The sequence below is a fragment of the Mizuhopecten yessoensis genome, unplaced genomic scaffold, assembly GCF_002113885.1.
Source record: "Mizuhopecten yessoensis strain PY_sf001 unplaced genomic scaffold, ASM211388v2 scaffold5945, whole genome shotgun sequence".
In the NCBI taxonomy this organism is placed as follows: domain Eukaryota; kingdom Metazoa; phylum Mollusca; class Bivalvia; order Pectinida; family Pectinidae; genus Mizuhopecten; species Mizuhopecten yessoensis.
In genome coordinates this window covers 117543-189631 of record NW_018406302.1, presented here as the reverse complement: position 1 = coordinate 189631, position 72089 = coordinate 117543, and the positions used below count along the sequence as shown (strand labels likewise).

Sequence of the window (72089 nt, the reverse complement as noted above, 5' to 3'; positions counted from 1 at the left end):
GGGCAGATAAATAAGTGGACTACATATTATGGACTTTAATTTTGATTTAATCATGATCACTCAAGTATAATGACCTTCGATACTTGTCTATTCATTTCTAGTCAAATATTATTCTAGTCGAAGGGAGATGACGCTAGATTGTAAAGTTTATTTCAATATAGTTTTGCTGTATATCGGAAATTCCACAGTATTAATAACGAGTGTCTATTTTTTCGTCGCAGTTACGTTGGCATGTATATAGGTTGCACACTCTTGATGTTTGGCTTGGCGAATGGCTGACAGGCTAATTCCAAAGGTTTAGATTTCCTTATTTAATATCAGCTCATAATTGGGAAATACACCTACACTGTGGTACTACAGGGTAGGCAATGGTAGACCATCTCATGTAAACCGGAATGGTCAGTTCTTTACTGTATACCAATTCGAGCTATTTTGTCCCCAGAATAAACCGGGGACAGGTGTTTTAAATAGGGTTAATAATACCATTTATAGTATATGGGCTCATGTATTGTGACAATCTCACCTAGTTTAATCTATTGGTGGGTTTACATAGAGAAACCGAGACTGGCAGTGTTACCACTGGGTCACTAACATGCCAGGTTAAATTTAGGCGGTTAGTTTTAGTCTGTCAGGCACCGTAAAAAAGGGGGGTCCTTTCTATAATCTGTGAATTTGTAGTATTTCGTGAATCGTAACTGCGGCCAGAAATTCTCCAAGTCTACAGTGTAACTTGCTGTTTGTGTTATTTTGTTATGAATCTTTAACTAATTTGGTGTGCTGTTTATTTAGTAATCTAAACTCTCTCTAGAATTATATATACTAGCGGGAAAAAGAAACTGTGCATGCGGAGAATTGTTATAGAACATGTATTACCAACTGTATATACATGAAAATTCACACACATGACCGAGTATGACACATACACATTATCCGTTTGCTCTCTATAGGCGTTGACCAGTTTGCACGTTTTTCTCGTCCAGCCATCCAATTCGACAATGATAGTTTATTTTTCAACCGTTGGGTTACTCTGTTGAAACCAGTGAACAGTAAAAACAGCATTATACCGGTTTAATTTGTGATTAATGCTATGCCGAGGCTCAATGAAAATGACCGCCTCCGGATTATTGGTATGCTTCAAGCTGGTATGGGCCAAGCCGTTGTCTCTACACGTTTTCATGTCCATCGAAACACAATCCAGGATTTGTGGAAACGACATCAGCAGTTTGACCACGTCGGCGATCGACCTCGTGCGGGACGTCCACGTGTGACGTCACGTCAACAGGACAACCATATTCGGCTTGTCCGTTTGAGAAATCGCTTCCAAACGGCAAATTTGACTGCACGGACAATCCCTTGGTTTCTACCAATAAACCCGAGAACTGTACGGAACCGATTGCGTGAACGAGCTATCCGTCCGCGACGTCCTGCAATCCGCCAAGTTCTTCTGCCACGTCATCGTATAACATGTCTGGACTGGTGCAGAAGACATCTGCGATTTACTCGACGGACTTGGGCAGGCATTTTGTTTACGGACGGGTCGCTAGTCCACATGGTAAGTAACGACGACCGTTCCAAAGTGTATCGTCGCGTTGGAGAACGTTTCCGTCACGCGTGTGTGGTACAACGACGTTCTTTCGGCGGGGGCAGCGTGATGATTTGGGCGGCATCAAAGCCAACAGGAGAACGCCTCTGGTGGTTGTTAACGGGAATTTGAACGCGCTACGTTACCGTTACGAGATCCTCCGGACCCACGTCGTTCCATTCGTGCAAGGACAGCAACGTCACATTACGCTACAACAGGACAACGCCAGGCCACACACAGCTCGTGTCGCTATGGACTTTCTGGCCCAGCAGACGTGTTGCCCTGGCCTGCTGTGTCCCCCGATCTGTCGCCCATTGAACACGTCTAGGATGAAATGAAGCGCAGATTACGGGCATTACCTAATCAACCGGTGACGTTGGCTGATTTGGCTGCAGCGTTGGTACATATCTGGAATGCCATCCCACAAGCATTCTTGAACCGTCTGATAGACTCCATGCGGCAACGTTGCCAGGCTTGCATTCAGGCAAACGGTGGACATACGAGTTATTAACTTTGTGAACTCAGTATTGACCCCTGCTGTGTTTACGTCACTCCTGAGCGGAACCTATTGATTCCATAACGTGGAAAATGGAATGCAACTGTTAATAAATAACAAATAAATTGTCCCTGAAAACCTTGTAGCTCTACGTCATACACATTTATTTTTATAACACATTTTTAGGCATGCACAGTTTCTTTATTCCGCTATTATACTTTAATCCCGATCTGAGAAGAAAACATTTGTTTTGTTTGAAATGAAATATTCACGCCAAGATGGATTAATACAAGCAGTTGATAATAATTATGGTAAGGAATTTTGATTGTGAGTACAGTACAGCGGTGAAGAAACTTATATTATGTTTTAAACGTCCAGTATTGCTATTCGGAGGGTTAACAATTCTAGTTGCCTTTGACATTTCTTGACTCAATTTGCTATTGTTCCCCCACAGAACAATATAAAAGTTACANAGTCGGCGGTTTGGTGTCTTCCTTGTTTATTGGATGGGTTTCCTTAGGGTACTAGGTTTCGTCAGGAGTACGAGTGAATGCAAAATTCGAACCGGCTTCAACAGAAAACTGTCAATGGCTGAATATCTCAGGATTGGCTTATGCAACGGTATATGGCCAAATGTTTTCGAGGATTATGCGGAACGGTACAGGTTCTATAGCTAAGGCATCATTAAATTCTGAACCGTAAGTTTATTTAAACGAAACGTTTTATAGATAGTGTTTCAGAGGCACAATATAATTTTGTGTATTATTTTTGTAACACTAGCGTTGTCAAATAAACGGATATTTTGCGCTATGGTTTGATTTTTATGGATCAATAATACCTATTGACACTAATAAAAATTAACTTTGTTTTACAATAGAAATTGTAACAAAATTAAAAAATTGAATGCACAGTATATATTCATATTGAATTTCATTAAGAAACTTATAAAATTGTTTTTTATATGCATATNAATTAACGTACCTTGTAGACGACTGACGATCGATCCAACTATGACTACCACACAATCACCGAGAGGAAGCGGCCATTTATATGAGAGCGAGTATAGTATATCCAAACCGTGTCTGTGAAAATATCAATATAATTCATATTAATGCATAATGACGATGTCTCAGATATCTCATTTCTTTCATGTGTTTGTTACACGGTTTAGAATCGTTATTGCAATCATTCTTTATATGACTTTGTTTTGTTGAATTTTGCATTTATTTGACATCTTCTGACATATCGGATAAATAATTATTAATGCGATTTGACTTAACGTAATTTAAAATCATTTAAACGGCTACAGTACATAGTGTTTCTGTCCTCACAAATATTTTGAAAGTATGAATTGAATTAATATGCATATAAAAACTAATTTTATAAGTTTCCTAATGAAATTCAATATGAATATATACTGTGCATTCAATTTTTCAATTTTGTAACAATTTCTATTGTAAAACAACTTGAATTTTTGTTAGTGTCAATAGGTATTATTGATCCATAAAAATCAAACCATACCGAAAATATTCGTTTATTTACCAACGCTAGTGTTACAAAAATAAAAATACACAAAATTATATTGTGCCTCTGAAACACTATCTATAAAACTTTTCGTTTTCAATGAACTTACGGTGCAGCATTTTATGATGCATTACAATGTACCTATATAACCTGTACCGTTCCCCTTAGTCCCCGAAAACATTTGGCCATATGCCGTTGCATTAGCCAATTAGCATTCACTGGTACTCCTGACGAAATCAACTTCCCTAAGGAAACCCATCCAATAAATAAGGAAGACACCAAACCGCCGACTAACGCTCCCTGTCAGAACAAAACTTAATTGAATTGATCCAATGTCAAATTGATAAAAGATTTTTCTGTTGTCGACACACAAGTTACGTTAGCATTTTGGTTTATTTGTTTTTTTTTAATATTTAACTCAGGATTAAAATCTGGATATTTATTGTTGAATGGTTACTTTTCTCATTTATGCTGAAATATATATTATTCTCACAGAAAGGAGATAAATTTTACTCTTGAAACAATCATCCCAATGGATTTTAAATGCATTAAATCATAATGCTTTGATCATGTGTTTCCACTAAATAAAGACTAAAATATTTGCCATGAAACAACGCATTTCTTCCGAGGAATTGAAAAGTCTATACAGATGATTGGGACTTACCAATGAATTTGCTGTCGGTAAGAACCAGCCGAGTAAAATTATTCCTAGAAATGCACCACCTATGCATGCTCCAGTTATATCAACAATCTGAACAAAACATGAAAATAATAGTGAACTCATTTATAAAGACACATTTATATGAAGATATAATTATATATATTTGAACGCAAACGTTTTGATACAGGAACAGGGAAATGTTCAATAATATAAGCATATAGATAATCTCCCATATGTAACTTTTACATTGTTATGCAGGGGAACAATAGCAATTGCTAGACGATTGGTGTTTCTGTATGCCATATATATATATGTTCTGTTTAAATAATGTATTATATATTCATAGGAATACCTGTGATATTGGTCCCTTGAGTTCAGAAGTGCCAAAGGCAACTAGAATTGTTTACCCTCCCAATAGCAGTACTGAACGTTTAAAATATATAATAATTTTCGATTATTTCTTCACTGCTGTACTGTACTCACAATCAAAAGTCCATGCTATAATTATTATCAACTGCTTGTATTAATCCATCTTGGCGTTTATATTTCATTTCAAAGCAAAAATCATATTTTTCTTGTCAGATTGGGATATATGTATATAATTCAAGAGAGTTAAGATTAATAAATAAACAGCGCACCAAACTAATAAGGTTTATCAATTGTATGATAACACCAGTTTAGTAAAAGTGAAAATCTTGAATGAGTTTAGGTAATCTGCCATTTGGTCTTGTGCAAGTCATTTTATTTACTAATTTTGCGCTTATGAATTTTAAGCGTATCCATGCCCCTGAATATATCTGACCCGGATGTGGCTGCTCGAGCCTGTTGAACAATTTAGCAGTAATTTAGAACTGATTTTAAATTCAACAATCATCCTTCATCTCCACTGGGTATGCCACGCAAGAGAAAAATGAAACCTTCAAGGAAGGCACAGGAGACGGATGGGGGGAAAAAAGCAGCGTCGACAGCCGCCTGTTCCGGATCATGTCGAGTTGAGCCTACGTGATTATGCCGGCGCAGAGAACCATGCGGCGAACCTCGTGGAGGACAGGAACGACCCAACAATATTCCCGGAAAATTCAACAGTGTGTGTCTGGACTGGGATAGAACAACCCAGGGAATCAGCTTTGTCTACTGGTGGTAAGGGGGGAATTGAACTCTGACTCAAGTGTCTGAGTAAGTGGTTGGGTCATTTAAATACAGCCATATCCAGTTGAAGTTGTCAGTATTTTTGACCCAGTTGGTGGTCACGTGCCACGCACAATTAAGGAAAAAAAATGGAACGGTTAATACATTGATTTTTGTCTGTTAGTAAAAACCGGGGATGAATTGGTACAGCACGCGTCTGATTTTGATGGCGATTTGGTGGTAAAAGATGGTTGTTTAACCGTTGTCAAACAAAAATGCAAACTCATAACTAATATTCATGTCTGGACAAAGGCCTTTATGTTCTTTATGAGCATTGTGCTATAAAAATGGCCAGATGAAGCTGAAGAACTTATCAAGTACATGCATGATGTCCGTCCTGCCGCTGTTCTGGTCTCGGGTGGGCAAAGTATGACGAGCAATACAGACTCCGGAAAGTTAGGCTCCCTCACACATCTTGGGGGTCTTGGATCATGAACTTTGGCTAATGTTTGTGGCCGCAAGTCAGAATCAGTCATATAATCACAGTCAAGGGTCCAATGGCCAGTATTCTAAAGGTCTCAAGAATCACAATTTTCAAAACGGGGATAAACCAGTCTGCTGGGCCTATAATAAGGATGAGAAATGTCGATTCGGCTCCATGTGCCGCTTTTCACACCTGTTCAAAATGTGGCAGTACCCATCCGGGGACAAAGTGTACCAAATATATCAAAATCTGAGGGCGATTTACATGCATTGTTCCCTTATGAATTTTGGCCAAAACACCCATTAAAGTAAAGCAAACTCCAGTATAGTGGCCCACGGGTCCTATTTTTTTCCAACAATCTTAAAAGTGTCAAGGAAGCCCCAGAAGTGCTGAGAGGGAAACTTCAAAAAGAATTGTCTCTGGGGCGTATAGCTGGACCATTTCACTCCCCACCATTCCCAACATTCCGTATTTCTCCCTTGGGTCTGGTTCCTAAAACGGACAATGATTTTAGGGTCATTCATCACCTGTCGCATCCTGCTGGAAGGTCGGTGAACGACTTTATTGATAGTGAACTTTGTTCCGTGCATTACAGCACGATAGATGATGCGGTTGGCATGGTACAGAGACTGGGGCAGGGTGCTTGATTGGCCAAGTCAGACATTAAGTCTGCCTTTAGGCTACTACCCATTTGGCCGGCGGATTTTGACCAGTTAGGTTTTCGTTTTGAGGATAATTTCTTCTTTGACAAATGTCTCCCCATGGGAGCCTCAATAAGTTGTGCTTTATTTGAGAAATTTGCCACAGCCCTTCATTGGTTTAGTACTTCAAGGAGTCATGATTCCAATCTTTTGCATTACTTAGATGACTTCTTAATGGGTAGGGAAACCAATTCAGAACGGTGTGCTTCTTCTTTGAAAACATTTCAAGACTCGTGTGTTATGGGATGTTCCCTTGGCATAGGAGAAAACTGTGGGGCCTACACAGGTACTCACATTTCTGGGTATTGAGTTTGATACTATCCTATTGCAAATGCGGCTCCCTGCTGATAAATTAAATCAATTAAGAGCTGATTTGGTCAACGTAATGGGTAAGGTGAAAGTTACCTTAAGGAACTTGCAGTCTTTAATCGAATAATTGAATTTTGCTTGCCAAGTGGTGGCCCCTGGCAGGCCTTTTTCCCGCACACTAATTGACGCAACAATTTCGGTTAAAAAACCTCATCACAAGATTAGGGTTACCCGAGAGATGCGTGGGGACCTTGGTTTGTTGTATGTATTCCTGTCAGATTATAATGGGGTTACCTTGATGCTTGATCGTTTCTGTATACCGATAGCGCTGGGGGTTTGCACGGGGGTTTTGGCGCATATGTCCAAGGTCACTGGGTGCAGGGGTGTTGGCCCAGAGCATGGGACATTCATCAGGGTATTTTAACTGATATTACATTCCTGAAATTATTCCCAGTTGTTGTTGCACTCAATTTATGGGGTCATTTTCTGAGAAGTAAGAACATTTTATTTCATGTAGACAATCAGGCTGTTGTAGAAATTATAAACAAAAATCATCAAAATCTCCTCGTGTTATGGTTCTAGTAAGGACATTGGTCTTAATGTCTCTTAAACTCAATATTTTAATGAAAATTGAGCACATTCCTGGTAGAGATACATGTAACGTAATTGCTGACTCTCTTTCCCGTTGTGATTGGCAGCGCTTCAGGAGAGTGGCTCCCACAGGGGACCAGTATCAAACACCAATACCAGACCATCTATTGGCGATCTAGAGAGTAGATAAGGAGCTTCATCTTTATCGAAATGATGGTGTCCACCTGCCTGGGGTTGGCAACCAGATATACCTCAGTAATTTACAGGGGGGGGGGGGGGGGGGGTTAGGAATATTTCCTTTCATCGGGTCAGCAAATCTTCCCACCTGCTGATCCCTTCGCCTCTCGGCATTAAGTGTGACCTAGGGCTAAATGTCCAATTCAATTGGTGGGAGTTCTTTACCTTATCCCATAAAAATATTTTGAACATTATAATGTGTGCACAGGGTAATTTGCCAAGTTGTTTAGGTTAGCCTGACAGTCATTTGAACATATCATTCTAGTATGTGGCGGTGAGTGGTTTTAGTGACCCCCTCAAGTGACGGATGGCTGACAGGCTAATTCCAAAGGTTGAGATTTCTTTATCATATATCAGCTCATAAATGGGAAATACACCTACACTGTGGTACCACAGGGTAGGCAATGGTAGACCATCTCATGTAAACCGGAATGGTCAGTTCTTTACTGTATACCAGTTCGAGCTATTATGTCCCCAGAATAAACCGGGGACAGGTGTATTTAATAGGGTTAATAATACCATTTATAATATATGGGCTCATGTATTGTAGAAAAACCAAACCTAGTTTACTATATTGGTGGGTTCACATAGAGAAACCGAGACTGGCAGTGTTACCACTGGGTCACTAACATGCCANGGGGTGTCCTTTATATACTCTGTGAATTTGTAGTATTTCGTGAATCGTAACTGCGGCCAGAAATTTTCCAAGTCTACAGTGTAATTTGCTGTTTGTGTTATTTTGTTATGAATCTTTAACTACAGTTGTGGGATCGCACAACGTTACACGATGTGCGGTGTGCGCACGATGTGTGCACGGTGTGTGAACGATGTGTGCACGAAGTGCGAACGATAAAAAAAATGGACGATCATTGCTTGTGCACATTTGTGCGGACGATCGACGAACGTTGTGCGATAACAATCGTGGTTGGTGTAAATTGAGGAATGGCTAAACAATATATACGGTTTAGTGTTTAAAAGCATTAAAAAACATACACTTGATATTTTAGTATGTTTACCTATCCTAACTTCATCTACAAACTTATCTTTCTTTCTATTCTTTCTTAAATTTAGAATCGACACATGTAAACTTACAACACAGTCTCGGCAACACAAGTAAACATATCCACTTTGTACCTGGACCGTAGTTTTCCCCAGCCCGGGGCTCTTACGTAACTCGCCAAGGTGTGAAAACCAGGTGAAAGGGAGCTTTAGATTAAAACGAATGCAAATAACAAATACTAAACGTGCAGTTGTGTTTTCATAACGGTATATGGTATCACATATCAGCTCTACCCGTCAGGCACAGACCAGGTAAAACTCCGGTCACTCATCAAAATGTTATTTACCTGTTCTGTTACCTAGCTTAGAGCCAGATCCATTAATTCTTGACAGTATAACTGTCACTGTAATACTGTGTTACATGCATTGTAAAATTGTACATAATCTTAATTATTGTGATGAGAAATTACAATAATAAATACAGTGTACGTTATTGCATACGAGCCCTCCGTATTTTTTTCATTCCGTAATATTGATGAACAAATTGTACCTAATCGCACAGTTGTGCGGAGTGAAGCGCACAACGGGGCGAACGATTGCTAAATCGCCCAGTTGTGCGCACCATGTATGGACGATGTGCGGACGGTGTGTGAACGATGTATGCACGGTGTGCGCACGGTATTTTTGGTGCGTTGTGCGGTCACACAACTGTAATAAGGTTTATCAATTGTATGATAACACAAGTTTAGTTAAAGTGAAAATCTTGAATGAGTTAGGGTAATTTGCCATTTCTGGTCTTTCGCAAGTCCTCCTCTTCGGTCAACATCAGCTAGACGCTTTATTTACTAATTTTGCGCTTATGAATTTTATGCGTATCCATGTCCCTGAATATCTCTGACCCTGATGTGGCTGCTCGAAATGTGTTGAACAATTTACCCACCCACCGCCCCAACTACACCATTTAAAAAAAATACTGGACAGGACTCTGCTGTTGTGTTTGTTGTCAACAGGATATTTCTGGATCTATGCTGTTTCCAAGGAAATGATTCAGGAGGACTGGCTCACCACAACAACGCTGAAGGTGATTTGGACTTTCGCAAGGTGATATAGGCCTATGTTCATGCCAGCGTGGGCCAGGTCTCAAGCAATTTTTAAAATGTTACATGAACTTGTCAATCAGTGTGTTAGGTATTAATAATATACCATTGGACTGGATAAGTGGTATATCTACTTTGAACAATGATGTATCCAGTAATATGCTGTCAGATGATAAACTGGCACAGACCTACAAGATAGCTAACCTTGCTATATATGGTATCATTAGTTTGATATATGTGCTCCTTAGGAGCAGATAATTAAGTGGACTACATATTATGGACTTTAATTATGATTTAACCATGATCACTCAAGTAAAATGACCTTTGATACTTGTCTATTCATTTCTAGTCAAATATTATTCTAGTCAACGTGAGATAACGCTAGATTGTAAAGTTTATTTCAATATAGTTTTGCTGTATATCTGAAATTCCACAGTATTAATAACGAGTGTCTATTTTTTCGTCGCAGTTACGTTGGCATGTATATAGGTTGCACACTCTTGATGTTTGGTTTGGCGGATGGCTGACAATCTAATTCCAAAGGTTGAGATTTCCTTATTATATATCAGCTCATATATGGGAAATACACCTACACTGTGGTACCACAGGGTAGGCAATGGTAGACCATCTCATGTAAACCGGAATGGTCAGTTCTTTACTGTATACCAGTTCGAGCTATTTTGTCCCCAGAATAAACCGGGGACAGGTGTATTTAATAGGGTTAATAATACCATTTATGAAATATGGGCTCATGTATTGTAGAAATCACACCTAGTTTACTCTATTGGTGGGTTTACATAGAGAAACCGAGACTGGCAGTGTTACCACTGGGTCACTAACATGCCAGATTAAGTTTAGGCGTTTAGGTTCAGTCTGTCAGTCACCGTAAAAATAGGGGGATCCTTTATATAATCAATGAATTTGTAATATTTCGTGAATCGTTACTGCGGCCAGAAATTCTCCAAGTCTACAGTGTAACTTGCTGTTTGTGTTATTTTGTTATGAATCTTTAACTACTGCAGAAATGTGTCTCCCAACTCTCAATTGCTGTTAACATGTTTTTCAATTTTTCATTAGGGTGTTTAAACAATTCGAAAATTAACTATCTCGAATCAGCTAAACATGATAACCACCCATCATTTTGGGAACCTCTTTGTAACCCCATTTTTNTCTGTCTGTCTGTCTGTCTGGGTGTCTGTCTCTCTATCTCTTCTGCCTGTCTATGTCTGTGTAGATTTTGTGTTTGTCAGTATCTGTTGTTTTCTTTAATAGCAATAAAGGAATGTAAAAATTGATGATGATGATGATGATGATAATGATGGTGGCTTAGAAGAAAACAATGTGTTTTGTTTGTTTTGTATGTGTTTGAATATGCCATATTTATGTAAAATCTTCGAAAAATAAACAATTATAAAAAAAATATATATATATATATATTTAATGACGTGCCTCAATGTGTTGTGTATACGTACTTGTGTGTGAGACGTAGGTAGAGTATGTTGTTGTGTTTGCCTCCCTCTGAAAATGCGCATCTGATGCCGACTTTAAAGGGCTATCCCACTGAAATTCCATGCCGAGGGTACCCAGCACAGCATTACGCCCGGTCACATTAGACTGACAACGGATGCACCGGTTTGCCCTAGATGCTGAATGTTAATCATGGAATAGCAACTACGATTTGTAAGGACTTTTTGTATGTTCCAGCCTGGAGACAGAACCCATTCTTATATTAGGTGAATAAAGTGAACATTCTGAAATGGAAACCACCTCTGTTTGTGTATAATACTTATATGGATTGATTCCGTCCGAACTTGCTTATTTACATATCGTTTTGAAATTCTAATTAGTCGGCATTCTTAATTACAGAAATTTGCCGAAGATGAAGCAGACACAATGGTTGGATTAGTATCCGTGCCCAAAAATATTCAGGAGCAACTAGACCAAAAAACGTTAATGTTGAAGAAACAATAAGTTTGATTGTCTTTCTTGAACCGTGCATTACGTACTTTATTGTAGTCAGGACAATAACAAGTTAGTTGAACCATGTTTCTTGTGGTGTATCTAGGCAGACGTTGCAATTTGGTATATCAATAAAACCAGTAGTTATATAAATAAAAGGTTGTATAACAGTGAGGTTTTCGGTGCATGTTTTTTAATATCTGGACTACGGATATTAACCTGTTAAATGATATATTGTACATGTAAATTACATCATTGATTTGGTTAACTTGTTTGAATCGTTACAACATTGCAAATAAGAACCACTTTTGTAATTTTGTCGGCATATCATCTAAAACTTATACTCCAATCATATAAGCGTATAGAAAAAAATGGAAAACCAGTTTGTTCTGGAATGACATAGACACTCTCTTGAGTAAACATCAGCTGATAATCTTAAATATTTAATCAAACTCGTGATTTGTGTAAATATTAACGAATAGTTGTTTTTAACTTATTATAATCATCCTTCTTTGTGCCTAATACGGATCAATGTTTTAGCACTGTTGATTGTGTGTTGTTTCATTGATATCACTTTGTCATAGAGTTCTTCAAAATATAAACTTATGCATCTTTTGAACAGTTTGGGCAACTCTTGTGCATAATCTAAAAAATCCCGAGAGGATAAAACCAATGCATTATTAATTCAATGTGTACTCGCTCGCATGATTATGTTACAGATCATGTCATATTATACCTTAATGAAGTTTTCTTTAAAAAATTTCATCTGACCAATTAGATTAAGAACAATAATCCATTGAATACTTTTTCAAATATGATATATTTAAATATGTAATTATTATAACAAAAAGATGATGAAACATGCTTATAAGCAACAATTTTTAAAATATCCAGCATATTAAGTTTCGGATAATATCATTATGATCTTTGTTACTGTTTTTGAATGGATTATTAACCTTTTGAGAGTAGCAAAACATTACAACAAACTCTTTCACTAAAGATTGAAATGAATAGAAATTGTAGCAGCTGTCAAAAAGGACAAAAACTATCACTCAAATTCTTGTCCTTGACTTTCGATGACAATACTCCGAAAGGAACTTTCGAACGGATTGGAGATGATATAAACTGTCATTTGATTTTTTTTGTGATTTGAGACATATACAACATAACAATTATCAGAAATCGATGATGTTAAAATGCCAGATGATTACTCCTATGCCTTCAAAAATAAATGCTATGCACTGTCGCTTCCATTTTGCCATTCTGCAGTAATATTCGCTCGACATTTTAACTGTTATTGACAAAGTGAGTATTGATAGGAAAGTATGTTTTATTAATTTTTTTTTTTTATCAGTTAACAATTGAGCAGCCAGTAAGAAACAAATGGATTAAAATCAAATAAATCACCGTTGTTCCAAACGGTAGCATGAAGTTGAAAGAATAAACCGGAGTTCTTTGATAAAGCTAAGTGGTCGCGAAATAGAGAAATCACAGGCTGGTCGTCTCGGAAAAAAACCTAGTACGTTATCCATTGTGACCGCCCAGAGTCAAAAATATCATTATGACGCAAAAGGATTTGGTCAAATCCAACCCGTATGACACATGTAATATTGTTATAGGATGCTGTATTCATTTCCTGACAGAAATATCGTCTGTTATTGGTTCCATTTCAATTAGTTGTACTGCAGTTTCCTCATTCTGGGCTGTTACCTTAGAAAAGAAAAGAAACAAGACAGTCAAAAGTTCTTCGTGTGAGAGATTTTAAAAAGAAAACTTTTAATGAAAACAATTGAAAGTGCAGATGTTTCACTACCTTTATCTAACACATACATTAATCAGTTCTAATATTTCCCAATTTATAATTTTGACGAGTGTCATCAAATGTTACGTCAACTTCGCGACTTTTAACGGATGCTTAAACAATACCATTTATTACATTTTCAACAAGGAATTACAAGGCATTTTATTGAATTTGAAGTTTATATTTGTGTAATACCACAAATCACACTTTTGATCATTTCACAACAAATCTTTTACATGGAAAACATACACTCGTGCTATGAACACACAAACACAATCTCAAAAGACACACCATTTTCTCCCTGTAACCGAAATGTAACGGTCATTCATCAAGAAACGATGAATATCTTTGTATTTAAATTGACCAATGTATATATTTCAACATTTGGTGTTTTTTGCAAATCTACGAAATAATTAATGCCCAGAGAAATATGAAATAATGTTTGAAGTAAATAGATGAGGGAAAAGAGGACGTCGTATATACCATCGGTCTGATTTACTTTAACACTGATGACTTTAAAAACTGACATGTTGAATGTCATACTCGTGTGTGACCTAGAAATGAAAAGCGGCGCAAAAAGGTTTTCCTAGCTTAAGCCATGTGCTAAAGGTCAAACTCAATGTTTGATATTTCTCTATGTTGTTGATACGGGAGCGAATGATTATTTGTTAAGCAAATAGTTTGATGGTGAACTGGATGCATCGTGCAATCAGTAAGTGAGCGTACTGGATGTCGCTTCTCACGTTACTCTGCATGAAGAAATTACGAAAGTAACATTTTCAGAATATAAACTTGTTGACTGTTTTTCCTTTAAAAAAAAAACGGTTGACCTTTTCGTTATGAAAATACAGGTATGCCTAAGTGAAGTGTGGGAAAAAACAAAATTTGAAGTATCTCAAACTTCATTCATATGTGTACCTCATCTCTTCCCGGATACTTTATTCCGCACCGGAACTTCTTTCGGATTCTTTCGGGAATACAGCAACACAGATAATCACACACCGGTACGATCAACGATGGATCGACAGGCTTCCGAGCTGTTAACGAAGCAAACAGATAATAAATAAAATGTAATTAGAAGAAAAATAACATCGCTCAACTCAAAAATATTTGAATAATGAATAACATTTCTTTGAGAATAATACCTTGTAAACGGCTGACGAGAGCTCCAACTCCGACGACTAAGCAGATGCCGATTGGAAGCAACCATTTGTACGACAGGGAGTACAGTACATCAAGGCCTTGTCTGGAAAAAAATAACATTTATATCTAGAAAATATATTAGCATTTGGTTGGAGTGATAATTCTTTAAATGTGTCCATTTCTGCCGGAAAAAGTAAGCATGTGTCAGGATAGACGCTGAAGCGAACCGACAGCATAAAGGACAAATACAAATGATAACTTGAACATTAAAACCCGACTAGTATGTATATTCCAATTAACGTGCACTCACTATCAATACAGCTTTGTTAGTCTCCTCTTTTTTCACAATGATACATGTTATTATTAAATTCTCCCCCCCCCCTCCCCGATTACTGTATTAACAACATTCATATACAGGTACTCGTTAGCATTTCTGCTGTATTTTCATATACCTATATATTATTATATTGCTATTCTTTTCATCCTTATTTAGACCTATGTGGCTTAGCTGATTTTGCATTTATCGATCTCGTAATCAGCTGTTTACTCCGGATTTATTCATCCCTTTTTTCTTCCGGTCTTCGATCAGCATACATGGTTCATCACCATTAATTTCCGATAATATGATTATAATTATAATGATGTCGCACACTCGGTCCTAAACAATTAAATAGTGGCAAAATGATGAATGTCTTGCATATAAGAGGGACGCCATATACATGAAACATGAAACCGAAACATTCGTTTGACATGTGATCATTCTGCTAATGCTTGTTGCCACCATTATAACCGGTATTATGTATATACAGTACTTTTTATTTTTATAAAATTCCCTCACTTGTAGCTAAAGTGTCCAGAAGACTGGTTGTATCTAAAGATAACAAACATGGAAGGCTACTTGACATGCAAAACTAAAATAGCGAAGGCAAAATAGTTTGGAGAAAACTACTCAACAGAAATATATTAACGGTATGTAGTGATTGGTACTTTTATACTATTACAACAAAAAGGCAATGGAAACACGGAATAATATAGAGAATAAGTGAAACATGTATTCACATTTAAAAAACATAATTGACCGTTTTCCTCAAACTGTTTCAATTAAAATTTGATTTAACTAGCACTTACGGTCCTTGAGTGACGGTCATATGCTTCGCCCCCGCAATTGAATCAGTATCATTTGACATAAATTCTGTCATCATTTGCTCGTAAATATTTCCATTGGTAAATCCAGAAATGTTGACCAGAGGACAATTTTCCGTTGATGCCGGTTCTAATTTTGCATTTACACGCACTCCTGATGAAATCAACTTCCCTACTGATATCCATCCTACAAATAGTACACACACCAAGCCACCAACGAATCCGCCCTGTGTATGCAAAAAGTCAAAAGTTATAAACAATGTATGAATACCAGGAATCAAAATAAATTCAGTGTAATTGTGTATATACAAATCTAAAACTGAATGCAAGCAAAAAACTATCTGTTAACCTAAATTAGATAGGAAGTAACCGTCTTTTGATACTACGCTGACATGAATATCGCCTTTTACAACAGTCAGAATCAATAATAATTTAATTTTGTAAATCTTACGTTAAAGTTAATTGAACCACAATCAAATACATATAAAAGCAAACAGACGCGTTACAATGAACTGAACTAACTCTAAGTATACAAACGTCCAATCGACTTACCAACGCATTGGCTCTCGGTATAAACCATCCAAGGACATACACACCTACTTTAGCACCAGCAAAACAAGCTCCAGTAATATCAAGTATCTACAACACAACATAGAACAAAAAAAAAATATGTGTGATGTCAGGAATTTATTACTTTTGTCGTTAAAAATGTAAAATTAATTAAACATGCACCACTTAACAGGTTTTACGTAGGTTTACAAAGATTTTGTTGATTAATTTCAGAAAAGTACAATTCTGCAAAACGTGCGAACATGCAAAATGTTCATGTGACAAAAGTCGACAAAATGAAAAATGTATCAATTTCTGAATTCGACTGATCTGGATATGCGTAACATACCCGTGATATTGGTCCCTCGATTCCAGATATGACAAAAGTAACAAGTAAAGCGATCCCTCCGAAAAGTAACACTGCAAAAATGTTGTTACAATGTAATATATTCAAAAGTGTGACAAAATGGCAAAATATGTTTAGGATCCTCGTGCCGCTTATGCATTACTGAACTTTATACTACATTAAAACAAATGAAGTTAACTAATCGACATGATTGTTCTGAGAATAATAAGACAGAACAAGACCAGATTTCGAGGGCTAGACCTCATGAAACATTCTGCTCTGAACTGCGTGATCGGCGGTTATTCCTTGACGACCTAGTCCAACTATACATACAAAACAAATCAACAGAAGTAACAGTATGTGTGGAAAACTACAATGGAATTCTGGTTTCTAATTTGGAAGGGGTCCTTTAGCTTATAAACAGGTATACAATAGGCTGACATGCATGACAAAGGGTTTTTACACAGTCTGGTTATCGTTAAAGAACCCATGTAAAACTGCTTTTAAAACACCTGCTTATTCCACCGTGTTTTCCCCTGTATTAACAATAACCAGGATACAAAGTTTGTCGATTAAGCTCAGTTGGTTAGAGTGACATTCCACGAGTCTTAGGTCAAGGGTTCGAACCCTAGTCTAGCGACTCTGAACTTCCTACGTACTGTTGTAAATTATATGTTGTTTGTTTTATCTTCACCGTTCTCTTCAGATATGATCCATCAAAGTTTCAATTATGCTGGAAAAATAATTTATTTTAAATAAAAAGTTACATTTTTGGCACTGGTACTGGAACCATTAATATATAACCATTCGCTTTGTTCATGGAGCCAATGTTAAGACAATAAATAGCAAAATCATAAATGTTTTAAATGTAACATTTCGATATTTTTGAAGCATTTATTAAAACGGTATGAATAGAGATTGTTATATGAAGTGAAGTGTAGATCACCTGAACACTTTGTAACAAGTATCGCTTTTCTATCAGACATCGGTTTGGTGTGGGGTTTAACTATATCCTCCCAAAACACTGCAGACAGACTACTCAATAGAGATGACATGGTACTGCAAGAGATGAGAGTTAATGTATTAAAACAAAGTCCGTCCCTTAATGAAAACAATGTGATATTGACTAAAATATAAATTATTAACTTCATACGTGATTGTCCTTAGTATACAAAGAACAGTTAGATAGCACAACACGCATTTATACTATGTCATCAATTTTATTCAAAGAAGGCGCTTTCTATACAGTTGTGGGATCGCACTACGTTACACGATGTGCGATGTAAGCACGATGTGTCCACGGTGTGTGAACGGTGTGTGCACGATGGGCGAACGATAAAATGCTGGACGATCATTTCTTGCACACATCTGTGCGGACGATGGACGGACGTTGTGCGATAACAATCGTGGTTGGTGTAAATTGAGGAATGCCTTGACAATTTATACGGTTTCATGTTTAGACATATAAACTTGATGTTTACTTATGTTTCTATACTCTAGCAACATCTATAAACTAATATTTCTGTCTATACCTACTTATATTTAGAAATTGGGTTTTCTGTGTTTTTAAACAAACTTAATCAACACAATCCCGTTAACAGGTAAACATAAACACTTTGTACATGTACCTGGAACGTAGTTTTCTCCCCGCCTGGGGCACTTAAGTAACCCTTCGGGTAAGGCCGGGGGAGTGAAAATCCAGGTGTATGGGGAGCTATAAGCAAACGAATGCAAATAACAAATACTATTCATTACGGTCAAAAGATATCGCATATCAGCTCTGTGTGTCAGGCACTGGTCAGATAAAACTCTGGACACTCATAAGATTGTTATTTACCTATTCTGTTTCCTTGGAGCCAAACCCATTCTTGACAGCCTAACGGTCGCTGTAATACTGTGTTACACACATTGTGAAATTGAATAATCTTGATTAATGGGTTGAGAAATTACAGACATGTACACAGTGTACATTATCGCATCAAGTCTTCCGTATTTTTGTCATTCCGTAATTTTAATCTACAAATGATACCAATGAGAGAAGCGCACAACGGGGCGAACGATTGCTAAATTTCACAGTTGTGCGCACCATGTGTGGACGATGTGCGGACGGTGTGTGAACGATTTATGTACGGTGGGTGCACGCTATTTTTGGTGCGTTGTGCGGTCCCATAACTGTATATTGTCTTATGATATTGATGTGTGATAGACGCGCTGAGAACTAAGCAGCAAAAATGCATTATTGACAACTTTTGCGATTACCTCAGTGAAGCACTAAATAGTGAAGCCAAAAACAGACCCGGGAGACCGGGTGTTCTCTTTGATATGTCATGGACCATTTTCACCATCAACTGCTCAAAAAAACGAGATTTATTCTTCTTTACAGAGGCATAAATAACATTTGTATAGGACACAACTTGTTCTTTTAATTATGTATATATATTAACAGTTATGAACGGCTTGTTTATAGCCTTTAATTTCTATAAATAATACCGATTTTATAAATATTTTCATGTTCATGTTATCTTCTTGTATCGTATCATAAAATATAATAAAACATCATTAAGTTTTCGGACAAAAATTTTACCAAAAGTTTGAGAAATAACATATACTACTAATAATAATAATTATCGTTATTATATACCGTTTTATAACAACCTAGTTCGTATATCGTCTCAAAGTAATTCACAAATACTTCATATATCCAGTGATAAGACAGGGACGTGATATAGCACAGCGTCAGCAAACAAACAAAAAACATACCACGACGTCAACAAACAACGAAAGCATATACAACAACGTCAACGAACAAGGATAAAAATATACCGCGACGTCAACAAACAAATAAAAAATATACCACGACGTCAACAAATAAGTTGAAAGTTACATCACGACGGCAACTAACGAAGAAAAAAAATATCACGACATCAACAAACAAGGAAAAAATATACCACAACGTCAAAAAACAAGAACAAATTTTACAAAGCGTTTACACTCAAGTGCATATGATACAATATAAAGACAAACAGACGACTAAAGGCTAAACATTTGTTGCACTCCAATGTGGAAGATGTTACACCTGGTTTTGGTTCCTGAGTTGCTTAGCTTCTAGTGGATCACAACCTTTTGTTTGGAAATAAGCAAACATGACAGCTCCCTCCGTAACTGCCAACGTGGAGATGAATAGAAATAACAGGCCCGAGAGAAAAAACATTCTACAAAGAAATTAATTATTCTACAAGAAGTCATATTTTTATACGTTAATATTTCAAAACAAAACAATGCATTTGTTGTGATTGTACTGCATATTTAGTTACTTCAGCTTTACGCACCACATGATAACAGTATATCGAAATGTTAAAGATAATGTAGCTACAAATATATTTCAAATCAAGAACAATATATATAATGTCAATTACTCTATTAAACTCGAATCTCTGTAAGACAATAATATAACTTGTACCGAAGTTACTTTTAATCGATAAAGCATCTTTTTGGCGAAAGCTAACACGCAAGCACTTGCATATACAAATATACCGTGTGAACACCAAGGCGTACTTTTTGGCTGTTGCAACGGAGGGTGTTGCCTTGATCCGTTGATACGTTGACTGGCTAAATGACATCCTAGGTCCAGAAATTAGACCGCCAATGAATAGACTCCAAAACGACAGACGTAAAGTGGGATCGGGATTAAAGCTTAATAACAGAAACGACGTGCTTTGTTAAGTCCGGTTTCAATGGTTTAATCCCGAGCGACTGATTAAAACGGATGAATATCTGGTACTAATGGTTTTCACATTAGATATCAACTAACACATCGAACTGCTATTGCAATTATAAAAGAGATTCCTAAGCTTGTAACAAACGTTTCGAAAAATGTATAAATCCATAGTCGCTCTGTACTTTATCACCTATCCCGTATTGCAACTGAAGCACAAATATCTTTATTTACCAAAAAAAATTCGTTACTACATGTATGCTCGTTAATTTTATAAATACTGTGATTGCCTAATTTGACTTTGAATCACACACCAGGCATAACAAACAGTTGCCTAAGTCAGGACGTTGTAAATGTGAACATTTCCGATAACATGTAGTTGAACAATGTCTAATAAGTATTTACTTTAATGCGAAAGACACTAAGGCCCCTTAAGAACTTGGGAATTATTTCAGATATCTTTGGATCATGGGTGCTGGTTTAATTGGATTTCACATGAACAATGTTTTTCTCTGTGCTATTTTTATAAAATTTAGTAAAGAATGTTTTGCACGCAGCAGTGAAAAAAACATCCCGTTTATCCCATTTCAGAACGAGAACGAATGCAAAGGTTTGCATTGAGAAGATATTTTCATCAGGACTTTTCAACATTCGTGAAGCTCAACAACGAGCATTCAAAATGGAATCAAGCTTATGTCTCTGATGCCTAATCAGACGGAATGTAGTATTGTTCACATCAGTTATATTATATAACACCGTTATGTTACCTACTCCAGAAAGTTTAACCGTCCACTCTCCCTTACAATGTTCCATGTGCTGGCTAAACCACCTGCTTCCATCGTACCCTAGTTTTAAAAATACAAAATAGTGTTTCTTACGTATGACTGCTACTTCAGATTTATCTCTCGCACACCTTCCAAATTGAATCACAATGATATAAGAGCATATCTAACGTTCTGGCAATTACTATTTAATAATCATATCTATAGTGGACATAATGCTTAACAACAAAATGTTCTTTAACTACTCCATCCTTACCTTAAATATTATAGCAATCATGCCACCGAACATGAGTATGGCCTGTAGAACATCTGTCCATATCACTGCCGTGAGTCCACCCTATAATGGAAATTATATTATAGGTTTTTGCCAACATTATCATTAAATTAGTATAATCAATGACGTATCTTATCCAGTTCTTCCGACAATGACAAAGAGTATATGACGACCCTTTTTTATTTGCAAATCCATATATCACTTACAATTATCGTATAAACAACAACCACGCCCATCAATGTGGTAACGGAGATCCAAACAGGAATTCCAGCCACTGTAAGGAAAAACAAGTGGTTTAACATATTCTCGTCATTACTTACAGAACTTGTATCGACATTATGTTCACATGAATATGAAAGTAAGGTGTTGAAACCAGAAAACTACCACAGCTACAGCACACTATGGCGATTTGGAGAGAAACGTTTTTACGAAAGTCATCGGTAACATGCCAAATCAACAGCATTACTTTCTATACCTAAACATTAGTGGAAATTTATAGTGGTGTCTTTGTAAAGGTAAATACATTATTAAATATTGCACAGCCGCACAGCATGACATTAAATGTTTGTTGTTTTGAGATTAATGATGTCCTCTTTTTACTGAGGTGTGTTCCGGTTGAAGTTAATGTTTCCCGTTACGGTTTGTAGAAAAGTGTTCCTAACACATTTTTCAAAAACAGTAATATATCCAGTCTGATTAATTGCCTGTGGTTCCTTATCTTACAATTATCTGGCAAACTAGCCTGTTCATCACACCCTTTCTTTTGCAATTGTTTGGTAGAATACGTTCAACTCGGTTTACATTTAACCCCACAACTGACTGATTAGTTAAATTTAATCTTACCCATTTCCAACGTAACAGCCGGCACAAATGTAACAGTTCCGAGATAGTTCACCTGTCAGTATAGAATATCAGCTAGTTCAATCAACATGCAACCAAGTCAATACAAATAACAGTTTTGAGAATATATATGTAAAACCGGTCCTCGGTGTCAGTTGTTTTTGTAAAATATTCCAATTAACTGTTTTTAAAGATGGACAAACAGTTATCGATGTTCTAAGTTTTAGTGGCAGATTTGATCGTCAAAGTGCCTTATTTATTGTCAAAATCCTCAAAAGTCTTTTGATCAATTGCAAGTAATTATAATAAAACTGATTAATCGTGATAATGAAGACCTCCTTTGATGTTTTTGAGGTAATCATATTATTTAGCTCGATAAGTAGACTCATAAAAAAATATATCTTGATTTATAACTGATTTGTTTTCTATTATTTCATGTCAGTGGGATTAAAATTAGGATAGGTCGATGCATTATTTAAGTCCACTGATATATCAATGCACAATTACAATGGTGAGTGGACTTACATTGATAAGTTCCAAATTTCTCTCGAAACATCGACCAGTTGACGTGGTAAATTGATTTAATTATCGAAAGCCAACTTAGTTGTCATCATATCTTAACGTGTCACTATAATTCCTGGCGACTTACTTATGAAAAATTAAATTAATTTGTAGCCTGTATGTGTCGTCATAAACAGACAAAATGAGTAACTCATAAAGGTGAATTCTAACGTACTGGGAATGATCAAGTCCATTTTCCATTTCTTTCACATTTTCGATGAAACGCTATTTCCGATATTTTGAATAGAACAAAACGTTTAAAAGTACAAGGATTATCTCCAAGAATATACAATATTTAAAAAAATGACTAAAATCTGGCACTTATACAAAACTAGATATAATAATTCATGTGTACAACAGTTTAATGTTCACGAGACTAAATTATTTACAACATAGTCATTTTTTGACCGGACAAACAGCAATAAACTGGCATGAGTGACGGTAGGTAAATTATTTATTTTTTTATTAACCGGAAAACACGTATAATCACTGGACAATATATAGTTCTTACCGTCGAAAGTATAGATACACATGTTAAAAACAATCGGATCCCATGGGAATTATATCGAAGTTCCAAGTACTGAAATGTCAACAGGTATATCAATATAATGATCAATGTCAAATATGACCAACGCATGTCTCTCAATCATTGCCAGTAGTATTATTATGCGCACTGCTTCACCACGCTCTATGGAACAGAAACAAACAACATTGTCTGAAGCATTCACATTACACCCTGAGAAAGGCTCAAGGTGGAGAGAGTTATGGAATATACTTGATTGAATAGAAACAATCAATATGTTTTTTAAAGTGTTTCCTGTGGATTGTGATAATTAGTTCTTTTGAATGAATTATATCATTTAATGTAACTTTGTTTTGACAGTCTTCCCCGAAATAAACACAATGAATTATATATATAAATTATATAACTCAGTTTAAAGATGTTGCACATTATGAATACCTCATTAAGTGCTTAATAACCATGATGTATTTCCGCAGCATAAATACAATGACTGTAAATGTAGATGTATTAATATATATAAATCAATCCGAGGAGCTACCACAACATGCTAGTTTATTTAGTATCTTATCACACGAATGAATATGCACATTATGAAACTATACTTACATGATTCACACTTGTAACATTCAACTGTTTTAGCGAAGGAATAAGTATATGAAGACACAGCATATGGGATACGAAACCAGCTATTGACGACATGTACCACTGCATACCGTACATGTACACTTCCGCCGGAATTCCCAACATCATAATACCAGACTCAAACGTCACCATCATAGAAAAGGCAACCGGGATTATAGCCATTTTACCATCTCCTAGTATGAATCGTTTAGTAGTGATCTGTTTAGATCTGTTACGAATCGCATAGAAGAGGCCAATTCCAAGTGATGAAATCAGGCATAACACAAATATGACGTAGTCCTCCAACTTCAAAAATGTCATTTTGACTTCAAATTGAATCTAAAAAAGTGATCAAAAAACATATAAAATAATGCAATAATATGCTTTCATTGTTGTTATGTCACTCAATTATTTTATTAAAGTATATACTCTTAGGAATTGTTACAATATAGTACTAATATATTTTGAAGTTACCGTACACGAATTGTTTTTCAGTAAAGCATATAGTGCAAGATTGAACTAAAGGACCTTGGAGATACAAAATCCAGTGCTATTAGTAAACGTATTAAGAACTAATAATTGAAAAAAATATAATTATAGCATGTGATTAATGAAACGTAAACTGTTCTGCTTAAATTGCCGAACTGGGGCATTGTGACTTAGACGACTCTTTGCATAAAGGGCTACATGTATATACGCATACATGTACCAATCAGTCGTAAATCAAGCTTGGTATGGCATTAGGCCGATAACTGCATGTTACGTGTACAGCGAATCAATAACACATAAACAAGCAACCTAAATGTCAAACATATGGAATGCTGATGGTTAATGAACTATAAGTACGCCTAAGCAAATGAATAGACAGTTTGCAATGGTCGAAAATAATGATGTCTGTATTTTTCAAATAATTTGGTTTATACAATCCATTAACGAGCAACGACACTTAGTTTATGTAAGACAAACACGCAAAGCTTTCATAATATAGAACAGAAATCATATGTCACGTCACACTTATCAAAGTAGATGCGTATAAAGGTAATGGCATAAATGGCATTGTAGACATTCACATATACACATATACAAATGCAATACACACACTTTAGCTTCATATATTTCATTTATATAAACATATGTGAGTGCTTACTTATGCTTGCAATCCAGACCTGAAACACAAATCTACATTCTATAATACTGTTTGTATATTTTGAATGTTTTATCGTCTTGTACATGCGTTTGCAGTTATTCCAAAAATGATAAATTCTAGATCTATAACAAGTATCTACGTCTGCCTTTAAATCGACATGTATAATTCAGTAATTGTATTAAAAAAACTCTTCATTTATTCGTTTATTTCTCCCATTTTGACTCAATAACTTTTTTTTATATGATGCAGTTAATATTTTTTTTGTTCGGTATTCTTCATAAAAAAACTAAATTTGTAAATAAGTGCATAACAGTATTGCTTTTTTACACTAATTCGTTGTTATCTTTCTGCCATTATGACTCAATAACTCTAACTAAAGTTGTAATTAAATGCTTCCTTACATTATGTTTCTATTTTTATTATCACAGCCTTGATTTGTTAAGAAACGTGTAAAGTACGAAAAAAGGCATGGAAAACAACTAATCAGCAAAAGAAAAAATAAATTAAAAAAATAATATTAAGAAGAAAACGTTTTGAATGAAACAAAATAAATTCAGCACATGCATGTTTAAAAATCGGCAACCAAACAAGATCTTTTGTTTTTAGTGAAACCAACTTACTTGAACTGTGGTCCGCCTAGGATGTCGTCTTTCCTGTTATTGGTGGTCAGATTAGTACGTGTTCTCATATAATATACCTGATATACAGCATTAATCTACTTTATGATTGTAATAAAAAACAGATGAATTGAAGCAGTCGAAAAAAGACATTAACAATAACAACGTAATTATATATTCTGAACAGAAATATTATCATGATTGCCAATGCAATATGGTTCTGGCGGCATATGTCGTCTACCTCTATTCTACACCGGCTTTTTTTTTTAATAATCTTTAAAAAAAACAATGATATACCAGCCTGATGTCTGTCTGAAGTACCACAGCTTTTGAACGTATTTACCCCGTTCAGGTGCTAGCTACGAGTTTGAACCCTGTCGTCGGTTGCAATTATGGAATCCTTATAATTGTTAGTTCGTTTAGCATCCTCTTCACAGCTTCAATCATAAGAAGACTTGTGTTTGGGGAGACACCGCTGAAAATGATGTAGTGAAGTGGAAAAAACAAAGGAATATAAACTATATTTTGTTAATATTGATTGAAATTTTTTGACGTGCTTATTTATTTGAAATATGTTGAAATATGTGTAAACAATTCCTTTGCGCAACATTTGAGATTTCCGAACCATTGCTAAAATGACTCCTGATATGCGAAACAAACCTAGTCGATTTAATCTCAGTCTGATAAAGCGGTTTCTTTTCGAAATTGAAATTTTCATCAAAAAATGTACTTGCGATCATATCAGCATGAACCACATTGTATAAAGTCATATGGAAACAACTTGTGTTATAAGGCATGTAAATTTCAATATAAAAAAAATAGTGGAATTAATGTTTTGATTTTAATTCACAACTGCAACTTTCACGTGCATTTACATTTTTCCTTCTATCACAACAGATGCTAGTACTAGAAGGTCACATACAAAACATATTGTTGTGTATTATGTTTTGTTTTGGATTTAATCTGCTACAGTATCAACGAACCGCGCAAATCTTTTCAACGATACAGGGAGAGAAAATTAATAATAGATATATATATTCCGTGTCTATATCCTATATTTTGTTATTTACAGCCTGTTGTTCTATTTCCCTTTTGCTATCAGCTATATTCAACTTGGTATATAGTTCAATGTACTGTTAGTTAACAACGTGTCCCGTGCTTAAACGAGGTGATGACAAGCACGAATAGTATTATAATGTACGTGGTATGTAAAATAGCAATATATTAGAAAAAAGAAAGAAAAAAAAAGGTTGTAAAAGATTATCTGTTAATATTTTTCACATATTTTACCGATTTTTTTATCATTTTATTACACTCATAAAACAACATTTGCTACATGAATCACATACCAGTTCAGTAGGAAGCATGTGCCTGGCGTGATGTCCAACTTCGTATGGTTTCCTCAGAATAAAGGCCATAACGACCATGAGATGTCGATATGATTTTACCATTGTACTATTTTACAAAAAAGCTGTATCTTGAAACATACGTCAACTCAAACTTTAATATTTTAAAACACATATAAATAGATAATATAATAACATCAAATAGCATATGATATTATTGTGTAAATTCAGTTCGTACAATTTAAAGATAATGTGCATTTTTAAAATCTAGTCTTTAATATAATTTTCTGATAAAAATTCAGCAACGTATCGGTTTCTTTTCGAAATTTTGATAAATCTATTTTCATAAAATATTTCCCAGCATTGTCACACTTACTGGTAGCGTTCCTTAAAGAGTTTTCAATATGGTCACACTTTTAAGTGTTTAAACAATATTTCGGAGTATTTCTTTTTCGAGTGCTTGCACTATTTGTCATTCTATTTCGCTACGCCTTCGGCTAGCGAGGGTTTTAAACAGCACTTCCACCGGAATGTTTATACTTACGCACTCGGTTGAAAGGTCACAAAAACCTTATAAATATTCATGAATATCCGGGTACATCCGGGTACTTTACCCAGAATACCACAGCGAAGAATTATATTTCCTGTCGAGTTTTGAACACGACGCACGTGTCAGATTTTGGTGAGTTGTCGCTTTCATAGTTGAGCACGCCGTGCCGACTTTTTTTTAATTAGTTTCGTTTGGCTACTTGATAAAACGAGGTATTGTGGCCGAGATGCACGATACCCTCTCGCTGGGACGTAATTCGGACGAGGAGGAGCTCGCCGATTAGGGTGAGTTGCCCGATAGCTCTGGTGAATCCAGTGGCCCAGATAGTGATACAGAGATATTTGGTCACCGCCGCTCAAGGCGGAGAACGACGTCTGCCCCTCGTGGTAGGGGAGGTGGAAAACAGGCGAAAGTCGCTCAGTCTGCCCCTCCCGGCCGTCCCAAAAGTAACCGAGCTGGCGCTGCCAGTGCCAGTAAGAAAAAGTCCGAGGGACTTGAGTTCAATATTCCCCAACTAAAACACCAATTGGGGATTAGTAAATTGGAACAATCACTGAGTTCTATTAACAAAAACATGATGACTAAAATGGCCACTGAGACACCGGCCAGGTCGGGCCCGGGTCGAGCTGCCTCGTCGTCCAATATGGCGGTGACGAACACAAATGAAAACAATGATGGCCTTTCGCTAAGACCCTCATTCCCCTCGACCCAGGCGATTTATTCGCAGACCATGAGGAATATTCAAGTTATGGATATGGTCCTGGGCAGGAATTAGAATTAGCCCAAGATAACGAGGTTTCGGCTCAAGGGAGTGTGTATGAGCCGGGTGACATTTTTCATGGTATATGTGACGATGGGGATGATATGGGTGACTGGAACTTGCCTCAAAATGAGGCAGAGGAGCTTTTAGGGCCTAATGTATCCGGGTCTCTTGCCATTTTTTTGTGAAAATGTACCCCAGACCGGGATATTGTTACCTCCTGGGTGCCCCCAAGGTTAATAGTGAAATTTGGGCCGTATTACCAAATTGATCCCAAACTGCAAATGTTGCACTGCATGGCGTTCAAAAGATTTTGGCTCCTGGGATGGTCTCTCTTTTCAAATTAGCGGAAGAGCTTCTTGCGTATGAAGCTACATCAGAAAAACTGACTAGATGTAAGTATATTTCTGATTCTGTTGCCTTACTAGGGAGTGCCCTTTTTACCCTTTCTATCAAACGTAGATATGCCCTACGTCCCAATATCAATAGGAAGTACAAAGCATTTGTGCCCAAGATATGTCCGTTGCAATTCTTATTTGGGAATGATCTGCCCAAAAAGATCAAAGACATCAATGAAATATCAAAATTACCTATTTGTAGCGGAGGTGGGAATGCTGGGCATGGTTCAGGTACACAGCCCAAGGGTAGAAGGTATGGCAGCTATGGCTATGGAAAATGTAATGCTGGGTTCCGGGGGAACCAGAGAAACTACCAGAGGCGGCCACAGGGGCGTGGAGGCCGCTATTATAGCCAGTACGCAAGGCCCAGACTAAGGTACAGCCCGTTTCACATACAACGAGGCTACAACCAGTCCACTTAACAGAAGGAAAAACAGGCCAATCAGTAGACAAGGTGAGTACCTTAGATATGCATCTTAAGAAGTGGGAAGCTCTGACATCAGATCAATGGGTGTTACAAACCGTAGAAGGTTATCAAATTGAATTTGTTTCCGAACCTATCCAGTTTGGTGTTTCAAAGGAAATCCCTTTCTCACATTCAAAGATAATTTTAGTGGATCAGGAAATACAGGCTTTGGTAAATAAGAGTGCGGTCATTCACGGTGCCTAAGAAAAACGGTAAACTCAGACAGTATTTAACCTCAAAAACTTAATTGAGTATGTCAAATAAAAACATTTCAAACAAGAAAATCTTAACGTAGTTCTTGATCTCATCCAAAAGGATGATTGTTTAACATCCATTGATCTGAAGGATGCATACCTGAGTGTCCCAATTCATTATGATTACCGTAGATATCTGAGGTTTATGTGGAGAGGTCAGATGTACGAATGGATGGTTCTACCCTTCGGACTCTCCTCGGCACCCCGCGTCTTCACCAAGCTTTTGAGACCTCTTCATGCTGAGTTTAGGGTCAGTGGTATTCGATGCGCATATTATATTGACGACTCCTTTCAAATGGACCAGAAATTTGACTATTCTTCAAAAAACACATCTGTAATGACAAAGCGTCTGACGAAGGTAGGGTACACTATAAATCAGGAAAAATCAGTGTTGTATCCAACGAGACGCTTAGTGTTTTTTCGTTTGATTCTAGATTCAGAGGAATTTAAAGTTTTTCTGACAGAGGAGAAGATAGAAAAGTTGTTAAGTCTTGCCCAAATATTTTCTTAAATAGCTCAGATATTTCTGTCAGAGTTCTGGCCTCACTAATTGGAGTAAAAGTACACGCGTTTAATGCTGTGTTACCGGGACCATTGCATTACAGGCCCTTGGAGAGGGAAAAGACTAGATCATTAATAGCAAACGAGGACGATTATGATGCTGAGTTAACATTATCTGAATTCAGCAAAATAGAGATAACCTGATGGATAGGTAATGTCCGATGTCTCAATGGTAAACCGATAGGTCAACCTGCCCCATCTATTTGGGTGGGAACAGATGCCTCCCTGTCTGGTTGGGGAGCTTACTATGATGATAAGGCTACAGGTGGGATATGGTCAGAAAGAGAAGCTCAATATCATATTAATTATTTAGAGCTTAAGGCAGTCAGTTTTCTCTCACCTTTCTTCGTTTGTTCTAGGGATTAAAACTGACAACACAACTGCCTGCGGAAGCTTATGTGAATGACATGGGAGGCATGTGTTCTGTGAATATGGACAGAATAGTTAAGTCATTGTGGGAATGGTCCTTACAAAGATCCATTTTTCTAGTAGCACAACATATCCCAGGATATTGACTTGTTTAAGTCACGTTTAAATTTTAAAGTTTCCACTGGTAGCCATATGTTTGATTTCTATTCCAATTAGGTTACCACGGCACAAGGACCTCCTTTCGAAACCGTACAGCGGACAGTCACATCCCATTCACCGAAGGCTTGGTTTAACCGCCTGTGCAGTATATGGGAGGTACTCCAGGATTCAGGAGTTTCAGGCAGAACTTCTGAGATCTTTGCGGTATCATTGAGGGATGGAACTATCAAGCAGTATGAGCATGCATGGGGAAGTGGGTCCTTTGAAGCATTGAATGGGATGAGGATCCCCTTCGCCCGACTAAGAATGAAACTATTTAATATTTCTTCACGAGTCTGGCTAATCCTTTTCAGTTGTCAACACACATAAATCGATGCTGACTCGGACTCTGCCTTTTTCGGGNACCTTTCTTCGTTTGTTCTAGGGATTAAAACTGACAACACAACTGCGGAAGCCTATGTGAATGACATGGGAGGCATGTGTTCTGTGAATATGGACAGATTAGCTAAGTCATTGTGGGAATGGGCCTTACAAAGATCCATTTTTCTAGTAGCACAACATATCCCAGGAATTGAGAATTCTGTTGCTAATGATCTGTCCAGAAACGTTCATGATTCAACAGAGTGGACTTTGGAGCAGGTTATTTTTGAACGAATATGCTTCCAGTTGTTTAACCCAGATATTGACTTGTTTACGTCACGTTTGAATTTTAAAATCAAACACTATGCAGCATGGTCATATGATCCAGGATGCCAGATAGTAGATGCTTTTACAGTTTCTTGGCACGAATATACCCCATATGTTTTCCCACTATTCTGTTTGTGTGGTAGAATTATAAATAAGATCCTGATGGATGAAGTAGAACAGGCCATTATTGTCATACAACATTGGCCTTCTCAAGCGTGGTTTCCACTGGTAACCAGATGTTTGATTTCTATTCCAATTAGGTTACCACGGCACAAGGACCTCCTTTCTCAACCGTACAGCGGACAGTCACATCCCATTCACCGAAGGCTTGGTCTAACCGCCTGTGCAGTATATGGGAGGTACTCCAGGATTCAGGAGTTTCAGGCAGAACTTCTGAGATTCTTGCGGCATCATGGAGGGATGGAACTATCAAGCAGTATGAGCATGCATGGGGGAAGTGGGTCCTTTGGAGCATTGAATGGGATGAGGATCCTCTTCGCCCGGCTGAGAATGAAACTATTTAATATTTCTTCACGAGTCTGGCTCATCCTTTTCAGTTGTCAACACACATAAATCGATGCTGACTCAGACTCTGCCTTTTTTTCGGAGGCACATGGTGTGAAAAAGCCGTGTTAATTCCTCGTTTTATGAAAGGACTGTTAAATGTGAATCCACACGATACACATCTACTTGGGATGTATCCAAGGTTCTATTTTTTACAGCAGTTACATCCCTTGACAAAACTAACGCTAAATGAGGTCACACTGAAACTGATAGCTTTAATGGCCTTGACATCGGCTTCACGAGTTCAGGCATTACAGCATATTGACACACAATTTATGTTGTTCACAGAAAACGAGGTGACCTTCCACATACAGGGTGTTGAAAAGAGGAAGGACCAATAGTGTTTTCAAACTTCAGAACTGATAGACGTTTATGTGTGGTGGAAACGTTGAGGGAGTATATTCAGAGGACTGTGGGGCGAAGTAGCCCACTACTGTTTCATTTCAAACTTTGAAAACTGTGTCAACAAGTACTTTGGCAAGATGGCTTAAGGAAGTTTTAAGACTAGCACGGATAGATGACAAGTTCAAGGCACATTCTTTTAGAGGAGCTTCTTCTTCAGCGGCCTTAATGGCTGGTGTACAGTTAAAAGATATTCTAAAAACGGCGAACTGGTCATCGGCTAAAACCTTTTTCCGGTTTTATTACCGTGAGGTTGACAGGGGGTCAACCTTTGCGCAATCAGTACTGGAGACCGTTTGAACTGTTATTGTGGTTTGATTTAGTACTGCGTGCATTTTGGACGTTTTTGTGGGTAGTGACTGATAAACTGTTACGTTAAGGCTATTGAGTAGACTTTGCTATTAGTAATTACTGCTATATTTTTGAGAAGGTTGGTAGTAGCCAACTACCGTCAGACAATGGACGTTAAATAAACATTCACAGAGTATGAATTTTCTTGAAATTGGCAGTTTTCATGAAATTTTGCTGTGATGGATTTTTAATAGGTTTTTATAAACTAATAATATTCCATATTGCAGCTGTGCATATTTTTTATGCTTTGATACCTTCTTCAAATGTGCTGTTTATTACCCTCGCTAGCCGAAGGCGTAGCGAAATAGAATGGGCCCCTCATCCAAGTATCCCCTAGGATACGATGGATGAGGGGCATTCTGTGAGCTAAAGCCTGAGGCTAAGAGGGTACAATGTATCTACCCACCCTGAATGGTGTTTTTTTATTCAGTTTACAATAGTAATTGTTATCCCACCTATGACATGTTCGTCGTCAAAGCAGGGCGTTAAAGTGTGCTTCTTTGCTGGGATATTCTGGGTAAAGTAATCGGATGTACCCGGATATTCATGAATTTTAATAAGTTTTTTTTACCTTTCAACCGAGTGCGTAAGTGCGTCGTCCGTCGTCCGACCGTCCGTCAACTTTTCCCTTTAATCAAATTTAGTTAGAAGCATCCTTGGGGGAAGGGGAACAAATTTTGGATAAATTGTGGGTCTGGCCCCCCTGTGGGCTGAGGGGCGGGGCCCAATAGGGGTAATATAGCAAACTCTTTAAAATCCTTCTTCTTCTGTAGGAATAAAAGGATTTGTTCCATATTTGGTCTGAAGCATCCTTGGATGAAGGGGAACCGATTTTGTATACACCATGGGCCTGAGGGGAGGGGCCCAATAGGGGAAACATAGCAAATTATTATTTAAAATCCTTCTTCTTCTGTAGGAATAAAAGGATTTGGTCCAAATTTGGTGTGGGGTAATTTTTGGGTAAAGGGGAACCAATTTTGTAGAAACGGTGGATGTGGCTCCCCTGAGGGCTGAGGGGCGGGGCCTAATATGAGATATATAGCAAATTCTTAAAAATCCTTCTTCTTATGTAGGAATGAAAGGATTTGTTCCATATTTGGTCTGAAGCACCCTTGGGTTAAAGGGAACAAATTTTATAAACCGTGGGTCTGGCCCCTTAGGGGCCTGAAGGGCGGGGCCCAATAGGGGAAACAATAGCAAATTTTCTTCAAAATCCCACTTCTTCTGTAGGAATGAAAGGATTTGGTCCATATTTGGTGTGGATCATCCTTAGTTAAAGTGGTACCAATTTTGTATAAACAGTGGGTGTGCCCCCCCCCCCGGGACCTAAAAGGGGGGGGGCAATAGGGGAAATAGAGGTAAAACCTTTATAATACTTCTTCTACCATAGGGATTAAGGGATAATATCCTAATTTAGTCTGGAGCTATCTTGGGCAAAAGGGACCTAATTTCGTATAAACAGCGATTGGCCCAGTAGGGGAAATATAGCAAATTCTTCAATGGCAGGATTTTGTCAAAATTTGGTATGAAGCACCCTTGGGTGAAGGGGAAACAATTTTGTATAAACAGTGTGTCTGACCCCCCGAGAGGCAGAATTGCAGGGCCCAATAGGGGAAATAGAGGTAAGACTTTTAAAATCTTTCTTCTACCATAGGGATTAAGGGATTGTATGCTAATTTAGTCTGGAGCATCTTTGGGTCAAGGGGACTCAATTTTGTATAAATGGTGGGTATGACCCCCTTATGACATAGGGATGGGGCTCTGTTTGAAGTTTGTTCTTGCTTTATCTCAAGTACTTGATTGATCTTTCTGAAATTTCATATGTACTTTCAACACCTACAATGGAGTGTTATATCTTTACTTCATACCAATTGCTTTAAACATATATTCAGGTGAGCGATACACGCCCTCTGGGCCTCTTGTTATTTTTTATCATTGAATATTGAAGTATATTTCCATGTGATACCGGTTTAATACCGTATTAATGATGATGTTATATCTGAATTAGGTTTATTTATTGCTGTCGGTATGTGGTTAAGCGTTCACACTGGTAACATATTGTCACGATAGAGGTGATGGCATATAATTCAGCTTTTATTGTCCGAACACTCATCTAAACAAAATACATTTTGGTACTCATACATTTTTTATCGCTTTCATTATTTTTTGCCTACTCGGGGCGGTTTAGTTGTTGGCTTGGTGTGTATCACTTTTGTAGGTTATATCAGTAAGGAATTTGATTTCGTCAAGAAAATTTGTAAATGCATACTTAGAACCGAATACAGCGCAACATTTCCCTCTGGTCAATACCATTGGACTATTAAAGTAAATATTAACGACATGAAGAAAGAGTCATTGTCTTTTAAAATTATTTCATTATTCTATGTTAACAACTCAGAATAAAGAAAGTGCAGAACAACTGATTTGAATGAAATCAATTTAATAACACCAAATACGCATGTTACATACATTGTTTACAGGCCAACATTATATACCATACAAGTCGGTTTCTAAAACTTTTGTTTTGTTATAATGACATGTTTGACCTAGGTCGGCTGCAGCAGATAACGCATCCGGCTTTTACCAAGATGGCTGAGATTTGACACTACTGAGACACTCATGGAAAATAGCAACATATATACGATACTCTAATGCGCAGTTGCTAATGTGATTGAATGGAAAGTTTTCAGCAGTTTTTGTTAACCTCGATCGCTCTTTTTTGCGATAAACGCGTAAATATGTGTGATATGCTAAGATCAGTTGATCGATGTTACAGAATTAAAAAAAAATCAAGGAAACCTCGAAAGAAAGAAAGTACGCTGTAAACCTACTTAGTTGGTATATTTTATACTTTTTCTGTTATTCTGTAATGCATGTTTAACATTATTACAATGGCTATAAAACTGTCAATGACTCGGTTACATTGCTGGTGCAGTACTAGTACACTTACGTAGTGAATTGCATTGAGTTATCAAAACACAACTTTTTTTTTTTAACTTAGAATTTTATTCAGATTTTTCAAACACATACGCATGACAAATAATGAGATACAAGTCTGTAAATTATGACAGGAAAAGATAGATAATTGTACAGAACACTCATCTTACAGATTTCATACTACTCTACTCACTACATGTCATACATATAAACTTATTACACAGCCTTTGCCTGTCTGACATTCATCATTAAACCATACATCCATTTTGCCAGTACCCATTCGTACATACTAAATGTTTCCTGGCAGCTTTTGCAAGTTATAAAATTGTTTTAATGCATTAATAAGTCCATTTATGTTGAGGGAGTTGTGAAAGCATCGCATTTTGTAATTATACTGTTTTATAACAAGGAGAATTTCATTATCAACTTTGCAGTTATTGAAATTTTGAGATAAAAATCCAAAAATATAGGATTGTTTATTGTAATTAAATGGGATGAAAAGAGCATCTAGTAGAATTCTTAGACTATCTAGTAAATTCTGGACTTCTTGACATTCCCACAGGATATGTATAATGGTTTCATTTTCAGAGTTACATAAAGTACAGAGAGGAGAAATAACTAGATGTGTTTTAAAGAGGAAAGAGTCTGTGGTTAAAATATGGTGATTAACTCTGTACTGAAACCATTTGAGTTAGGTGTTTTTTGTAACACTGAAGGGAATCTTGTATATTTGAGCCCATGTTAAATCATTCAAGTCAAAGACTTTGTTCCACTTCTTTTTACCTGTTGGTACAGTATTATTTTTTATAAAAATATTATAGAAATCTTTCGAGCCTTTTCTGTTTTTCAGGAATAATTCAATGTTCATTGGTAAAAGAGGATATGGTAGTTTTAGTTTAGGGATTTCATTTGAAGATATAAACTTTCTCACTGCTGTCAAAATGCTATGATACTGGAGGACATTTGTTTTTACCCGATATGTGTGAATAATTTCCTGGAAACTATGAAAGCTTCCAGTATTCTGATCTGTTATCAGGTCATTTATAGTTATAATATTTTTGTCTGTTAAACCATAATGGTGTTTTTAATATAGAATCCTTCATAAGACTATATTTTTCAATTAATAAATTCAAACGGTACCAAGCTTTGCAAATATCAACCCAGAAAGAATTTCTACACTCTTTTAGACATTTTTGCACAAAATCATTGCCACAGTTGGCTAGTAGATCTATGTTAATATAACTTTTTAAAAATAACTTGCCATTTAGCTGTGATCTGAAAAAGCCTTCTGATCTAAGATAATTTTAATGAATCTATAAATGCTTTTAAATTAATCAAAAATAATAGAATTAAGTTTTGAAAGAAAATGTTCATCAGGATTTGGCAGCGCTATAAATAGATGGTTGAATTGTGAAACGAGAAGTGATTTAATAATATGAATTCTACCAATTGGAGTTAAATTTCTTCTTGTCCAGGTTTTTATCAATTACTTCAATTTTATCAATTTTTTGTCAAAATTCAGTTTTGGTATCTCGTGCAAGTCAACATGAAAATCAATCCCTAAAAGTGTGATTTTGTGTCGGCCCCATTGTAAGTTAAGTTCTGGGAGGAAGGTGTCATCACTAAATTTTTTACTACCAATCCAGACTACCTGTGTTTTGGATACATTAATTTTTAGACCAGATATTTTAGCATAGGAATTTAATTCATTAACAGATTCTTTAAGAGATCTTTCAGAGCCATCTAAAGCCAAAGAGGTATCATCTGCATATTGTGAGAGTAGAATAGGACAAATATTAACTTGAATACCTTTTATGTTCTTATTATTTCGCAATCGAAGAGCTAAGATTTCTGCACAGAGGATAAAAATATATGGGGATATCGGGTCGCCCTGACGACAGCCCCTTTCTACATTAAAAAATGATGACAGGTTTCCCCCCTGAATGATTGCAGCACTGACCTTTTTATGAAATACCTTTATCCAATTTCGTATACTTATTCCAAAACCAAAAAATTGTAAAACTTTTTCAATGAAACCCCACGAAACCGAGTCAAAAGCCTTTTCAAAATCTATCATCAATAGCATGCCAGGGATATTTTTTTCTTCACTAAATTGCATTAAGTCATAAACTAATCGTGTGTTTTCCCCAATGTAACGCCCCGCGAGAAACCCTGTCTGATCCTTATCTATAATGTTGTCTAAGACTGTTTTTATTCTATGTGTAATTGTTCCAGAAGCTATTTTATATATAACAGTGAGTAGTGTTATTGGTCTCCAGTTTTTTATGAAGTGCCTAGGTTTATCTCCCTTTGGTATACAAGTTACAATTCCGCGTCGTTGAGAAATAGACAGTTCACCCTTTTCATAGCCTGAATTAATAGATCTTACCACAAAATTGCCCAAATATTTCCAAAAACATTTTAAAAAAAACTCAGCTGTAAAACCATCGATGCCAGGACTTTTGTTATTTTTCATGTTTTTTTAAAGTTTGACCTGCTTCTTCCAGTGTTATAGGACCCTCTAATTTTCTGCATCTTGTCTACTTAGTTTACAAACATTATAGTCTTTAAGTAATTCATTCAAATGTACATCTTCTATTCCACTGTCATTACTATAGAGCTTTTCATAAAAATTGCGAACTTCATTTAAGATTTCTTCTTGTTTTGTTATTACATTACCGTCATCTAATTGCAGTATAGGAATTATTTTAGAGGTAAAAATTCTATTTTCTAAGTTGAAAAAATAGTTTGTTGGCTTCTCACCTTCTTCGACCCATTTAGGTCTTGATCTGATTATGCTACCTTTGATTTTATGTTCTCTGATTTTTTCTAATTCTTTCTTTTTTAAGTCTAATCAAAACACAACTTAACTTTACCTGTGTTGAAAATGTCTGAAACGCACCCGATACCTGGGAATTAACAGGTAAGTATCATAACTTGAAGCAGGTAAGGCTGCTTTGTTTACAATTGTGTTTGCGTGAACAGTACGTTTATATACGTAATCATATACACCTACAGACGTTTCGATTAAGGTATTATCAAAACACTTTTGGTACAAGTACGAGATATATTCATTGCTGTTAGGAAAACCAAATTACCCTGTACATCTGGCTGAATTATGGCAACATGCAAAAAGCATGAAAGATAAAAGTTTAAATACGAGATCGTATTAATCAAACAGCAATTTCTTAATATATATCAACCAAGATACCTGTCGACTAGCTGTGCGAAAGCTATTGCATATTTGTGTGCATTCTATTATCTCGCAGTTTTTCATCGTACACATACCGTACGCAACTCGACTGCACTCCGCATATCATGTAATTTTTTGCGATCCGACATCTGTAATATCATGCTGCAAATTAATTCATGAACATTATGACATAACGTGAAACCATCATCATAATCTACTATTTGGATGACATAAGACTGTTCGAGGGAAGGCGTGTATCGATTATTGAGAAAAATAAATATCGTAATTATTGCAAAAGACCAAAATCAAGGTTCCCCGTTCAATTCATTAATGTAAGTTATATGTGGATATTTGATATACACATTACCTGACCGGTTTATTGACCATTAAATGCATAAAAATGTTTGAGATAGAAAATTACGTAAGAAATTGACAAAAATGACTGGTGACGTACATGCACATAAAACCGAGACTTTAGTTAGATATCGAACATTTCAAAGATTCTTCATCAGCAAACTGGTGTCACACTGAGAACCGTTATCAATGTCCTCTATTCCGTCTTGCGTATTGCAAAGTTATCTTCTCTTGGGAGCAGGTATTGATTGTTACGTCATTGGTTTGTGTGAAAAAAATACGTCGTTTTCTCAAAAATTGATAACGTTACTCTCACAAACAAGTGACGTAACAATCAATACCTGCTCCCAAGAGAAGATAAATCTGAAATACGCAAAGACGGAATTATCAAGACCGTGTTTGTTCTATATTGTATCGCTTCATTTGCTGTAATTCCACACCTTTTCTCTCTCACAATGTTGATATTATTTCAAACACGTACTGTATTAACTTACTGAAGTATTAAACAACGCCGCCCGCCAAGGATAGAATAGTCAACTGCAAAAATAAAACGCCATGCAATGCAATAAGCCTTTAAAACGGCAAATTGTTAATATAATAAATTGTCTTGAATTAACTAAACAGAAGGCAAAAAGCTTTCCGAGGAAGAAAGTAATATTTTACATAAAAAAGAAAATCAGCAAAGAAATGAAATCATGACAGTAATACTTTGTTATAATATGTCGAAATCTATTCACCTTCCGAATTGTTAGTCATTGCTTTCCCCCGGTTTGGGTTTCTGATTTGTTTGGATTCAAGCGGACCGCATCCTTTTAATTTATAGTAAGTGAACATAACAACTCCCTCGATGACCGGAAGTGTGGATACCAACAGGAATAATATCGTAGCAGAAAAAATAATCTATAATGCAAAACAAGACTGTGATGATCCTTAGAAAAGTGTGTTGTCTGAACTTTCCATAAATCATACACAATTGCTTTTATGTTTTGGTTATTTACCTCAAGTATGAATTCGATAAAAAAATAAAAATGTTCGTGGTTAAATAATCGCCATTGCATACATCATACCATTTGTCTGCTGATACAGTAGGCGTTGCCTTGATCCGTTGAAACGTCGACTGAGTGAACGGTTAGCTTAATCCAAAGGTCAAACACCGTGCAAAAAGTCTCCAGAACGACTGACGTAACGATGAGTCAGGATCAAAACTATAAGACAAAGATTAATACACCGTCAAAAGTGAGACCAGACACTGATTACAGATCAAGTGACTGGAATAGTATGCTATTTGTTGGATGAACACATACCACCATATCATTGCCGTGATATATCTCGCTAACCAAAGTTGTTTACATCATAGCAGTGTCGTTGACCTTAAAACTCATTAAAATAAAGACATCTCATTTCTGGATTCTGGAAATAAATGGAAACTCATTGAGGGAAACATTATAAGCACTTGTGTTGTTCGAAGGTGATGATCATGCTGAAAACTATGCCTTGTTACTTTTACTTTAAGGACGGGAACATTCTTAGATTTGACCTAGATGAACGTTGCGAGTGTAATGAGATGAGGTTACCCTTCCAGAACATCCTATTTTCCCTGTAAATTTTCCCTTGTTTAAAGTTTGGATTTATAGAACAAAATAAACAGTTTTTTTAAACAAAAGACACATGTCATTTACTCTAACAAGCTGACCCGTCCTTTTGCCTTCATTACTCTCCAGGTGTATGACACACCGTCAACTTCAATCTTACCCTTTGATAATAATAAGTTTGCAACGGTAATCAAACAGAACATTTCCAAAACGTGTTAACAGTGGTTTAATTTAAAACGTGCTTTTGCATTTATTACTACACTACATTGTATTCTTTTGTTTAAACATTTCGATTAAATGGTGCTTTATCTTTTAGAATTTATTAAATTATGACATAAAATAGTTGAATCTTAAATAGATTAACTTGTTTAAAACATGAGTATATGTCGTATAAATATGACCTTGATTATAACGGCAAACTGACTGAAATATATCTGTCCATATAACAGCATTAATTCCTTCTTAAAAACACGTAGACAAAGCAAATTCAAAGAGGAAGATAAAGGAACACTAGAGACGAAATGGCTATATGGTGCACTGCACTTTTTTTTTACTTTGTTAGGCTTGCAGAATCGAATTCATGCCATCTGAGGAATTCTCGTTCTTCATAGATGTAGTAACTTCAGTATTGTTTGTCTAAATACATTTATCAACTACAAACGCTAATGTGATGATACGGTTTTTGGTTTGATTTGTTTGTGTTTTACCTCCTATTAACAGCTATAGTCATTGACAGACGTGCCAGGTTTTGGCGGTGAACGAAAGCCGGAGTTCACGGAGAAAAAAACACCTACCTACAGCGAGTACCTGGCGACTGCCCCACGTAGGCCTAAAACCTGCGACCCAGTGGTGGAGGGCTATTGATAGTAGAATGTCAAATGCCTTAACAACTTGGCCACCGCGCACCCCTGATGATAGGGTATACTTACAAAATAAATACATGTATTACCTAAAACAACAACCTTCAATGCTAATGACACGATGAAGAATACTCACAATAATGATATACAGTAGAACAACAACCGTCAATGTGGTGATGAGGTGTACTTACAATAATGATATACAATAGAACAACAACCGTCAATGTGATGATGAGGTCTACTTACAAAAATGATATACACTAGAACAACAACCGTCAATGTGGTGATGAAGTCTACTTACAATTAGATATACACTAGAACAACAACCGTCAATGTAATGATTAGGTGTACTTACAATAATGATATACACTAGAACAACAACCATCAATGTGATGATGAGGAGTACTTACAATAATGATATACACTAGAACAACAAACGTCAATGTGATGATGAGGAGTACTTACAATAATGATATACACTAGAACAACAACCGTCAATGTAATGATTATGTGTACTTACAATAATGATATACACCAGAACAACAACCGTCAATGTAATGATTAGGTGTACTTAAAATAATGATATACACCAGAACAACAACCGTCAATGTAATGATTAGGTGTACTTACAATAATGATATACACCAGAACAACAACCGTCAATGTAATGATTAGGTGTACTTACAATAATGATATACACCAGAACAACAACCGTCAATGTAATGATTAGGTGTACTTACAATAATGATATACACCAGAACAACAACCGTCAATGTAATGATTAGGTGTACTTACAATAATGATATACACCAGAACAACAACCGTCAATGTAATGATTAGGTGTACTTACAATAATGATATACACCAGAACAACAACCGTCAATGTAATGATTGGGTGTACTTACAATAATGATATACACCAGAACAACAACCGTCAATGTAATGATTAGGTGTACTTACAATAATGTTATACATTAGTACAACAACCGTCAATGTAATGATTACGAGTACTTACAACGTATTTGCTGTTATACGGGTGGTGGGGTGGCGCAGTGGATAGCGAACTTGCCTTTCACCAAGGCGGCCGGGGTTCGATTCCCCGATCGGACGTGAAAAGGTGTGGGGTCACCTGCCCGACCACGTGGGGTTTCTCCGTGTGCTCCGGTTTCCTCCCACAGAAGACCTCTGCGCGCTAACATCCGGGCCAGCAAGAATGATTCGTATAAGTTGTAAAAACTTGTTTCATAAGTGTTGTTAAATGAATAAAGTTTATATTTGTTATACAAGAAGCATATGATATCATGAAACTGTAACGGAATTTCTTATTTTGTAAATGAGTGATACGTCTACCTAAATATTTGCTTAAAATCTTATGTGTATATGCGCATTTATCAACTTTAATAGGCCCAAAGTAAAATATCTGGTGAAAACCAAGAAAAGCTTTGCATTTACATTCAAAGCTTTAAATTTAAAAATCGAAGTCGATAAAAATATATCACTACTTAATGACAACTATTGAAAATCCAATCCGATATTTTCCCCTTTGTTGAAGATACAATTAATTTAAAAGGAATTGTTTTATTATCTGAACATATTCTTACCTAGTTCCAACGTAACAGCCGGCACAAATAATACATTTTAGAGAAAGTTCAACTAGATTTATTAATATGTAAAAAAAATAAAAAAATCTTATATAATACTTCACAAATACCTGCCTTCATCGGGCTATGAACGCAATGGGGTCTGCTTTCTCAAATAAGTTAACATTATTGGGATAAGGCACCATTTAGGTGACGTAAGCTGTTTTAGGTTATTGTCTACACTGACAGCACAGAGACAATAAATAATAACACAAATATCATTTTGTTGTTTTATATTTAATTCACTAATACATATAAAGGTATAATGTAAATATACATATTGAACGTTTTTGTATAGTCATAACGTTATGAGCGCGGGTCTCATGCAATGTGGGTGTAACAAATTTGCTTTAACAAGATCATGTTAACAATTGTCCAATATCAATTAATTATATCAGATAAAATATTACACAATTGCATTGGTTTTAATGATAAGTTATGTGAATCAAAGACGTCATTTACATTTTGTACAGTTCAAAATACAGGTAAAAGCGAGAAACATATAAAAATATTAATAAAAAAACATATGATAACCTACAAAAACGTTCACTTGATAAGAGTGATAACCTACCATTGAGAGCTAAGTATGGTGGCAAACAGTCTTATTCTATGGGACTTGTACCGAGGCTCAGGATGCTACAAAGAAATACGTACTGTAATTCATTAGCATTTATTTTTGTGTTTTTTTTATAAAAATTAATTTATTACACAAATGAAATTTTTATCTATGAAGTATCGTTTATGTCGTTTTGCATCTAAGTTCATCTTGGAATATTGTATTAATTTGTTTAAAGCGTTATAATAATAATATCTTGAACGTAGAACTTAAGAACTTCTAATTTATTTTAGTATTCTAATTCTGAAATGTTCCCGATAAATATCTCTAGCCATGGGTATAGCTGATTCCCCTAAGGTGCATTAATGCTTTGTCCATTTTAATGTTCAATTATATACTTAGCAAAGATAGGAAAGGTGAGCACTTTCCCCTGTTGGTCATCTCTGTATCTTTGAAAATATTATATATAGAACTAATAGTTTCGAGTAGAATTAACCTTCCCAGTGAGACTCTATTTACTAAAATAATTCCAGCGTGAAAGTACATGGTGGCCCAAAAGCTTCTTGTACGCTTTCTGTTGTATTACAACAGTGGTTGGCCGGAAACGTTAAAGTTATTTTTCTGTTACCCCGCTACGACTGTAAACAAAATACAAAATACTCTTCCATTCAAATTTTTGCTGTTAATTTCAGAGGGAACGGGCTGCGGGAACGCTGCACCCAGGAATGTCGCAAGGTCAAATTGCCATCTTATTGTCTTCTTCTTAAGTAATTTATTTTACATTATTTTAATGTAAGTGCCATTTAAATACCTTCAAAATGTTAATAGTCTCGTTAACTAAAGAAGCGTTTGGACAACTCACCCAACATATTGTATATATTAACCCTACTTTCTGAGCCTTTAATACGCGAACATCATTAACAAAAGTAATTTGGGACTAATACTAAGATAATACATATGTCAAAATCATAACATGTTCATGAGGACCAGCGATCATATCTCTACAGATTTAAATCTAAGGAAGAAATAAAAACTAGATTGAAGTAACACATTTGATATTATAGGACGCCTTCATTTTATGAGGCATTTTTCCATTTTTGGTATTGAATAAATCTGAAATTGAATTGTATTTATGCTTTTCGAAAGCTTTTTTTAGTGAGTACAATAACAAAGAAGGAATTTAGGCACATCTAATAAGCAGACTACTGATTGATTATCATTTCATAACATTAAATCTATATGCATATACATCAACGGATTTTTATCAAAATGCTCTTTTGAATGTAATATAAGATGCAGTAGAAGTTTTGGTTCTTTCGTAAAGAAATCCATGTGATGTTTCGGACGATATTTGTAGTTAATGCTGTTAAATCAAAGTAAATGTCATATTATTGTCTGAAATGCCAAACGCATTTACTAGGTTCATACTGGTAATGTTTAGCTTCCATTGAGATGTAATAACAAGATTCATAGTCAACAACTTTGTTATTAAAGCATTTACTAGGTTCATACTGGTAATGTTTAGCTTCCATTGAGATGTAACAACAAGATTCATAGTCAACAACTTTGTTATTAAAGCTATGATGAAAAATGTACCACTGCAAACCATAGATATACACTTCCGCCGGAACTTCCAACAAACATAGAGATGCCAGAAAAATATGTAACCATTAAAGAAAATGCAACCGGAAATGGTGACATATTGCCATCGCATAGAATAAATTGTCGGGTGGTTTTCTATTTGATACCTTGTATGGAGAAGAACAGACCAATTCCCAGGGACAAAAGCAGAGTTATAGCAAATATGACGTAGTCCACCACTTTCAAGAATGTCATTCTGTATACCAAATTGTAGCAACGGGAAGAATTGAATTTCTGACAAAAAAACACGAGAATTTAAAATTGTGTTAAGTTACAAAATGCGTGACATGGATTCCAGCTGTGATGTATAGTAGAATTGGTAGTTTTGTTACAATGTATAATTGCCAGCATTGACAATTGGCCACGGTGACGTATGACAGATGTGATGTATAGTAGAATTGGTAGCTTTGTTACAATGTATAATTGCCAGCATTAACAATTGGCCGCGGTGACGTATGACAGATGTGATGCAATATTTCCACTAATGTATATTTTTTGTTCTATTATTTAAGCTTTCAATTTTAGTGTCTACATTTAAATAAAAAAATAATAAATGAAAGTGCGACGGGAAAGACATCCACCACTGCATTGGTTATAAACAACAAAATCAATAAAATACGATAACAAAAATTAATAAGGTAGCAGAAAGTGTTTTTGCACCGCATATAACATCCCTCACAAAGTAAAATACAAGTACGACTGCAGCTCAGAACCAATACAAATTAAAGTGAACAAACATTTTATCATGGTAGATATTAATATCTTATCTTTGAGGAAAATAATTAGAATAAAAAATGACGACTCAATATGTTCAAGATTGACTCAATCATGTTCTGTACAAAAAAGACTAGAAATAAGTTTAATAGTCCATAGCATACATATATTCAGAGATCTGAATCTGAAATTGTGAAGTCCGTTAAATTCAACTGTGACAAGTAAAATCTTTTAACAGGGGTTCGTATTATGTTGTTTTTAAGGAAAAGAAATTAAAGATAGCGGCAAAAACTCATCGCGTTTGCAGTAAATGTGTTGGTGAACCATTAGTCAACTGTAGATTAAATAACACTGTACTAAGCAAAACATACATCTATATGTCAGTATTAAGACACTGATAAGAAATCAATCCTGTTTTAATAATACATATTTTTACAAATGAAAAGCAAAATTAATTACCAAAGGTTCTTGGGGGTTTTCAGCCGAGAAAATGAAAGTTAAAATTCTTCACATTTGTCGTCGAGTGTGATACTGAAACATCCATTTTTGTTTTACTGCAAGTAAATGACAGTATATAAAGCTGAAGTTATAATGAAATTATAATAGTCATTCAGCAGGAACCAATTAAATAATTGTTTTCAGAACAGAACAAAATGGCCGCTTTAATGTACTTAAAATGTTGTGGATTTTGAGAGATGTTATTTTATTACTTACGAGGCTGATTTGAGTTTTTTTCTTAGGGAATATCATCCAGGCTAAAAGTTTCTATCATTTCAAAATTATTGACACGGGTTTATGTTGCTGTGTATAAACAGAAAAAAATAATTACACTCAACAGTTTTCAAGAACATGAATAGGAATAAAACATATTTTTTAATGCGAAATAATTTCCTTCTGGATAAAATCGCTGTAGTTTTCTTACCCCTCAGCGGTACTCAATGTACCTGAGCATGAAGAAAGAATAAACGTAGTCGTTATCCTGCTACATATATATTGATTTGTCAGAAAAGCATATAGTCAATTCATTTATAAATCTATATTGACTCTGATTTATTATTATTCATTTTTTCCACTTAATATGAATAAGTATATTCTGTCCATAGGTAAACGTAGTTATATTTAGTACCAACGATCAAGTTTTCAATATTTTGAAACAGCTGTTGTTGTATTTATTACCATAATTTGAATACTGATCATATGTGAATTAGCATATTAAATGAAAACATATTACATTCATTATTCGTCAAATTATATTTTGATGTGGACTGATGTGTTGTCGTTACTTGGACCTCGAACGTAAGTTTTACATTTCCCCGCAAAAATATGTTGTTCTCTTTACTTTATTGTCCCTACGTACGAGTAGAGAACATAAATATCGTTTTATTCGTATTTGTATCAGAAAATATTAAGCATTTGTAAATTCAAATATAAGGAAAGGAATATTTATTTTCAACATTAAGGAGACAAAAACAACATTGAGTATCTAAAAATATTCCTGGAATCACTACAAACTAGCTCTACGAATCATTCATAGTTTATAAATAATTCGGTAATGCTAACACAGAGCTCCTTCCGAGCTGCTTTTGTTTCTTGTAGCATATGTTGTTTCATGAGTTTTAAACTAATGCATAAGTGCTACAGTATTTACATATACAATTATACATATATATTTCTTATAATGAGAAATAAATTTACATTTAGAATGTAGTAGCAATTCGATGCTACTCCAATATTGTATTGTATTACAATACTATATTAAAATAGTCCACAAACAATTATAAATTTGCATAAATATAAACCAAATCCAATCCAACAGAGAACGAGGTACCATATAAGCTGCTTCTTACATAAAAGCATTGTTAGTTCATAAATCCTAATTTTTATTATACTCTTGGGGACATATGCTGTACGTGTATCAGATATGTTCCGATATTTAGGATATCAGTCTTTCTTGGAAAGGTAATGAGGTTGACCACTTGCAAATTGAATAAATGGCACAGACATTTATTGTAAATTTACTCGTCGCATTATTTTGCAGTTAGCTTATATGTAAAAAGATCAAAATGAATAAAAAAAAACAATAATTTAGTGACGTTTTCATGTTAACTTTCATTATGTTGGTATAAAATAATTAGAATCTTTGAGGTACTACACCGTATTTAAAGATAACTATCTTCTTCGTTCTATGTATTGTGTAGTTCATGTATATACAGATTTACTCAATGCATGCTACCATACATACAAGGCGGATCTAACAATGAATCCTGGTGAAAATATCACCAAAATATAATGTCATGTTTTTGTCTTTTCGAAAGTAAAGGCAACATTTCCTGTTTCTTTAAATAATATAAAACAATCAAAAATGAATATAAAGACAAAGCATGTGTTACTGGGATCCTTAAGTATTCTACTCTGTCCATTCGTAACATTGGTTAAAATGATTATTAGCGAACTACTTTCCAATATTTTGAAACATCAATTGCTTATACAATAATTCGATTATTTATAAGAAATGAATCACCGTGGCTGACATGTTGATTTAATTGAGACGAATAATTATCGTCTTGCTATCGAAGGATGACTGTAACTCACACACACATGATTACACCTTTAACATTTGGTAATAGATACAGTATGTCAAACATGAATTGTATTGCATCATACAAATGTTTCGTCCATATTGACTCATCGGTAATGCTAGGGGTAAAAAGGTCGAAATCCAAATAGTCTAAACTACAGTTAAAATAGTAGGGCAGGTGTGTCAATCCCTCATTATTAATTAAACATTAAGAATTTATTAACTTAAATGGACAATAAATAGGTATGTTGAATACTACTGTACCACTACAAAAATATGTCACTCTGAATTAGAACAGCAGCACCTTCCTTCTTTTTTTAACAGACATATAAAAAGCTTTATCACATTTCTTACCAATTTTGTTATGTCATAAGGCCATGTCATAAATATGGTATTTTTATGCCAATAAAGGTACTACTTCAGATTTTTATAATGCTAATCAAGTGCAAAAAAACGAAAACAAAATAAAACAAAAATCAAACAAACAAACGAAATGAAACATAAAAAGATGGTCGAAACACATTATTATTAGCAAACAAACCAATTGTTTAAGGAAACAAACTTACTTGAAGCTTTGTCAGCTGAGGAATTGTCTATCTTGTCATGTTGGTGACATTGGTATGAGTGCTGTTGCATGTCCACATCAATATGTATGGTACAGTGGGAAATTTTAACTAATACTTATATATATATACAGTACGTATCAACTTATACAATGTACATTGTTTATATAAATGTAAAATTAATTTCTTATCATTAAACAATTTTATTCTATTATCTTTTTTTATGTATTCAAAGAAGCAAATACTTTATTTTCAAGCACTAAAACGTTCATTATTTCGCCAATACTGCTGGTTTTTAGATATCAAAGCATTTTAGAAAGGGAATTAAAACTTATTTTACTAAATGGAGAAAACTGAAGAACAGATCTATTAAACTAAAATAATCAATAACAGATAGATTAAAACAGTTAGAATTTCAATAGCTCGTACACATATAATGCAGACACCCTTTTGAGACTCCACTTTTAAACAATGATCAAATACAACAGGAATGAGATAATATACCAGCTCAGATAACTACAATATCTAAAGCGTATGTAAGCGTTCGAACCCCAGTGAGCAGTTCAATTTAGGTACGGGTTCGATCCCTGGCGTCGATGACTATTTTTGACGGAGCTTTAAAGAAACATGGTCCTGAAATAATTGTAAATCGTTAACATTCATTCTCGTGCTGTAATAATTTTTGTTATATTTATGTATGTGATAAATATGAAATACGATTAATAAAATGTTTTATAAGCATATGGACATTCTTAGAGAGTGACTATTGTGTTGTAGAATTCCATTACTACCGCTTTCACCAATTGTCACAAATCCAGTCTCAATGTTTAAATGCAAAAAGAACAAGAACATGATATTCTTACAAGTCTGATTCATAACGATGGTTTTCATTGTTCATTCGCAGTGTATCATTAACCATTCTTTATCCTACCCGTAATATCATCCTCTAATGTCTGCTACATTCCGTCAGTTCAAATTTTCCAACCTGGGTGACGCCATTTTGTTGGTTATGGGAGTAACTAATCAACAAATTGTACTGATCCGGACCAAAAACTGAAAAGTATATATATTTTAGAAGAATTCCAGACCTCTGCTTTTTGTTGATTAGCTAATTTTCCAAAATAAACGCCGCAAGATTGATGAGCAGACGTCAGGTCGTCTGAGCGTTTGTACTGAGTGAGAAAATAAATGGAATAAGCATGTTCAGTATTAAGACTTTTTAAAAATGGACGCCGCATAGGATTTGACGATCAGACGTCCGGACAAAATGTAGAATTTCTCTAAAAGTAAAAACGTCACATAGGACTCATGTGCATTCGAAACAGTTAGAATTTTGACAATGTCTCGTTTGCTACTTTTTTAATTAATGTTATGTATACTATGTTTAATTATTATTATTTTAATTCTTATCTAAATACATAATGATACTCGATTTGAGAATCAGTACCTTTATTGTCAATTAACATGTGATAGTACGTTATGGGTTCGATGTTTACTCATTGATTTTTCATAAAATGTTTTTGATGTTTTTGCGGCTGATTACCGCATTACCGCATGTTTTCATTGATGTCCATATGTTGCTGAACACATTTTTATACGCTAGATATGTTTTAATTGTAATTAAAGTTGTGGAAATGCATGACTTGCGAATAAACAATACCATTATCAAATGTATAGTTTACTGCATACTAGTCTTCCGAACTTTTTTTTTTAATTTCTTATCAACGAATCGTAACAAATCGCTCATTTGAGTGGATTTCAACACGTAAGGAGAAGAACGATTGCTATTTTTGATGTTTTGTTTGGTTAACGAACTATTTGTAATCGATCAGACACTTATCAGATCTTTGAGTGTGAAACATGCTCGTCCTTGTTAACGGTGTTTCATTATACAAACATCGAAGATATTGTGTAATCAAAAACGCTAATATTTGTCAAGAAATCAAAATATCACTAGTGTTTGCCGGTTACAAAACATCTTACCAACCTTTGAGTTTAACTTTTAGATATAAAGTCGGTGTGCTTTTTTCTAAATGACAAACACATGAAGTGACCATGTCGCTCGTACAGTATATATCCTCCTGAACTTGGAATCAAGGACACAGCATAGTCTTTGATTTCTGTCGCTTGATTTACTTCAATACGATAAAAGGGTCGATTTGGATTTCCCCATCGTGAATTATCCTTTCCTGACAGTCACATTAAGGCTTACCAAACCAATGGTGTTAACACGTTGCAGTTGTTTCAGTATTCACGAGTTTGCTTCGAACGTTCCAATTTCCGTGATAGATATCGACAAAGGGCCTGTTTCAAGTAATGTAAATTCTCCATAGGAGCCTGCCCCCGTATAATTTCTTATCTAGCTCAACTACTGTTTTTTTCTTTTCCAAAGAATAATTTTACACCTTTCCGACACCCGGATTTCATAATTTCAGTGAAAATGCATTTTTATAAAGTTGTCAATTTCAGCATCAAAGACATAAGTTCTTAAATAAAAGAAGGTTATCTCGAAATTGTAATTCGCAACATAGTATGAATTTCTTTTGATAAATATTTCCAAAACATCGTGTTTATTCATAAAAAATAAAAAATAAAAATTTCGGATTTCTTCACAATTATGAAGAAAAATGCCATAAAATTGCAATTTTCTCCCGTTATATAGTTTTGGATGCAAATTTCCATCAGAAAATCGGATAGAGCTTTACTTGTTTCATATGTGTACCAAAAATCAGCTAATTCCATGTGGTGGAACGTTCTCATATCGCCGCCTGAATGTGGTTGTAAATTGAAAGAAAAGGGGAAATGAGTAACAACCTTGTCTGAAACCCTATTATATAGCTTATTATATACAAACTTTTATATTGAATATCAGAGCGGATATTTTCATGACAGTTTTATGATGTGTAACGACTAAATAAACAGTATCGATATAAAGATTTACACTGAGGACACCCTGATACATGAATACTGTTCTATCTCAAGTTGTCCTCTTCTGAATTTTCTGATCGTGTGGCCTTGTACATTTATCCGTATCTTCTTGTCTTTGTCTATACGTTTACGGAATCATTGACTCGACGCTAGCTATTCTTGTCTCACTTTCCTTGTTTTATTGTCCCATCTCCAAAGCGTTGTGGCTCTGTCAGGGTTGGGACCCTGACTTGTCTCACTTTCTTTGTGCCTGCCGACCACGCCACATCGAATAGATAGATTATCCATATGAAATACTTTATTTTGTTCTAAGTAATCAATCAATTCTGCGCTTCTTGGAGGTATTGAATGTGATTTATTATATTGTCTTGTTATTTTGTGTAATTAGTTGTTCGTTATTTATCACACATTTTCGCATAATTGTACCAAACTACTAAGTATTAGCTGTTTACAGCAATCATCGGTGGCTTGCTATTTTGTTACTTTATCGACGCTTCATAAACCAATCGTTATTGTTTCAAGATGGAGGGTAAATGTGTTGGAGAAGGGTGTCAAGTATACTTCAAGAAACGTAGTGGCAATAAGAACAGAAGTGCACGCAATGTAAATAGTCCACAATATAAATGGCTCCTAGATACGCTGGTGCAACAAGGATTGATGTCAGCAAAGGAACAAGCACTTATTTGCCAGAAGTGCTACATGAAGTATCTTCGGAACAAAAATCAGCCTGAACCTGAACCCGAGCAGAACCAGGAAATAGAGGAAGAAGACGACTCCCCGTCCCATATCCTGCCGTTGCTGACCCTTCATGATCTTTTGAATGGATCATCTTCACACAAAAAATGCTGTCTCTGTCTTGTTACCTTTGCAAGAAATGGAACAAAATCATCAGTCTTACCAAAACGTGCAAGACATCACCTGATCTATTCACACAAACTGTGGTGTCCCACCTCATCCCGCGTCTGCTCCATTCACCTTATTGGTAACGACTTAGATCCGTCTACAGAGGTTGTCCTTGATGGTAGAGGTTCCTTGGAATCTCAGTTACCATCAAAATCGTCCGAAATCATTAATGACCTCCTAGAGGTGTCGCACGTCCTTTCACAGAACCAGTCTGCGTTTACAATAAGCTTTTCTTCTCTTGATGACTCGGCATGCATGGCCTGGACAGGTTGGTCCAAAGATCAGTTCCTCGAAATCCACTCGCACTGTTCCCCATATCTTTCATCTGGTATATATACCAAGACTACACACGATGCTCTATTACTGTTCTGGGTAAAACTGAAAACCGACATTTCCTGGAGTCAGTGTTCTTCTCTTTTTGGAATTTCCAAGTCAAGTGTGTCCAAAACTTTCCACTCCATAGTACAGGCATTAGACACATCGATAGTCCCACAATTTCTAGGTCCGGATCACTTGACAAGAGAACAGTTGCTCGGGCACAATACTGTCTTTTCAGAAGCATTTTTTGGAGATAAAGCCACTGCCATATTAGATGGCACCTATATTTATATCCAGAAAAGCTCCGACCACAAGCTCCAGAGAATGTCCTACTGTGGCCAGAAGAAGAGAAACTATCTCAAATTCATGAGCATCGCCTTACCAGATGGCTACATTCTGGACACAGTAGGACCATTCACTGGCAGCGAAAATGATGCTACAATTACAAAAAAAGTCATGGACAAGCTAGTTACTTGGCTACAACCAGACGACAACGTTGTCGTTGACCGAGGTTTTAGAGATGTCCTACCAGTTCTCGAAGCCTCTGGCCTCAATGCTAGCATGCCGTCATACCTGAAACCCGGTCAAAGTCAACATTCTGACGTCCAAGCAAATCTTGACAGAACTATCACCAAATCGAGGTGGATTGTGGAATCCTATCATGGTCGTCTGAAACACTGGACGTTCTTCCGAACGCAATTGGTGTCTAACAGCTTTATCAATGTCATCGAGGCTTTGCTTCGAACCGTCACAGCCTGTCTGAATGGTATTAGAGGACCGATCTACCAGAGATCTCCAGAGAGAGATGCCAAAGATAGGCTAATGGCTGAACGTATGAAGGACCGTTTGACAACACCGAATGGTTTAGCTCAGAGAGTCAAGACAGATCCGGATCTATCTAGACGGGCAAGGTCCGAGTTTGTCAAGATGGATGCATCTTCCGTACTGTTTCCCCGTCTCGATCTTGATTACTTGAGAACCATTACGTGTGGAACGTATCAGATATCTCTGGCTCCTGGTTACATCGCCGAACATTTAAGTGATGACGGAGACTATGAGGTGTGGCTTTACCAGCACTCCCCAGACCTTCTCCGATGTCAAATACATTCTCGACACAAAAGCCAAACGAAATATAACGTTTGGATACGGTTCACCGTTTCACCCGATGTTGAGGCCCCAATAAAGGACTACTACTGCCAGTGCCCAGTTGGAGAGAGAACGATGGGAATGTGTGCGCACATCTCCAGTATCTTGTACTACCTTGGGTATTACAGGACGCTGGAAAACCCTCGACCATTACAACCACAGGTAAAGAAATTCCGACAAAACTTGAAATAGTTTTCCATGCGGCAACGGAGTGCATATGTCGAAAGTATGTTTGGGGCTCGATATGAAAGATCCCCGTTACCATGTGACTAACCAAACTTATAAATATAGGTATTATACAATCGCCCGTAGCTATGAACACTCCCGTAAATGCGAAAACCAACCAAAATCATAAGGAACACGTTTTGTTTGTTGTTCTGTCTATTTGTCAGCCAATGTCTTCAACCACGGGGACTTGTGAAGTAGCCATCTTGGATTTTTTTTATGAAAAAGTGTTTCTCTCACTTTTTTTCATATCTGTGTACATATTCTCAACATACCGAGCAAATACTCTCGTTTTTTTGTTAATTATCTAAAGAAAGTCGAAAATCGGCAATTCAACCATAGGCTAATTCAACCCAACATTTGAAAATGTTCCACCACTTACATTTTGATGATTTTTCCTCTCATCAATAGCATATTACGTACTGTTTAATAGGATAAAAATTGGTTTGCATCCAACGCCCATAAAAGGGTGTATTCTCTAAAAAACACAGTTTTTGTGTCTAAAATGTTATCATCGAAAATGGCATTTTTGAGATTGTTTCTTCCATAAAACAGCCAAATGGCGCGATGGAAACATGATTTTTTGTCACAATCATGCCATGAATGTATTCTTTACGGTGACCATCATTTGATTAGATTTTCATTAATATTTTACATAACATGCACATTTTATCAACACTTAGACAGCTTCTGAAAGGTACAACTTTGAGGAGCCATAAAAAACAAACCAAGTGACCTAAATCTTTATACTTTATAGATTTGTGACCACAACGGCATGGGCAATGCACCACCAACAGGAAATTTGAATCAGAGAAGGGGCCGTTTTGGAAACCGGCCCTTTAGAACATGGCGTTTCAAGAAAGAAATCTGGTTCAAAAAATATTTTGACAAGTTGTCTGATCGCAATCATGATCTTTTTAGGAAATATATTTCTAAGTGATATATGAACATTGATATTTTTAAGTTATGTTTTCATTAATATGTTTTGTAACCCGATTTTTACTGTAACTTTTATTGTCACAGTTATCACTTTTGAGTAATGGCATAATTCATAATACACACACTTTACTATTTTCTAAATTTGAAAATAACCAGTTCTTCTCTAAGTTTTTAATGCATACATTGTAAATTAAGGGTTTTCCGCGCGTGCACTTCTGTTTCAAGAGTAGTTCAGGCAATTTGGGATTCCAACCATTGACCTTTGACATCACCTATGTGTCCTGGAATGACGAAGCAGCCATATGATGAAGTGTAATTCATTTCTGCCGTTCTGTATCTATAACCCAATCTTAAAGGTGCACTCACCTCTGTGTGTGTGTGTTACATTAATCTTTTCAGCAAAACTTTCGCCGCAGTTTATTTTTCGCCTCTTTCCCCTTTCGATCTGAGGGCGAATTTCACATAACGGCGAAAGTAAAAAAAAAATACGTATACGACGGCACATGTTTTGTCACTTTCGTCTACACTGAGCTTAACATAGGAACGGTTTGTGATGCATTTGGGGTCCCGTGTGTGTAATGCAACCTTATGAATCATAATAAAGGATTGACAATTTGTTTTATCTTTTAGTTATCTAATATTTCACAAACACATCATTTAGTTAGAAGTTATTACATGAATGAAAAGTGTTCGTCAGAGAGGCAGTAACGAGGAGTTTTTTTAATTGATTTTGAGCTGACTCTGATTGGCTGAAACAACATCATGTGACCACCTGTAAAAGAAGTTATAAACCTGAGTGGTTTGCAGGTGTTCAAAAAAGTTGGTAGAACAAGTGTTGCTGACCTGCTATAAATAGATTCTGGAACAGGTATTCAAAAACGTTGGTAGAAAAAGTGTTATTGACCTGCTATAAACAGATTCTGGAATTTTTGTGAAGTCATTTAGATGCTTGACTAACACCCCATGGGAAACAAACACAGTAATGATCAAGATTAACACTGAAGTAACTTGGATGCTGCTAACTGTGCCAGTAAAATAAAGGATTGATTCAGTAATTTGTTCAACGATTATTGCAGATATTTAAATGATTATTGCAGATATTTAATTCAAAAATGTTATTTTTCTGATATTTTTGTTTAGTTGATTTTAAAATTTGTGACTAATACAATGGAGAAAAAAAGGTAAAACTAAATTCTTTTACATTTTTTCCTTCAATTTTGAAAACATTAATTGAAATAATAAAATCTATTGTAGCATTATGATTTCGGCCGATACATGGTTTTATCGACCTAGGTATGCAATGTTGACCTCGGACTGCGTCCTCGGTTAATATTCCTAACCTAGGTTGATAAAACCATGTATCGTCCTCATCACCATGATATAATTGCATATTTTCCACTGATGTAGGCCAAATTTAACACTGGGCTTATAAGGACTCTGTCGGTGAAGGGCGAAAGTTTTCCGGTATAGAGTACTTAACTCTAGCATAATTGCGTTACCATCAAAATGGGTCATTGGTGATATGTTAATATGGCAATATATGCATAGATGGATCGTAAACTGAAACAATTTACACAACGTGTTATTATTACATAGGTCATACACAATTGTAGTTTATATGGATAATTTTATTACCTTATAAATAAAATTAAGATTGATATTTTCGTTCTTAGAAAATTAAAAAATTAAATGTTTACATACAAAATTATTTGGCATTCGGTTATTTTTTTCTGTATTGCAATTTATCTGGGTGGTCGGGTGGTGCAGTGGATAGCGCACTTGCCTTTCACCGAGGCGGCCGGGGTTCGCTTCCCCGATCGGACGTGAAAAGGTATGGGGTCACCTGCCCGAACACGTGGGTTTTCTCCGGGTACTCCGGTTTCCTCCTACACTAAGACCTCCATGCGCTTACATCCGGGACAACAAGAGTGATTAATATAAGTTGAAATAACTTGTTTCATAATTGTTGTAAAATAAATAAAGTTTATATATTAATATATCTATCTGACAACTCTTTTATTATTAGAATACAGAACTGTCACATTTTTATTTGATTAAAACTTTATTAAACATTATTTTAAACATTAGAGCTGATTGGATAATATTGCCTTTATCTAAACAATGCTCTCTTTCTTGATTTAAGAACATTTAACTTTGCCAATACCTGCACCACTACACCTCTCACCATTGATATAAATATATTGTTGTTATCAGTTTTGGAACACGTTATTCAAGAAAATGTCAAAAAAAGACTAAAAAAAATCAGCAGTCTATTGTTCATTCAAATAGGCCAAACAGTGGATATTTACTGGCTGTTATTTTTAGCTGAATGAACACAGAACACAAAAAAAACATTAATCGTGTGTGGTTCGGAATTATAAATAATCATAATTCGAGCGGTGCAGGAAACGCATGCATTTCCAAATCACCTGTGTATTGTGTAGGGGTTTACCGTAGCTTTCTATTGTTTTCGAATATCTTTTTCTTGATATTGACCTGCGGTATCGATATTGACCTCGCGTGTTGTCCTTGTTCACTGAGGCTGTGGTAAATCATTTCCTTGTGTTTGCTGATTTTATATGTTTTATTCTATGTGTATTGAAGATGTTGAATACTCTGTCCTTGTGTATCGACACTTTTTTAAGTTTTGTTCTTGTGTAACGACGTTGATGTATATTCAGTCCAAGGCATTAACGTCGTTGCATATTTTGTCCTTGTGTATTGACGCTGTAGTACATTTGTTCCAATATTACTTATTAAAGCAAATAAAAGGTATAACGTACTTTTTCTTCCTGTTTGTCCCCTTCACCGATAAGATATATTATATTTTGAAGCATTTTTTATTCTGTAGAAAGACTGCATGTTTCAAAAATTGGAATTGTGTGGTATGTTCGCTTCATGTAACTTAACGCACTTAATTCTTTTAAAATTTATTTCAACATTTTTTGAAAAAAATATTCAAACTATCATGTCAATTTAGCAAATTTTAATAAATAAAAAATATAGATATATATCTTAAATTTTCTTGTAAATGTCCACTTCCTAAACATGTAGACCTGTATAACCTAATTGTGCTAAAGACTTATCATATCATTTTAGATACAAGCTGAAATAGCAATCAGCTGTGTATGGGTTCACCGAAGAGCTTGTAATGAAACCTAAATAGTTCAATTAATATATATTGTAATATTGCAACGTCTGGCGATATAACGAAAACTAACGTAAAGTATTTTCGTCCTGACTAGAATCTTCTATAATATAAAATCGTACATGTATATGTCATTTAAGATTTAGTCCATAACAGGCTATAGGAAAAGCGCAATGCTATCGATCTTAAAGTGTTGCTGCGAGTGTATACTAATGTGACGCCTGATAGATATGAATAAATAAATATACAACATTTGGTTTAGCGCCCTATCTAGCTAACATAAGCCACTCTAAAGCGCTTTACAGTACATAGATATACAATTTTATACAGTCAATACAATAAACATATATATATTAATCAATACAATATTGAGGAATTCGCAGGAGCTGCCCTATCAGGCGCTAACTACTAGTCCTATGCCATCTGGCGAATATCTTCCTATGTATGTATGCCTGTGTGTGTGCTGGAGATGTATTGTGTTCATATTTATGCAGCGATTTAGCCTGATGACAACCGCGAACTGTCGTGTGGAGATAACATTTCAACAGCTGATTCTGCTGCAGCTTCATCTGTATTCTGAAAGCAAACATACAGGACATACTCAAAACACTCGCAAAATTGATCTAATTCATCCTAAATGAAAATTGCTTCTGATCATCAGTACACATTCTGACTTGCATAGCATGTACATGCTACACGGGCATGTATTGCATATATATTTGATATATTAGGTTTGCCGTCTTCAACATGAACCCGGTTGATTCGTTCATAGTGTATCCTACTGTAAAATGTTATTTTGATGTGAAAGGTATGTTTAAATGATTGTTTAAATCAAACAATATATAAACCGAAAGCTGTTTAATATAACATAATGTTTAGAATCTAAACAATCTTCTTTACAAAATGCGTACATCAGACCAGGCTGTTTTGAATAATAATTGATCATTCAAATGTGTATGCCATCTGTTTTATAGTCATAAATAATTACAAATATGAAAATGAATGTATGGCATCTTGTGTGGTACAGAACGAACACTAAAGATTTCGATGACACAGATATATTACAGTTCAGCTTCAGTGTATAATCAAATACTTACTTTAACAGTCGGGGGATACTTGACACCGCATCGGAACTTTCTTCTGAATAGCTCAGGCATACAGCAACACAGATAATCACATATTGGAACGACCAATGAAGGGTCGACAGGCGTCCGAGCTAAAACCGGAAAAAGAAATTACATTTATTCTGGTTAAATAATATACACAAGGTTTGTTAAAAAACAGAAACATTAAGTGAATTATTTGAAATAAAATAAATGGAAAAAAATCAAGTGACATGTAATAAATTTTGGACTTCGAACAATTATAAAACCTGGAGATACTAAAATTGTAACGTTTAATATGCATAAACAGGTGATATCATGTTATCGTTTGTTTCTGACCAAATACATATAGTTACTCTACCTTGTAGACGGCTGACGAGAGATCCGACAATTAGAACCAGGACAATACCTAGCGGCGTTAACCATTTATAGGACAGAGAGTACAGTGTATCTAGTCCGTCTCTGTTAATACACAAAAGATGCCTTTTACATGTACGTTGATACGTTACATTTAATATATTGATTATATCATTTTCTGCTTTGTTTGTTAGTACGTTTTCTGATCAAAAGCAAGGATAGTAGGTACAATAAAACCTTTCTTGTAAATGTATAAAGATGTTTCGTACAGTACATTTAGGCCTTCTCGTAACGCAACGGCAATACATCTGGACCTTTGCAAATTGGAAAATGTATTGACTGCAATATATCTAGACCGTGTCTTATACCTGTAACCCATATATAACAAACTACGTACAAAACATCTGGACCTTGTCTGCTAATACATAAAAGTATTGAGTTTAGTACATATAGGCCTTGTCTTTAAATATGTTTATTTCTTTTTAGTTAGGTCTAGATATATCAAGGATAATGTACAAAGGAATTGGGAAGAAAGAAATACAGGTAAATTTGAAAATGTTGGCAACAAACGAGGGGACATACACAAAAGGTTTTGTCAAATGTTCAAGTAAACTTTAAAAGTTTACTTCAGCTACCTGTAGCCATTACATTTGGGTTTTTTTTCACCTTTTCTATTTATAGTAAACTTACGGCTCGGAAATGATTGTCGTTGGAGTCACATCAGTTTTATAGTACGATTCGTTCCACATTGTTCCTGCAGACAATTGTCCGTATAAAGTTGCATTTATAATCCCCGATATATTTAGCGGTGGACATTTTTCCGTCGAAGCCGGTTCTAATTTTGCAGTTACACGCACTCCTGAGGAAATCAATTTCCCGAACGATATCCATCCTACAAAGAGGACGCTTACAAAGCCGCCGACTAATCCACCCTGTGAAAACATCCAATATATGTCGGACACAAACATCTTCCATTGTTAGTAACAGCATTCTTTGTTATTGAGATATTGAAAATGATCAGATTCAGAAAAAAAGTAGCCACAAAGGAAGAAGCCAAATGTATGTTTCCTTTTATAAAATGTCGAAGGTATTGTGCTATTTCTAGTTCTACCTATCACATAGTCTTATTTTTGTGCAATATAATTATACATTCTAGAATGACATTTGAATTTTATGTACGATATGCATTCTAGATTTTACATATAAATGTACAATCTATAGTAATCCTTAAATTTAACTAACAGTACATAATACACAGACAAAAGTCGAACTAACAAAAACAGAGTAGAATTAAGTTATGATTATATGAAATATACAGACGATTGTCAATATAAATATATTGTACAGAATAGTCATTTTGATATATCATATACAGACTTAGATAAAAGTCATCTATAACACAAAGACTTAAGACAAACCTATCTACACACAATAGTTTAACATTAACAATCTAAAGACAACATTATAACATAAACAATATACAGACAATGGATAAACAGTTGACAAATACAGACACTAGTTTACCAATACAATATACAGACATCAGTATAACATAAACACTATACAGACAATATCTAAACAACTGCAATATACAGACAATTGTAAAACATAAACACTATACAGACAATATCTAAACAACTACAACATACAGACATCGGTATAACATAAACACTATACAGACAATATCTAAACAACTACAATATACAGACATCAGTATTACATAAACAATAAACAGACAATATCTAAACAACTACAATATACAGACATCAGTATAACATAAACACTATACAGACAATATCTAAACAACTACAATATACAGACAATAGTAAAACATAAACACTATACAGACAATATCTAAACAACTACAATATACAGACAACGGTACAACATAAGCCATATACAGACAAAAGCTAAACAAATATAATATACAGACAATACCTAAGTACATACAATATACAGACAACAGTTAAAACACATACAATATACAGATAATAGTAGAACAACTGAAATATATAGACAATAGTTAAAACACATACAATATACAAACAACAGTATAACATCAGCAATAAACAGACAATAGTTAAAAAATATAATATACAGACAATACTTAAATACATACAATATACAGACAACAGTTAAAACATATACAATATACAGATAATAGTAGAACAACTGAAATATATAGACATGTAGGTATAGCATGTGCTATTCCGACTTACCCGTGCATTGGCTCTCGGTACGAACCATCCAAGGATAAACAGTCCTCCAACAGCACCGTCAAAACAAGACCCAGTTATGTCAAGTATCTGTGAAAAAGGATGTTTGATGTAAACAACAATAACATGGACGACTTATATTTAACACAGTATACGTTCGCTAACACCACATTAAAGTATATGTTTAAATATATAAAGTTTTTTAATTTATTTTGACAGCATGCAAGGCAAAGTAAACACTGGAATGTTACAAAAGTGTGAAAGGGACGGAAAAAGTAAATATTATAGGTTAAAAAAGTATCTTATACTTTGAGATCAGGTAAAACAAGAGAACACTTGGATTTAAATATACTCAAATCCTAAACGACAGAAACAAATAATGTTTCCCTTGTTAACTAACAGCCTGATGGAGTGGACTTTACAACGTATTGACATACAATGTAATTACTCATAATATCACATATAGTTTATATGCTATACATCATTTCTCAAAGGAAACCAACAATATTTCCCAATTAATAAAGCTTTCAGTTACCGAAAATAAATCTTAAAATACAAGCAAAATGAAGCAAAACATATGTGCATTTAACATAATTTTGAATCACAATACAGTTACTAGTATACGTACTTACATTCCAAGATTGTTGACCAGCCATATATTTAACACTGTAACTGATAAGTCGGAAGACTTAAAGGAATTATAAACTTGTAAACTTGTAAACATTTAAAATTTAAATTGATTCAATTGCATTATTTACATACAAAACAATAGCCCATACCCGTGAAATTGGTCCATCAATGCCGGAAATGCCAATGGCAATACAGACAGAGATCCCTCCGAAAAATAACACTGAAAGTACGGAAATGGAACAAATTATCTTCAAATTTCTCTTACATATGCCGCTCACTTCCGTTACATCACCAAATCATGTGTTTTAGAATAAAAAAGCCCATGATAAAAATTTGAAATGTTTGAAAGAAATGTAAATAAGAACCCCTATTTATTTTATTATTCACAAATAGAATAATCGTTTTGCTCTGGAGGAGTAAACTGCTTTTGGTAAAGTCAGTTTATCAAATGTATTTACCTTTATTTTAAAGCAACCAACTCATAGACGGAATGGAAAAGGGTGTTATTTGCGTCTTTGATCAAATCGGAAATAGTCACCTGATAATTGGGCGATTCGTATAGCCCGTTTGTCCGACATAGGTTTAGTGTGCGGTTTGATGATATCCTCCCAAAACACAGCCGACATTGCACTTAACACAGACGACATGGTACTGCAATACAAAAAAACAGATGTCAGTAGTAGTACTGCAATACAAAAAAACAGATGTCACCGTCACTCATCAATAGCGCATTTTCCGAATTCAACCGCATGTACACCACTATAACGCACAAAGAGTAAAGCCAACTTTTAAATGATTCAAAGCTGAGTTAAACGAAATGAAATACGAAATGGGGTTCATTTTCTATTTCACGGACGTGTAATTGTATAGACTTAGATTACCAATATTATCCTCGTGCGTAGATCATAAGTGTTAACTTCTCAAATTCACTTCAGATACATGTATTGTAATAACGAGGTTAATCGTGTTGCATTATTAGCAGGTATTATAAGTGAGTATTTTTGTTTATCAATCGTATTGACAAATTAATTACGCTGGGATAAAATGTAAGGTCAAAGCTATTTAAAAAACATCCCAGTTAAGAAACCACTCAAAAATATCCAATTGTAGTCATTTTCAATATGAGCGAAGCTGTATAAAAAGACAAACTGCAATTGCAGACCACTACTTAATATATGTCATAAGTAACTGAAAACATTTTAAACTGTAATTATGATTTTAACTCATATTACCTTAGTGAAGCGCTAAAAAGCGCTGCCAAGAAAAGTCCAGGAAGACACGGTGTATCCAGAAATATGTCTCGTACCATTTTTGCTATTAACTATAAAACAAAGCAAAAAACAATGAATATACAATACATTTATATTATGTGTGTTTTGCTATCTGAACGCCAATAGGAATTACAGTGTTAATATTTTTAAAAATATAAATCTAATGTATTAGGTATTTTTTTGCGTAACCAATACATAAAGAATGAACATAATGCGAAGACTTGTTTGAGAGCTTTGCTTACAAAAAGGAAGCATTCAACTCACACTGAACGAACGTTATCGAATTACGTGGTTATGCATCAGGTAATTGAATAAGTAGATGTCGTAATTTGTTTTGATGTTTTATTTGCTCATTTACTTGGTTTTGGTTTCGGACTTGATCGACCTCCAGTGGATCACATCCTTTTGAATGGTAGTATGCAAACATCACTGCTCCTTCTAAGACCGCAAGACCGGATATAAACAGTAGAAGAAAGGCCGCGATCATATACATCCTGAAAATAAATTATTGTCATAAAAAGGACTGTATTGTTTTGGTTGTTGTTACCCCCTTATTCAGTAAAAAATCCAAAAAATGATTTTTTTAATTTTCAACCCCTTTTGTTTTTAAATTGACATTTCCCCAATTCTTATTCTGGTTATTGTATTTGTATGATTTACATTGTTAATAAAGTTACATAAATAGATAAAATTTGAATTTTCAGTTTGTTGTATTAGTTTTTTTAATATTTTATTTCTTTTAAAATCTATAGTGCATATCCTGAACAAACTTGACATGTTGTCCTAAAAAAAAATCAAAGAACTACAGCTAGAGAGTGTATAAAGAAAATATAAAAACGAATGTTCGTTTAAAGGTCTTTAATGTTAATGTCACTAGGAGTCAAAAAAGACTTTTACCATACATCATCCTGTCATTTGCAATTGTAATAGTTTGTGCAATTAACAACAGGATTTGTATTGGGATAAAGGAATTTATTATTTACTTCCGAATAAAGTATGGAACTATTTCCTTCTGCTAGGAATTGTATAGAAAAAGCGTACAAGACATAATTATTTTACCGTTTGGCTGCTGATACAGTAGACGTTGCTTTGACCCTCTGATAAGTCGCTTGATTGAATTGCATTCTTAACCCATGAAACACACCGCCAATTGTAAGGCTCCAAAACGACTGACGTAAAGTCGGATCGGGATTAAAGCTGAAAGAAAGAAATATATACATATTTGAAATATATATATTTGTATAGCATTCCATTGGTTGTGCTTCATTTTATATAAACCTACAGTTATCAACCTAAAGCAAATGGTACAGCTACATTTTTCGTTTAAAAACAAACATATATATATAGTGCATGCTGCAGTATTGTTGCTGAACATGTGTGAAGATAAAAACTAAATATTTAGAAGTAAATGGAACTCCTGGTTTTCTCAATGATAACCTGTTTTACATGATATTGTGTTGACAGGAGTTTATCGTTAATCCATAGTATGATATTACTTCAAGATTCACTCTTGATAACATGGTTATATTTCTAGATAGACCATTTTCCTGAGTTACACGGGTGGAATGCAAACATTCACATTATCTGTAACCAAATCTGAACAATGTATCTCTTTGCCGTTCCTACAGGTTTATGATCCAGAGTGAAAGTGTTTTTTTTGTATGAGCAGTTACAAAGGTGACGGCACGTATTACAATACAATCATGCAGGTAATCGATGAATATATCACTTATTTGCTTACATTACTGGTGATCGAGAGAATTAGTATAATATACAGAGATTTTGAATTTCGTTTCTCATTTTTTATGCAAATTATGAAAATCTGTTCTTTCAGTGAAATAGGGACTTGTTTGGCATAACGAATTGACTCGTTTTCATAAATATCAAATACAATCGAATTGTCGTAAATTTCAAAATTTTAAATTTTTCTTAAACGTTTTCTTACAAATTCGTACGACATGTTTCCAAATTAACTATCTCCTCAGGTTCTTCTGATACATACGGGTGACTTACTCTAACATGTTAAATCTTCCTTTCTCCCTCACAATGCTCCAAGTGTTTGCCACTCCACCCGCTTCCATCGTGCCCTTAAAATAATTTCTATGACGATCTTAATGGAAGTTGTCATTTTTCACAATCCATTTTGGTAGATGCGAAACCTTTTTGTCAAACTGATATATCTGTACATTCCCTACGTTATAATTAAATATACAAGCTGAATATAAATATTTCAATCTTACAAAAAAGGAATTTGACAATTCAGAACGAGAAATTTCCTAAAACCATTGTGGGTTTTTAATGCGTAAATTAGTTTTAGTAATGATCATATAAAAACGAGTATAAATTTTGATAAGAAATAGAAAAAAAAATCTACATTAAAAATAGATAATTTTATGTTAAGTAATGCATTCCAAATAATGTATTACTTCAAGTTAATGAACAACAAAGTGTTTTCCAATAATCAAATCGCTTGGTTTTGAACTAAAATATTAATATCTGTCTTTGTTATCGGAATTAGCATTAGAAAATACCTTGATGAGAATGGCAAACATTCCACCAAACATGAGAAAGGCCTGAAATACATCTGTCCATATTACAGCTGTGAACCCTCCCTATAATAATAAAGCATGTTACAGAAATATTAGGTACAAATAAAAAGATAAATATATTAAAATAATGAGGCTGAAGGTTGTTCATCAAATACTCAAAAAAGATGATGTGGATTGATTGTCGTGTTTCTTAAACGCGATTCTGAGCATAACAACTAAATCCAATGACCACTCAAACAGAATTTATTTATACAAAAACATTACAAAACCGTCAAACTGATGCGGTATACCTACAATAATAGTATATACCACCACAACGATCGTCAGTGAGACAATAGAGATCCACATAGGAATACCAGCCACTGAAACAGATTAACACAAGCTATTACTGAAACATTTATAAGTTTTAAATTTGATAAACAGTACACTTTATAAAAAAAGTCCCTCGGATATGACCCACAGACGATGGTCTCTAATCGTTATAAAAAACACGGTTGTGTAAAGATGGCATTGAGATAAGGCTTTGGCCAATATAAACGACGCTTATTCAAAAATAATTTCGATTGATAAAACAAACTATTCACTATGAGTGTGTGTGTATGTTACTGTGAGCTGTACCTCCATCTGTGTTTGTCTGAACGAGACGGTATGTTGGTGTATTTGCCTTCTTGTCATAGCGTGGATCTAATGTCAATATTTAGAGAGCTACGACAATTAAATACCATGTGGAAGGCACCCAACACCGTATCCAAATTCATATTGACAACGGGAAAAACAACAAAGCAGATATAGAACTTAAAGTCAACATCAGATGACAAAAGCAGCAACATATAAAACAAAAGGTAATATAGCAACCCCCTATTCCTCAAACATTCTTATTTCAAGTCTTTATAAACTGCTGTATTAGTAATATCTGTTCACAATTGATTTGGTTAGCACTCTGTTTTTATTTTAGTATAATTTGAAAGGATTGTATTTATTTAGAAGTTGTTTAAATTTGGTTCTCATTTTCAGATTGTGACATTACTTGTATTCAATGTAAATGTACATTGCTGTTGTCATCAATGAAGCGGAAGACGCGTACTCTTCCGGAACACCTGGTCTATTCCATTTTGCATATTTGGTTCGGATCACAGTGATAGTTTGTTTTAATTTGTTCATTTTCTTGCTATGGTTTTATCGATTTTTGACTCCGAACTACGGTTTCGTTTACATTTAGGTATTCTTTTTTTCTTTGTTTCTGTATTGAGATAAAATGTGATCTACTCATTCTCCTGGATATTGCAGGTGGCATCAATCTGCCAGATGAGGTAAGGAACGCTTATTTACCCCTAGCATTTATTTCATCCTCACTATGTGTGAAAATGCAAATGTTTTATGCTGTCCTTTTGTCTTATGAGTGCCCTTTGTCATAATTTCCAGTTGACTTTACGTTCCAGTTTGTCCTACGTGTTAATAGTTTTTTCCCTAATTTACTTAATGCTGACCCCTTTATGGACAACGTTAAATTGTATATAAACAAGTTCTTACCTATTTCCAATGTAACAGCCGGCACAAATAATACGGTTCCAAGATAGTTCGCCTGCATTAAATAGAGTTTTACCAAAAAACTTCTTAATTGTTTTCTTTGATAAATACAAGCACATATAGTAAAAACAAATTACAATGTTACATTTTCTTGTGTTTAAATGGTAACTTTGAATGATTTGAAGAAGTAATTCAATAATATCAAATACACATAAAAATGCATGCCGTAAAATTCTAATGAAAATATCATTTATTGTTTTATGAGAAGGCTACACTAACAGTCAAATGTCCATTAAAATTTGGATTGGGAAAGAACTTACCCATGAAAGCAAACTAATTATTGTTGCAAACAGTCGGAGTCCATGAGAGTTGTATCGAAGCTCCATATACTACAATGACAAATGTAATTAAAATACATATACGTATGTCTGAAAAACCTTGTTAAAATAATAAGTTAATTGACGAAATATAAGTATTGTATATGTATTATAATGATAAGTTTTACAAAATACTTTACGAGGTCGGGGTGAACTCTTTTTCTTTAGTATTTCACACCCCTACGAGACTACTGACATCGGCGTGTTTACAGGTTTTTATATGCGTAAATGTCCTGCTTTATTTTCAGAACCATCAATCAATGAATCGACTAATCCATTAACGGCTAATTAATTGAACGCTTGGGTAAAGAAATAATTAATTTTACGTTTCTCGTTTAGACGCCTGAGTGATCACCCACTGTTCCCTATCACTGTAGATCTAGAGCCAGTTGATACTATGCGACCGTAAGCAGTTACACTTGAGTGATCACCAAACATAATCGGCTCCAAACATACCTGTGCTGTCGCAGACACAATCAGTATGGGAACACATTATACACAATGCGACGCGCATCTCCTATTAATATATCCAGTTTAAAATGAAATGTTACATAACGGTACTAAAAATGAAATTATACTTTTTTCACGTTCGTCTGACGTTTAACCTTATTTTATGTGTGTAGTAGGTCCTCGCTAGCTATGTCGGTACTCATTAATTGATATATAATCTCATTGTACAGATACATGGTATTATATTGATGTGTAGATCGTACAGATAGTGGGACTTTAAACCGCAATGACTAAAACTACAAGATCAATCACGTCTCGTTATCATATCGTATTACCTCTAATTTCATTCAAGCCCATTAGGTGAAATCAAAGCTAAGATGAATGAACAAAAATCAGCCTAACAGATTTACATAAGTATACACAATAAACGGTCACAATTAATGTAATAGCTAATAACTTATATACCTGTCACACGTATTTAAATGACCTACAAGTAATTGTTAATTGGACGGTTAACCACATACACCGTAACATGTACCATTTTAGAACTAATTGAAAATCATTGCAAATGCAATAGTTCATGTCGGTATGATCTTAGGTTTATTTCTTTTAAAGATCCCCGTACAACTGTCGAAATCTGTACATAGGAAACTGATTTTTATGGCATGATTATAGCATTATATAACTGTAAACATTATATAACTATAAACATTATATAACTATAAACATTATATAACTATAAACATTATCATATGTAAAAACAAATCAGCTTCATCGATATCTTAAACGAACTTAAAGGGGAGTAACTGTATATTTATTGTTTTAGATTTTTACCTCCAGGGAGACAGATATCCTAATCTATATCATTTTTCAGTCGAAGTGATTTATGGCTGTTTACAAAAGACATCCAAAAGATAATAACAGATAAAGGATTTTTAATGTACCTACCTGGTTTATACTGGTAAGTTTGAGCTCCTTTAGCGATGGTATCAACAAATGTGTTGTCAATAGATAAGAAAAGAAACTAGCTATAATAGAAATATACCACTGCATACCATACATATACACTTCCGCCGGAACTCCCAACATCATAACGCCAGATTCAAATGAAACCATTAAAGACAAGGCCACCGGAAATGACGACATATTGCCATCGCCTAGAATAAATCGTTTTGTAGTTTTCAGTCTGTTGCTCCGTAAAGAAAAGAAGAGGCCGATTCCCAGAGAGAAAACAAGTGTTATAACAAACATGACGTAGTCTTCCCATTTCAAAAAGGCCATTCTGTTCAATAGAACGTAGTAATCTTTAACGCCTTGATTTTCCTTGAAAGATTCACTGATTGTCTCTTTTGACCTGATGAAGATACTGCCTTGCTTGCCAGTGTGAGCGCGTTGGATGATGTTGACCAAGTGCACGATCTTGAAAACAAAAGAATCCTCATAAATGGGTTTGACACAACTCCTCCACCTTTATATACTTGGTCCCTAGTGGTGATCAAGACAAAGTACTATTGTAATCCTCTCAGCCTGACTTGGATTATCAAACTTTTCTATGTATATGTTCTTTTGAATCAAACACTTTAGACTTGATTTACTTACAAAATAGTATTCCTTAATCATGAATATGCCCAAGGAATATCCTAATACAGTAACTTTAACACGATAATAATCTCCTTAATGTCTACTTTTCCCTTTGCCGTTAAGTAAATTTTCATGTGCATATTTTTTCAACATTCGTCAGCGAGCAGCATGTTGGCTTGTTGCTATATACAATTCTCGATTCAGAGATAATAAGATCGTGATAGATCTAAAGATAGAACAAAGGTTGAAACGACGCGTCCTCATAGAAAAATCTGTGACTACATGTTTAACAAAAGAAATCTCTGCACTTGTTCTTTTAAATAGACAATTTAAATGCTACCAGGTTTTATGTAGCTTAGTGTAATTGGTATACGATTGATCCTCTTTCACAATCATATAACCTTGTCTACCTACGGCACTGCATTACTTACATATTACACTAGAATATAACGTGTACTGCTTTTAACAGTGTATAATCTTTCCTTTGTATGCGATATTTTGAATCGTCGACCGAATTCTTTCCACCGCTTTACGTGTTTATTTTTAGAACAGGAGTTATTTTACGTCTATGTGGCGTTGCCAATAAACCTCTTGTCAGCAGAATGTTTTTCTTTGTAAATTGCATTTTTATTTATTGGTAAATATAATAAATTGATCTTACAAGATTATATTATCGATTTTAATTTGACTGGTTACCATTAATGTTAGTTCATTACACCTGGTCAATTTCACCCCTTGTGTGTTAGATCATCATAGAATTTAATTAACCAGTATGCCTCTTAATTTAGAAATTCGTTAAAGTTATGAGGTCTTGCGCACCTCCAGTTCTGGTTCTACAGTAGTTTTGATCAATATGAGTTCGGCCCCTAGCATCACCAATAGTGCAGTATAATGCATTGTCCTGTGTACTGTATTTATTACCAAATTTTAATTGTGCAATCACCTGTGTGATTAACGTTCATCTTCCAACCATGGATGAGAGTTTTGAGTTTAGGTTCTGCTCTCGGCTGTATCTACATTATGCAGAAATTATAGATTCTTTTAATCTCTAACCAAGGATGAAATTAATTTTAAAGCCAAATCGGAAACGATCGGG

At 35.2% G+C, this 72089-nt stretch overlaps 2 protein-coding genes across 6 annotated transcripts in view; both read right to left on the bottom strand.

The window, feature by feature from the left end:
* Nucleotides 1-13072: 13072 nt before the first annotated feature.
* On the bottom strand, nucleotides 13073-24387 carry LOC110451325 (sodium-dependent multivitamin transporter-like). Its single transcript, XM_021499257.1, has 11 exons — nucleotides 24052-24387; nucleotides 22365-22416; nucleotides 21728-21795; nucleotides 21504-21584; nucleotides 19047-19098; nucleotides 16754-16824; nucleotides 16408-16494; nucleotides 15841-16082; nucleotides 14715-14815; nucleotides 14488-14606; nucleotides 13073-13478 (listed from the first exon to the last, which is right to left on the bottom strand). Exons 1-11 carry the CDS (start codon nucleotides 24385-24387, stop codon nucleotides 13398-13400), a joined length of 1290 nt encoding a protein of 429 aa, XP_021354932.1. The 3' UTR covers nucleotides 13073-13397.
* A 34939-nt stretch (nucleotides 24388-59326) lies between these two features.
* Nucleotides 59327-72089, bottom strand: part of LOC110451329 (sodium-dependent multivitamin transporter-like) — a 19857-nt gene continuing 7094 nt past the window's right edge. For all 5 annotated transcript variants that reach the window (XM_021499264.1, XM_021499266.1, XM_021499263.1 and 2 more), the window contains 16 exons: nucleotides 70361-70831; nucleotides 68906-68974; nucleotides 68589-68640; nucleotides 67353-67420; nucleotides 67041-67121; nucleotides 66523-66596; nucleotides 65569-65706; nucleotides 64868-65003; nucleotides 64471-64559; nucleotides 63777-63889; nucleotides 63388-63458; nucleotides 62612-62698; nucleotides 61083-61324; nucleotides 60397-60497; nucleotides 60030-60148; nucleotides 59327-59508 (listed from right to left, as the gene is read on the bottom strand). In XM_021499264.1, the coding sequence (XP_021354939.1) occupies nucleotides 59431-59508; nucleotides 60030-60148; nucleotides 60397-60497; nucleotides 61083-61324; nucleotides 62612-62698; nucleotides 63388-63458; nucleotides 63777-63889; nucleotides 64471-64559; nucleotides 64868-65003; nucleotides 65569-65706; nucleotides 66523-66596; nucleotides 67041-67121; nucleotides 67353-67420; nucleotides 68589-68640; nucleotides 68906-68974; nucleotides 70361-70693 (1851 nt within the window). In that variant the 5' untranslated portion in view covers nucleotides 70694-70831 and the 3' untranslated portion in view covers nucleotides 59327-59430. The remainder of the gene's footprint in view (nucleotides 59509-60029; nucleotides 60149-60396; nucleotides 60498-61082; nucleotides 61325-62611; nucleotides 62699-63387; nucleotides 63459-63776; nucleotides 63890-64470; nucleotides 64560-64867; nucleotides 65004-65568; nucleotides 65707-66522; nucleotides 66597-67040; nucleotides 67122-67352; nucleotides 67421-68588; nucleotides 68641-68905; nucleotides 68975-70360; nucleotides 70832-72089) is intronic.

Bases quoted from the DNA above. Each gene is read 5' to 3' on its own strand.
- LOC110451325 (XM_021499257.1), bottom strand. From the start codon at position 24,387: ATGACATTTTTGAAGTTGGAGGACTACGTCATATTTGTGTTATGCCTG. The intron at 22,417-24,051 runs GTAAGTATAGTT...CTATACTGACAG, and splicing joins ATGTTACAAGTGTGAATCAT to GTGAACTATCTCGGAACTGT. The intron at 14,816-15,840 runs GTAAGTGCTAGT...ATTTTTTTCCAG, and splicing joins ATGACCGTCACTCAAGGACC to ACAAGGCCTTGATGTACTGT.